This window comes from Cottoperca gobio, chromosome 20, assembly GCF_900634415.1.
Source record: "Cottoperca gobio chromosome 20, fCotGob3.1, whole genome shotgun sequence".
NCBI classification, from domain to species: domain Eukaryota; kingdom Metazoa; phylum Chordata; class Actinopteri; order Perciformes; family Bovichtidae; genus Cottoperca; species Cottoperca gobio.
Window position 1 is genome coordinate 12,553,608 of NC_041374.1, and position 72,089 is coordinate 12,625,696.

The 72,089-nt window shown below is 41.6% G+C and overlaps 1 protein-coding gene across 1 annotated transcript; it reads left to right on the forward strand.

The window, feature by feature from the left end:
- The first annotated feature begins 1,587 nt into the window (after nt 1-1,587).
- On the forward strand, nt 1,588-58,863 carry mmp16a (matrix metallopeptidase 16a (membrane-inserted)). Its single transcript, XM_029457475.1, is given in 11 exon segments — nt 1,588-1,713; nt 15,459-15,607; nt 17,220-17,342; nt 21,878-22,182; nt 39,002-39,163; nt 43,282-43,499; nt 51,268-51,406; nt 54,647-54,797; nt 54,944-55,059; nt 58,525-58,712; nt 58,714-58,863. Coding segments are annotated over 11 exon segments (1,827 nt in total).
- The last annotated feature ends 13,226 nt before the right edge of the window (nt 58,864-72,089 follow it).

The following is a 72,089-nucleotide window of genomic DNA, read 5'->3' on the forward strand; positions in this document are numbered from 1 at the left end:
GGCGCGGCTCACCTAACTTTTCTGTGGCTGACACACACTGACTTGTTTCTTATCCCCTGGCGTTAGTCTAAGTGGAAAATCATTGATCTGCCTCATTAGATCGGACCCTTCTCTATTATCTGAAGAGATTAGAGAAAGGCTTTTTCATTACATCCAGTTTTGTTTGTGTATTATGGGAGAGCCAAAAGTCAATGTATAGTTCAACAGCATTTACATAACATATTTTATCTAAATATAAGATATAAAATCATAACAATATGTAAAGATGATTAACCTTGATGAAAGGACCTTGAAACCTCGATTGCATCTCTTACTCTAAAGTAACTGCAATGACAGTCAATGGCATCATCAGCTTCTGGAAACAGCGCTGAGACACCGAAGGGACTTCTGGGTACAAAGGAAAACTCACTAATACACTGAGGGTTGTGGTTGTTTGATGTAAGCACTGAGCCTACCATTGCCCTCTAGTGGCCTGGAAGGATATATAATATAGAGAGAGTAAAGAAACTACACGCACACACACACACACACACACACACACACACACACACACACACAATACAATAGTACTGTTGTCTGGAAACAATTAAAAAATATATAAATATCATATCTATGCAACATCATTTAATGAGTAGGCAAACAATGAAAAGATAAAACAGCTGTTTTATTTGAGGACTCTACATTCTCATATAACTGTGTTGGTATGCAACTCACTAAATCATTTATGCTTTGTTAAAGCAATGTTTCAACCACACCTGCAGGTTATGGTTGTAACATTGCTATGAAATGGAAACTAAGCCTGTGACTACTTTTTCATTCGGCAGCTTCACCAATATTAAAATCCATAAAATATACACAAAGTAAGCCAGGTGCAGCACTAATGCTAAACGATGTGTTTGAGAAGTGAAATAATGTGAGCATGAGCTACATTCTAGTTTTATTTCGAAAGTTTTAACCAGAGATGTCTTTGTATCCTCTCCTTGGGTACAAAGGTACAATCATACAACTGTTGTCAAGTGAAAAACTCGGAACTTCACATTTGGAAAGTTAATTTAGTGTTTATTTGAAACAACGAGAACTAAGCTAAGCTTGTGAAAAACATTTCAGACAAAAACCGTTAGTACAGTAGACTGGACTGATTTTAGAGGAGAATTTGGCTGAGGAGTGGGATGGGGGTGCTCGTGCCAGTACGCACATGCGCATTCGGTGGGAAACACGATTGAAAACGGGCAGCTATGCCGCGCGGTGCAGAAAACGAGCTGGACGCGTCCGCTTGGAACAACGGCCGGTGTACCGGAGGACTGACCCGGGGACTGCAAGACCGGGAGGCTGCTGACAGGCGTTAACAGCGAGACTTTTCCCGGGAATAACCTCCTTCTGAAACCGCGGCGAAAGCAGCGGAGCGAGCGGTCGACGAATCCGTTGCTTCTCCCCTTTCCCTCTCTTCTCCTCTGCTTCTGACACCGCAAGAGAAACACCGAGACATCAGCAATGTTGCTGCTAAACGTGTAGGATTTATCCCCGTTGTCTGTTTCTTTGTATCGCCTGTAAATAAAAACTGAACAGAGACAATAAGCGAGGTTCACTATGGTTTTATTGGCGGTCCGCAATAGGAGATATCTTAATAGCTGCTGTATGGGGACGTTATGCTTGCAGTTGTTGCTGTGGATTTTATGTGCCGTGAACGGAGAGGAGCAGCCGTTCAGTGTAGAGGTAAGAACCGTTATGTGTTGACATTACATTTCAATATAGGAACAAGAAGTGTGCTTTCAGTCCCATTATTCTGCCCTATTTTTTGTCTTATTTATTTTATTTTAAATAAAGCATTTGAGGCATATTGTTGCCCATGTTTAGTCTGTTGATGTTTCAACAACAGGGTCTTTGTGAGCTGCCCAGCTGGGTTGTAGTTCCATCCTGTCCTTTTCTTCACTTTGAATTTCCTTTTTGAAGGAAGTTTTTTTGATATTTTAGTTGGAATATGTCCACTAACCTTATTTGTGCCTCTATCTGACTTCATGTTCTCGAAGTGGTCTAACATTTCAGCTGAGAAGCAGGGTCATCAAGCAAAGTAAGCAGTAACTGTATTAATTTCATTATAATACAATTTGAAAATGTCCCCAGTAGACACTATATACCACGAGACTCTAATACTGTTATATCCCCATGTAAACTTCATTACATGTAATTCAATACTTAGTCAACTGCTACAAAAATATCTTTCCTAAGAAGTCAGAGAGGCAATTATCCAGAGTGAAATCTTTGTGTTTTACGGGTCCACGACTTTAAGACAGCACATGAGAACCTCCACGTAAGAGCATACAGAGTATCACTTGTGCCATTATATCCAAAGCAGCACATGCTCCAAGGCTTCTGCTGAAAGAGATCTTATAGGTTCACAGTCAACAATGAGGGCAACTAGAGGAGATTTTAACTGGGAAAGAACGGTTTCTTTTCAAAGCATGCTTTTGATATCCCGACTTAATGGATTGTTAAAAGCCTTCAGGCTACAAGTGTTGCACCAATAAACTTTAACACTCAATTGGCCTAAAAAAAATAATCAATGTTTATTCTTTCTTTTAAGATTTTGCGGAACTTACTCCCGTGGGTAAATAGAATTTTGGGTTTTATCAACGACACATCTGTCTATTTTACATCCTTTTTTATCTCAAGAGCAATTCGCTTCTATTTAGCCAAAGTTGAATGCATACGGCAATAATAAAGTGTTACACCGCAACCCCTCGCTGTCTCCCACACTTGGCTGCACACAGAGACACCACACAGTAACATCCTGGCATGTCTACTGAAAGTCATTCAAGTCCTGCGTCCACATATCCTCATGATTTGCAAGCTTGGCGTGCCACACTGTTCCCAATGGAGAGGCAAGGAGCCGACTTAGTCCAGATGCTACAAATTATTCAGTTAAAATGTCTAAGCTCACATGACAGACGGAGGAGTTAGATGACCATTGTCCCCTAAATTACCAAAATAACATTTACTTTGGGCCAATCTGATGTCAAAACCCAAGCTTCTCGAAAAGATTTCGCCTTTTCTGCAAGACATCAACAGTGACATGAGTGATGGCGGCTGGTTGTCACACAGTACATGACAACGATGATTCTTAATATATAATTTATTTCACTTTCCTGACTTGTCTTCACATTCCCTTCTCCCACGTCCTCTGCTTTGACTTGCATGTTATCATCCTCCCCCAGCTCTTGCATCCTGCCCTTTCTTTTCCGAGCTTTTCTTTGTCATACTTCCATGTGACTGTGCTGTAAACCACTCTGATCTCTCATAGTTTATATCGGTTACTTGTACTTTAGAAATGTCAGTCTGTGGCAAAATGTTTGCTTAGCCCTACAGTTAAAAACACAAAAACTTTTGCTTTAAGAATACATTTTCACAAGAGATAAATGTAAGAATAACAGTCGAGCATTATAAGATAAGTTCTGAATGTGATGGCAGAATCCTGCTATGCCTGTCATGTGTCCTGCCAACAGAATGCATGAATAAATGTGGTTACAGTACTTTCATATCTATGATCTCTGTGTTTTCAGCGGCCTGACATGATAATATGTGTTGCAGGAATTCAAGGCTTCTCAGTTAGTATAAAGTGAGCTTTTCACTGTAATGCGAGACATTTATGGCCCATAATGTATCATTGTCTTGGGTATCCTGGAAGATCTCTTAAGCCTGCTAGAGGGCGCATCACAAACATCTTTACTCCTATCATCCACAACTGTTGAGATGCTCTTGAGCAAACTTTAAAAGCATTAAATTGCCAAACATACTGTATGTGTGTAACTGGGTGTAAATACACACTAAGTGGGCTGTAAATTGGGTAGAATTCAGAAATACAACTTTATTTGACCCTAAGAGGCAGTTGAGGCAGGGTAAAGCTCTGGCCTCAAATATGTCTTACTGTAAGTGCTTTGTAAACACTGTTGCAATGTCTGGCCTCAGAAGCCCAATCCAGCAGCATTATGCTCTGAGACAGCATTATACAGCCAGTAGCCGGATGACTAATGTCCCTCTGCAGGTCTGTGATGTTTTAAACAGTTTCTGTCTCGTAAAGACCGTGTTGAACTGGTTTCATTGGAGCCATTTACTGGACTTGTTAGGATTTCTTGGATGGATTTAGTGCTGACTTCCTGGATTTGACTTCAGTGTATTGCCAATTTTCTTCCTTTCTTAAAATTTTCTTTGCTTTGGTTTACATTTTACAGAAAGTACAGCCTGTCACTGGGTGATAACAGCGTAATTAATACTCACTTGTAACACCTCACTTCAGTCTCACACTACAGATCTGCCAGTCTGTGCTTAATGCTGAAATATTTCCCTGAGAGCTCTTCAGCTTTTGTTTATCCGATTGTCTTCCCTCAAGAAGTCATTTACTCTGCAAATTAGACAATGTCATTAACAATAACACAGCCACGACTTCCTTTCATTTATCTCCTTATGAGTTTTATTTTCGGTTTCAATCCATATATATATATATATATATATATATATATATATATATATATAATGCTTTCTCTGCAAGGCCACATGCAGTACTTCAGGTGGGCTGTGCAAGCAGTCGAGCTATCTTGGCTATTGTTTTATCATTAGCTTTTACATAACACAGTAATTAAAGGAGAGCTAATGGATTTCTAGTTTATTTTTCCTGTCTGTGTTTGACACTGTCGCACAGTTAGGAGGAACTTTCACTTAATACTGCATTAGAGTTGCCTCCGCTCAGTACCGCAAACACACAGTGGCGCTGAACTGCATTTAAATATCCTCCTTTTGTCTAAAGTGGCGGTTCTGAACTCTGAACGCTTCAATGCTTTCTGTTCAACATGATATTTACCAAGTTTAAAGGCCAAGTGCACTGCTGAAACTAATTATATCAGTCACGGCTATTATCTGTGCTCTGTAGTCTAACTTCTTTTAATTGTGTTGGGATTTGTGATATCTTGACTCATAGATGATTTCTCTCTCCACCGTAGCTTTCTCTAGGAACACAGCAACAAAAAACAATGTTGGTGCGCCAAAGCCTCACGAGCATCACATTGCTTTGGTTAAACTTCATATTTCACAGAGATACATCAGGTGCTCGCTTCGCTCTGAGTCACATTAAGTGTGTGAACCGTGCCACTACGCTCACCAGAGACAAAGTGAAGTTGCTTAGTCGGAGATAATCTGCTGTACAACAAAGAGAGTGCAAAGTTGCTCCGGTGTACTCCCATCTGTAAACACATCCTGTCTCAGATGGATGAATGAAGACTCCGCTGACTGTCAGTTGTAATAATTAACTGCGTCATGGGTTTGATCTGTTTCCTCTGTTTGTCTCTCTGTCAGCAACGTGTCTCAAAGATCTGTGATCACATCTCCATGAAATGTGGTGGACAGACGCTGCGCCCAAAACAAATTAGATTTTGGTTGTGATCATGATGAACATTTGTCAGTTATTGATTTTTAACCATAAATATGAAACTGATACGAACAAAGGAAAACTGCCTGAAATATGTGTTTGGGTGTAATTCTAATCCAATATTAATTTGGGCTGCACAACATCAGGGAAAATATGCGATAACGTTAAAAACAAACAACCAGTTTTTCAAAGTTTCTGTTTTACATGTTTGAAAAGTTATAGTTTAATGTACAAGTTATAGTTTAATGGGTTGAACATAATTGTTCCTATTTTACACAAGTTACATTTATAATGTAAACATGGTAAACTAGTCTTATTAATATGATGTGGATGAAATACTGCAGCATTATAAGTCACATAGCATCGACACTCTAACCGCTGTAGCTGCTTTCAGCACTATTCTCGTGCCGAGCACAGTCCAGAGCAAACTACTTAGTGCTGTTGTCACTGTGAGGAGTGTAGAGCTCCATACTTCACCGCTCATGTTACCAGTTGGCATGCTCAGCCTCTGAGTGGCATCTATTAATGGAAGTGTGTGTGTGTGTGTGTGTGTGTGTGTGTGTGTGTGTGTGTGTGTGTGTGTGTGTGTGTGTGTGTAAAGAGTTGTAGTTTTTATCACTTCCATAGATTTCTGTTCTCACAACTCACTGTTAGTGCATGTGTTCATTTGTAGCCATGTGTGTGTGTGTGTCTCCCCAGCCATATTTAAGGCACATGGGACGTTGGTCTCACAGTCCTATTTATGCCCAGACCAAAGATGGAACTGAGAGATCTCTTTAGCTGGACTACACTGGGGCTTACATGTAACTGAATACAACTCAAAACAGTGTTAAAAGAATCTGAAAGATCTTATTTGCTTTTTTCGGTGATAAGCGTTCACTGGCACGGTGTTATTCTGCCCTGCGTTTCCCAGAAATCACTTGGCAGTCCAACAGTGAACACAGTACTTTTTCTTGAAATGTATCTTAATGAAGTTTGAATGTTCCAGTACTTTCTTGTGCCTTGGTGGTTATATTAACCACTTTTACACAATTGTCCAAAATAGCCTTAAATTGAAAAAGCCTCACTTTCGATATAAAATGTGGACAGTTATCCCTTTATTTTCATCCTTATCTTTAACAAAATAGATGTGTAATGGTTGTTGTGCAGCCATTTCCCCCCCCTACATTAAGTACATTTTGTAGGTACAGGCTTACCTTCTGTGTCTGAGTGCATGCAGGGGTACTTATGAGAGTATTTATACTTGTGTGCTTTGCCCTCGTTTCTCACTGAGCAATCATATGGATTGCAAGTAACACACACACACACACACACACACACACACACACACACACACACACACACACACACACACACACACATTCTTGACGCAATTTGGCTTCGGTAAGAGAGCAGATTTCGGAGCCACTGGGGTGTCTGTCAGTCTGTTCACCCAATCACAGAGAATACACAACACCGGCACTGACCTAAATGATTCATAATAACACACACAGACGCCGACACACGCGCCTGACTTTCCTAAGCAGCCACTTGTTATTGTTATGTGTTGTTCCCCATCTTTCTCCCTGTATTGTCAGCACAGTCTCTGTCTGAGATGTATCTTTGGTCACAGTTTAGTGAGCTGTTAAATCTTTAATATGACTGACAACTACAACATTAGATGATGCCAATGGGGCATCGCATGTAAGGCTGTCAATTAAGATGTTGACAGACACACTTGGTGTGTGTGTGTGTGTGTGTGTACATTTCTTTACACAACATCCTTTTGTGAGTCTTTGCAACTGTTGCAATCTGTTTCTGTGTACGGTGATGTAATCTTAAAACTGCAGGTGTGAATATGAACATAAGTCAAATGTCAGCCGTGTGGAGGTTTTGTCTTTTAGGATTTGAGAACTTTCTGCAGAGTGAGTTCATAAGGCGTCAGCTGGTGTCAGATGTCATAATGTAGACATGCCTTTTTGTCATTTTCCAACATCTTAAATCATCAACATGCGTCGGAAAACTACCCAAAAGATTATCCACCAGAACAGGGACTGTTCTGATCAGTATGTATGATCAGACTGTGACATTTGTAGGGTGACATTTTTGTGACATTTTGTCCGAATTGGTCCACAGAGATGGTGAACATGGTGTGCATTAAGTATTTTTTGAGTGTGTGTGTAAGCGCTCGGGGCTAAATATGAAGCAATGCCCTGTCAAACCTCTGCTGTGATCACACTGCACTGAGGTCACGGGGGGCAGACGATAGTTTTGGTGTCATTAAAAGTCACGTTGAGTCTTTTGCAAATGCAAATTTTACAGTAGTACAGCCGTTAAATTGTGTGTGTATACGTGTGGGTTTGTGGTCACTGGTGTGGGCAGGAAGGCTGTGGTTGCCTTGACGACCCGGGCACACTCGCCAGCGGTTCCGTGTGTAACCGATGATTCATTCAGGGAGGTCCGAGGCGGCAGGCTTTCCCTGGATGTCGGGATCATGTTCCCACGAGTCACCTGTGCACAGAGCTCCGGTCACTCCCAGCTGCTCCATCAGAGAGAATCATACTCACTGCATGTTGTATTATAATGTCTCTGCTTTGCTGAATACTTCATTTCATTTCATCCAAATGAGATTTCTTCCTCAACTTTCTTAACTTTTTAATAATTGACCTGATTTGTGGTATGACAAAGGACTTGGGGCAAGGTCTTCTCCAGCTGATTTTCTATCCTAGCAGGAAGCTAATTGTATTCACTCAGCATCCCTCGCTGTAAATCATTCACTGATTAGATGAGTGGACTGAGAACCGGGAGCGCTCCGAGGCAAGCACTGACAGGAGCTCAGCCATAGCAGAGGAACTTATTGACATTTCTCAGCCTACAGCCAGAACTTAAACCTGTCACACTTGGTGTTTGTGAAGCTGAGTGGCATATGGCTCAGAATTTCATATCTGCTAAATGAATGCGAAACATTATCCGGGAGTGTAGCGTTACCATATTGACAGATGGATCTTCTGAATTATGAAAGAATGTATATAGAAACAAGATCCGACATAGCGTGCACTTATTCATTGTCTGATTGTATCATATAAATCATTTGAAGATAATTATACTATAAAAGTGAAAAGTAATATGTTATCTTTTGTGTTTGACAGATTGTCAGACAAAAGAGGCTGAAACACTATTAGCCAGATGCATGATGGGTTTACTAATGTTGCTGATGCATGTGCTTGTACTGTACAGTACATATATAACTCTTATACACAGGAACAGTGTGTGTACTCAAGGTGAGTAATACTGTTAGATATACAAGGTGATGTTTATCTCCTCTGTCCCATTCTGCCTATAAACCTTCTGTGAGTATCTCAGGCTTGTAAACTCACTCCACTACTCTCTGAGCATTTCATTGACACAAGCATAATTCTGAGATTTTATAGAACAGTCTGAGCATAATTACCTCCAATATGCAGTGTGTATCACAGGAAACCTGTCAAATAACTATGATTTGAGGTACAGTCCCAGAAATGGACGTATAAACTTGAATTAAAGGACGTGCAGGTTTTTTTTATCAGACCCAAAAAAAGACATAAAGCTGGTGACCAAAGAAAAGCCTGATGCTAACATAAAGCCACCTGATATCCCCCCGACGTTACCTTTTCATACTGTATGTGGCTTCCCATTAATATTTCAAAGTCACTTTAATGTCAAAGGTCTGACTGGAGCTGAGCTGCCACGTCCACATTAAACAATTACTACCCATGTGAGTCGCATGCTGTCCCTGCAACCTGAGGGGACCGAGCTCCTCTCCGCTGATAGGTGACAAACGTCAACATCGGCAGCCACTGCACGCCATCAGCACGTTGCCATGCCCACCGTGCTTCCTGAGGCACGTCTCATTCATAATAGAGTGATTCCGTCCCCTTGCAGGTTGGCCTTTTGATGCCACCCATCGGCTAATTGGCCCGCCTTCTGCTCGTCAGGTGGTTGAGAGGTGCCCCGGGGACACGGATGCTCCAGGTTCACCTCAGTTCAGCGCTTGTATGAGGCAGCTGGATGAGGACAAGGCCGATGAGTCACTCCACCCGCTCTTTCCTCATGTGTGGTGCCTGTGCGTTGGTAGCATAGGGAGTTTACCTGAGATGACTTTGCTAAGTCTGATTGTGGTTTTGTTCTCTCTGTTGGAGACTGCTCTGTACTTGAATGGTCTTATACTGGATAAGAGCCTCAGAGAACCAGCACATTGCATTTTTTATATATGGTTGTATAAACGCACTGAAGTGTCCTTTTAGGGGAGCTATGAGGGCACAAGTTATTTTTTTTCACAGTGTGACAAAGGTGAAAATGAAATGGGCTGTGTCGAGGGTTGAGGCGATGCTCTTCTACCAGCAGACTCATGAGAGAAATCTACTTCAAAGTCAAGTGAAATCAAGTGTAGAGGACCCAAAAATAAGCGCTGGTGCATTTCAGACATTTTAGCCTTCATCAGGGCACGCTGCTGGACTCCTTATCTTGATTTTTTCGGAGAAGTTTAACCTCATCATAGCGTGCAGCTCTATTCGGAAGACTCACTATTTTTTTCTAACAGCATAATTATGAGATTTCATAATGAAAGACTTATTTTTGTATAATAGTATAATATGGTTATCATTCTCTATAATTATTACTACAAGTATCATTATAAGTCGTCCAGATTGCGGCTCCGTGAGCTTACAAGCTCCCTCGTTATCCATTTACAGACAGAGGACAGGGAGGAATCTCTGTCTTATTGAATAAGGAGGGCTGTCGAGCTGGAGCCTCCCGCTCTCAGGAATCCTTGCAGAACACTGGGAACCATAGATCATGAAGACAAAGAGTGAATCAATAAGAAAGAGAAGAGAGCAGCAGAGAGGGAGGATAAGGAAAGAAAATAGGACAGATAGGAGAGTGAAAGGTAGGAAAAAAGAGCTCGCTGATGATTCAGCAAAACACATTTTTAGGATCTCTCACCTCTACGATTGTATGATGAAGATGGTTCATTATCCTGGAAGTAGTGAAACAGTGGAAGACCTGAGCAGTCAGCGATGTGCTGTATTACAGCTGTAGTAAATACCTGTATTGCTATTTTGTCTATAAGACCCCGTAATGTAATTATTTAGACACTTTCTACTTTTTGTTTCTTCCTAAAGGGAGTCGTGAAATAATAATAATAATAATAATAATAATAATACTAATAATAATAATAATAATAATAATGGCAAAGGGTATTTGACATTCAAATTTTAAATCGACGTTCGATGCTGTGCAGCTTTTTTTAAATTCATATCTGTTTATTATGTTTAAAGCCCGATGTTTCTGCACAGTTGCGGATGCAGATGAGGCTACACTTATGTTATTAGTATATTAATATTTGTAAAATGTGATTCCTGTGGTGGCAGCGGAGAACATTTATTGAAAAAAGATAGATTTAATGAGCTATTCTGCTTCAATCCATAATTGTTGGCGTTTGTCCTTTTAAAAAACAAAAGTTTGTGGTTAAAACAACAGTTTGCTGCACACACCTGTGTTAATGGCACCATTTTCATCAGGACATTTTTTTAGGGTGATAGCGTCAGACATTTGAAGCTTCAAAAAGCTCAATAGAAGCTTTGAATGTAAAAAAAATAAGTTAATATGACATTCAGTACAGCTCTACTTCGGCATAATGATGGAATCAAAGATCAAAGACTTGGATTCGATCTTTGAAAATGTATGCAGTATTAATATATTTGAGCCTTGGGCTTCTCTTTGAATCTGGAGGGTGTGTATTTGAATTTTGGAAAGTGCAACTGTGACAACTTTTGTGTCCGTTTGACCGTGGTAGTTTAAAGATCTCTGGGTGACAAAGACACACATTGGTAAGAAAAGGCAAATAATAGCAAAGGGACCAGAGCAGAGTTGCAGGAGTAAAGTCTAGGAAACGAGCCCCTGAACTTTATTAAATACTAAAAAGTTGGAATTGTCCTTTTAAGTCTATAACAATGTACAATCAAAAAGCCCCAATATATATGACATTTATCCGTAGTCATATATCCATATCTGCTCATTTCTGCTGTATTCATTGATTGTGCCGTCTTGCTGTTACCCTGCAGTGTTGCATAAAGAGAACCAGTGTGACAGCTCCACCCTCCATGTCCTGCCTGTGTCTCTCCATCTCATTCTCTGAACACCCCCCTCACCTCCTGCATGCAGACACACACACACACACACACACACACACACACACACACACACACACACACACACACACACACACACACACACACACACACACCATCCAATATCCTGTCACAGTCTGAGTGTGACAGCATCTAACAGCAGCCTCAGCTTTCTCTTTTCTAATACAACTCTGTGTCTGATAATGGCTGCATTGTCTGAAAGCCCAAACGCATCACACCGCCTCACTTAATACAAACTGTCAAAAAGACGTCCCGTGTTGTTTTCGTTGCTGCTTTATATTTACACAACAGTTGTGTAGCTCATACTGCAAATACATTTCATACTTCAGAGCAGGATTTCAAAGCTGTATCCATACACATGAGGCAGCCATGTTAAATGCAGATTCATTTCAAATGAATAGTTTCTGTATGTTTTCATCCATAAAGAAAAAGTGGTCCAACTCCTTCAAAACCCGTCATCTGTACTGAAGCTCGTTTTGATTGCTACAGTATTCTGAGACTGCTGGGAAAAACAAGCTCATAGCTTTTGGATTTAAGCTAAATATGCAGTGCCACGTCTAACTGTTTATCAATATCTCTTTTTCTTCCTTTTCACCCGAAAAGCAGCGGGGAATTCACCGGGGCGGTGGTTGTAGGACAGAGCCAAACGTGGTCACAATGAAAGAGGAGACGTGAGGGAGGCACAGGGATGATTACAGGACAAGGAAAGAGAAAGTAGACATTAGGAGGAAAAGGAAGACAGAGAGACTTGACGAGAGTTCAGATCGTGTGTGTGTGTGTGTGTGTGTGTGTGTGTGTGTGTGTGTGTGTGTGTGTACGCATCATGGGGCTATAAAGATGATTGCTATCATGGAGTGTGAATATTGTAATATGATGTAAATGTTGTTTGAGGTATAATCAGATCAAACCTGTCGATTTTAGTTTTTTTAAGAACTATAATTTACAGCATACATACACATAAAACATTGACTATTAAATAACTTGTAGTCTATACTGTGTATGTAGGCATATTATAGTGTCAACTATATGTTACCTATCTATTTATTTATGCAAAACAGTATCTATTAAGTATTCTATCAAATGAACTCCTCGTCCTCCTGCCGGCCCCACACACCTACCTACTGCACACGTCGCACTGTTGGCAGAAGTTAAAAATAATATTTGAAGGATTAAAAGTAAGATTTGCATGCCTTTCCAACATCCAACTCACTTCTTCTTCAGAGATTAAAGCGTGCCCTTTCATCGCTGCCTGCTGCTATCTGTGATACTATTTTAACTGGGGAAAGATCTCACATTCTGGGAGGAAAATAACTCAAAAAGCTCAAATGAACGTCAGGCTTGGCAGCGTGTAGCAGAGGGGGAATCAATCATTTCTGCTTTTCTAACCTAAATCCTAGTTAATGCTTTCAAAACCTTCCAGTCAGTGACATTTACTTTAAACATTGTGGCTCTACCAAACCAGATCACTACACAATGGCAGATTAAAATTGATCATGTGTGTTTTGGAGAGAGAGAGAGAGAGAGAGAGAGAGAGAGAGAGAGAGAGAGAGAGAGAGAGAGAGAGAGAGAGAGAGAGAGAGAGAGAGAGAGAGAGAGAGAGAGAGAGAGAGAGAGAGAGAGAGAGAGAGAGAGATGTTGTTGTGTGTCTAGTATTTCTTCACTGAACTGACTTTTCAAGGCTGAGCTCTGTGTCATCGGGCTTTACATGCGTGTCAGTGTTCCTGTGAGAGATCGGCTTGTTTGCGAGTTTCATGTTTCAAGTGTATCTGTGTCTTTGTCTAAACTTGCACAAATGTGTGTGTCAGATTACGGAGCTAGTAGTGTCAGTACCCGAGCAGCCAAATGGAAATCTCCCCCCATGCTCCTCTCTCCCCCCAGAGGTGTATTGAGAGTGCAAGAACCTGACACACATCATAATGTATAACAGAGAGAGAGAGAGAGAGAGAGAGAGAGAGAGAGAGAGAGAGGGGAAATCCAGGAAATAGATAAGCAGAGAATGATGAAAAATTAATGGAAATGAAGAGGTGGACGAAACACGGACGTATAAGGACGTGCAGGAAAGTGCTAAGAAATGTGAGCAATGGAATAACATTTTGACATCTGCCACACTGGCAAAAGTTGGGCATGATAAGTCATCGCTGCTGTGTGAATCGGTGCATGTGCCTACGTACAGTCCTCAAGGGGCGGGAAGTCGGGAGGCAGAGCATCAGGGATTTGTCAGTGTGCCAATCACAGCACCGATAAACAGCGGAGATGACGTCTGGCTTTGATACTGTTTATCCCTTTTTAATGGACGAATGAAAGACTTGTGAATTAGTGCATCTTGTGTCACTTTGTTATATCTGTTGCAGTATTCAATATGGTGTAGTATCAAGATACCAGTCTCAGTTCATTATTTACTAAAATGGTTTCCTAGGAAAATGTTGTAATTTGGTTTTCGTTCATAATTAATTTGCTACTTATAATACATTTTGCATGGTATGCTGGCCTATAGACCCATTTAACATTTTGCCTGATCAGCTGACCTGTTGCGGGTGCACAGACGTTACAGCACCACTGTCTCTATTTTCTCCATAAATAGCAACATTATGTCGTCCTTCCCAGGATCCCTGTTTAATGAGTTTACAGTAGCTTGTCAGTTCATTTCTGGGATATAAACAGAAAGCATGGTACCTACATAATCTCAGTGTGCGCTTCCAGAAGCATCTTCTCATGCTCTACTTTCTGAAAATGATAAATAATTTTTACAGTTTCCTGAGACTGTTCAAGTGTTCTAGAGCAATTCAATCAACAGCGATTAAAGTAATAGAACCCCTGTAACACCACAACCTTGTCGTTTTTACCGTTTGCTTTTTGTCCAGAGTAAACAAATGAGATATAACTTGAATATATGAGCTGTAGAAGTGCTATTAGGCCGATCATTTTTATTTTATCTTAGAGCTAAGACACTTTTTGGCAACTCCGACCAATCACAAAGATATCCATCTTTTGCTGTTGGAACAGGCGTCCTTCTTTGTCCCGGTTTATAGCACTTTATGAATATCTGCAAACAGCCTGTCGTATGACTTTCTTAATAGCTCATTGTTGCTGCTTGGAGCCTGACACTCGCTCACTGTAACCGAAGCTGTACACTCACATTTGTTCCATTTTTGAATAATGGTTTGCCTTTTTATTGCATTCTCCTCGCCGGCTCTCACACCATGCTTCCCTCCCTGTTAAGTGAATTTCATTCTCAGTGTGTATGCTATCCTGAGCAGCAGGCCTCCGGAATGACAGCAGCTTGACAACAATTGTGTACGAGAATAGTGCTCAGGTTTCACAGGACAGCGTCGCAGAATGAAGAATAAATATGTTCTTCTGTTTTTGTGTTGTTCCGCTACACTTCAAACAATTGAATTCATTTTTTTTTATTGGTTCAATTTTCTTTTTTATTGGTTGGTTGGCTTTGTGTTGCTAAATGCAGCAGTTGGCAAAACTGTTGACCATTTTTCTGATGAACACTGAGAGAATACGGAGAAGCTGGGACTATCCAAATCCCTAAAGCCTCTTCTGTGGGAACGCTCGGCCGATGCCCTCTTCTTCTCCCTGGTCCAAAGATCTGAGCTGTGATTCCCTCTGGCAGGATTTTATTGGGAAACAGAAAGCTCTATTACACCAAAGCCTTCCCCTGACAAGCCAAATGTCACGATAATAGATGAAATTCTGCACTTTAAACTGGTAGAGAGATTTCTTTCTTTCTACTCTTTCCCTTTTCCTTAACAAAACGTGTTGGGAAAAGTGCCTTTAGATCTGTTATTTGCTGAAGACATTATTCTCTCACCTGAAAACCCTACAGTAGTATTTACTCTTCCCTCTCTGCATGTGTTTTTCCTCAGGCATGGCTCCAGAGGTATGGCTACCTCCCTCCTGCAGACCCCAGAATGTCGGTGCTGCGTTCTGCTCGAGTCATGCAGTCCGCTATCGCTGCCATGCAGCGCCGCTACGGCCTCAATGTCACAGGCTCTCTGGACAGCAGCACTATAGGGTGAGTCCCACTCCTTTGAGTGCCTGTAAAGATGCCACATTATGATTTATGAGCCTTGTTCATGATGAGTCTCTTGAAGATATAAGGAAACATGTGTGGGAGGTCTAAAAACATGAACATACAAGAAGACCTGGCCAATTAATCCATCTCACATGTTGCCTTTTTTAAGAGTTAAATGTAACAATGTAAAATGTTAATTTCTTGAATAACTTGGTGCGTTACTTTGGAAATGCTGGTTATATATTTTTAAACAGGTGACTAATAAAACATGATTATTTCACAAGTGTTATTAATGATTGATAAACACACACACAGTACATCCTTCTCAGATATTATTCCTGGTGTGTTGCTGTTATTAATGCTTGATTTTCATGATTTGATAAAACTCCACAAGCTAAAATATGAATGTGCTCTGACATAGATATATATTATTATATGATATATAACAGGAGTGAAACATGCAGTAAACTAACACGGACTGGTAACAGATTGATAAGACTCACAAAGTGGTGAAGACATCTTCAAAATGGGGACAAATGGTAGATTCATCCCCTGTTTTACATTCTAAAGGCACCCGGAGTCGTTTCGCCCGACACTAAATTACCCGAACATGGATTTAGTGGGAAGTTGTAATTTGATCAAAGGGGCCTTTTTTACGGAGAGTACACCTCTGTTGTCAGATCAAGGGCTGCAGAAGGACAAAGTATTATTACTCTAACACTTTAAGAGAGGGAAGAACGGCGACGCGTACGAATGAACGTGGCTTGAGAGGAAGACCTCACTTGTAACTGCAGAGAGAAGAGTGTTTCTGATGTTGCCTGTTGTGCATACATATGGGCGTCGCAGACTAGAGGGACAACCCAGTTAAGCCTTACATAAGAGGTATTATAAAATGATTCTTTGCATTAAGCATCAAAGTGATATTAGAAATCAACACATTAAATAAGACACAGTATATGTAGTTATAGTAATACGTTTGTGTTTTGAAACCCACTGGAGCTCAGATTATACCCACTTTTAACCCTTGGGACATCGTTTTACCTGCAAATCAGTAAAAACAGTGTTCACTGACATTTGTCCCCACCAACACTGAAATGCCAGCCGTGCTACAAATAGCAATGAGCTCAAATTGTCCACTGAACTGTAACATGGCAATGTGGTGGCCAGTGGTGTGAATGCAGACTAACAGCTGTCCAACCACTGGGCTGAAACAGAGTGAAATGTGATAAGCTAACAGTGTGCCTGTGTTTCTCTCTCCTCCTCTGCTTCTCTGTGTGGATGTAGCGATACCACGATAAGGTGAGCTGTCCGTCGTGTGATATAATATATGTACTTTTACACAGTGTGGGGATTAAGAGAAATTGCATGGGCTGTGTTTAGCTTTTGAAATAACTTTATGTGTAGTGCATTTATCATGTGTTTGCATCTCAACCATCTCCTGCCTACACTTTGTCATTTATTATACATACAAATGCATAAAGGGCTTAATATGAATCATTGCATCATTAGTTAAGTTTGTTGTCATTGAACGTCCCTTTATTACAAATCTTCACTCATAGCAGAATGATCACTGTATCCTCAGTGTTGATTGGTGGCCTCTTCTCTCCTGCAGGTGGATGAAGAAGCCCAGATGTGGGGTTCCTGACCAGGTGGGAGGTGCATCCAAATTCAGCGTCAGGAAACGGCGGTACGCCCTCACAGGACAGAAGTGGCAACACAAACATATCACATACAGGTGGGTGGTTTTACATGTATCGTATATGTAAATGTATGGCTTAAGACTGAGGTGGTGTCATGACAGCATGCTAGAATAATCCAGTTTCCCTCCAATCGCCATAACCACCTCGACGTGGACATCAAATCCCAGCCACACACACTCTACCCATCAGTCATGCAGTTCTTGTTCATCCTCTGTATCTGCCTTTAAAAAAAACATGTGACTGAATAGGTCCCTGTGTTTGCCCATTCGTGGAGCAACGATTGAACACAATATCTGGACTTACTGTATAATTGACAGAGCGCTACAGGCCAAAATGTAACATTGCGTTAAGCCGAACTACAACCATTACACACGACACAGTTCCTGTTCATCAAAGCTCGGCGGGAACACGAACCAGCTTTATCCTCTGAACATGTAGCACAAATGGAAAAAGGGTGTACACACGAGTCATACATGTACCCGAGAACTCGTCACTCATTCAGCTACATGAGTAATAATGGATATAGACAACGTGTTATGTAATATTCCCATGTTGTTTTAGTAAACCAGTAGTTCAGACTCTGTATTATTTTATACATACTTTACCATCGCTTGCCCCCCAGCCCCATGTTTCATGGGATAATCCTTAAGAAGTGGGCTTGTTTTAAAATAATTGGCTCTGCCTGGAGGATAAATGTGTAAGCAGTATTACATGCTGGATATAATCTAGTGGATCAGCGACCTACAGCTGAAGTAGCACTGTATATCACTGATGGCCTGTGCGTTTCTCCTTTTTATTTTTATTACACTGACATGGTTTGTTTTTTTTTCAAACTTAGTTTCATGAGTGCTTGGTTCATCTGTGACGGCACAGATTGGAAAAGAAGAAAATGAGCAGGCTTGATGAAGAATGGAGGAGTAAATAGGTGGAATTGAAGAAGGGAGGAAGTGAGGAGTGAGGGAGGGTGTTGGAGGAGAAGCAGCTGCAGAGAGAAAGAGATGAGCTGAGAGGAGGAAACCCCAGTGGAAAGCAGAGGGTGCTCTCTGACAGATTAGGGTTACGTAATAGGAAGGGAGCATTTTGAGAGTGTGTGTGTGTGTGTGTGTGTATTGTACATGGATGTGTGTCTGGCTCTCAGTCAGTAGTCAGATTTGCCTGCAGCTGCTCCTTTTAACTCAAATTGTTGTAACTAGTGCAGTGCCCGTTCAAAACATGCTTGTTTGGAACAGGACGATTGCTTGGCCTCCGGTTTTGCTGCTTGCAGCTTTCTAGAGAAGCGCTCATCCAAACAACTCCACACTGCACCTCCCTGGGTCCTCAGCAATACACCGCCAAGTGTGAAGTCGATCAGATGAGCGGTTGTTTCTAAAATCACTAATATACGTGTCCTGTAGATCTACGATCTCGTTGGTCTCCGTTCTTTGAATGTACTGTAAGCGACCGAGAGTTGCACCCATCTAGGCGCTGTAACGGTCCCCTCTCAGTGCACCACACAGAGTGTACAGAACACACTCTTAATGAAATGTCCCGTAGATCTCAAAAGCTCCACACTCGACACTGCACTTCTTTGGGTCCTCAGAAAATCACCCCGCAACTGTAAAGTTGATCGGATGAACTGTTGAGAAAATCAAAGGACAGACATACAGACAGAGACTTCCTTTGCAGTTAGATGCAGGTAAAGAAGGTAGCTTATTTTATATCTAAATATAAACGGCCATAACGAGTAATCCTTAGCAGTTCTATGTGTTGCTTTTCCATTATGATTCATCTTTACCATTTTGAGATATTAGTATCCAAATGTAAAACAATACAAGATATAGGTTGTCATGATGTGTTCCTGACCAAGTGAAGTTGCAGAGATCTGTGAACGGTGACATCGCTACAACAACTCCTTCAAACTATAAGCTCCAAAACATGATTGTTAAATAAATCTCATCTCATTTGAAAAGTATAACAGATGCATGGCCACCCAGGTGTGTGTGCCAGCTTACATGTAGCCACATACGTTAATCGTGGAGAGCCACTAATTAGCTTTGGCATTCCTACAGTTCGCTCTGCATGCAGATCCCATTATAGCACATGCATCCTATCCGGAGTCATTATCCACTCACAAATGGAGTTTAATATTTTATAATGCCTCAGGGCAGGTTGGAGATTCTTTCATTTGTTGTTCTGCAGCTTCTCCCTGCACGCGTTTCTCTCTCGCCCGTTACAATGAGACACACATACTGTACAGCGAGATGGCCAATAGCATCGAAGGAAACCATCTTTGTAGACGCTCTCTGGGTCAGTTCATCTTGAAGTGATTTGTACTCTATCTGATCTACATCAGCACTTCAAAAGACAAAAGGGCCATTTTGTGTTTCCTCAATAAGTGGCCCCAACCAGACGGAGACTGTTTGCTCTCTCAACAGCCGACCATCACTGACACCACTTCAATTGTTCAAGATTGTTTCTGTAATTCAAGAGTACTGGCAGATCTTGAGATTGGAGCCTTTATTACTCACGCACTCATTTCAAGCAATTTAACAATAACGACCCACAGCTGTTTAGGTTCGCTGTCACTGCTCTCATCAACGTTGTTTTCCGACCAAACGGGCAGCTGTTTTCCACAAGAAAGCTCTTAAAACCCTCTGCATGCTACCTCACCAGCGCGGCAGACTAAGTTAGCGACCAGCTGGTGAACGTAGTTTAACATTTAGCAGTTTAGGAGCCAAATATGAGTAGAGACCAAAACTAGAGAGATTGCAAATGTTGGACTCACAAGCACAACTCTTCGTCTCCTCAATGGGTCAATAAGCCACTGTAACTTTATAAGTTGATAAAAGGTCAAGTTGTCTTTGACCCCCAATAGTAGAAAAAAACTATTATTGCAGGTTTAACTTTGAACTCATAAAACTCTGAACTTAAAATATGTTCTACGTCTAAATCATGTGAGAATATCAGCCGCTCATCAGCTGACCCAAACAGAGATTCATTCCTCCAGATCTACCTTCCTGTCGACTATATTAAAACGGCTTCTTCCATCATTTTTGCTTCCGTTTTTCAACAAATGTATTTCTGATGGTTTGTTTTTCTTTTGTCCTTTTTTAAAATGACATCAATTCTTTTCCAGTCCTGTGTGTGTTTCTGTCAAAACAGAAAATCATTAGCTGAAAGTGAAAGTTTTGCCAAAACTTATGAAACTGTAATTAAAGTAAAAACACACTTTGCTAAAGTGGAAGTCAGCTGTCAGCATGTCCGCCTTGAAAGACTAGATGTTGTGGTTGTGTACTTTGTTGGGTTCGGTTCAAGCAATTAGAACATTTTAAATGAACATTGCAGGTTATTCAGTGGCACTCTATTTATATTTCATAACCAGCCGTTATGCTTCCATTTTCACTGAGTTTGATTCAATAATTAATCTCTGAGCTTACATACAATATTAATATGCAGTATATAAATATGCCTTACAGCTGTCTACCCACCATGCAGAAGAAGATGAGCAAAAGTCAAAGACGAAAAAACGCTCTGATAATATTTATTCCTATTATGGGAAATGACAGCCTGACAGCCAAACAGAGACGCTGTGGAGAACTGAAATGAAACTACAAAGAGGAGGGAACAAAAGAGTGGAGGTGACAGGGAGTACATCAAGGAAACAGGGATGGGAGGAGAAAAGGGGGAATCCTGAAACTACTTGAAACACCTAAGCAAGAAGACTTGTGAAAGAGAAAAAGACAAAGAAGTTGTCACAGTGCTGCGCACTTTATTTACACTCTGCACTTATCAACTGAACATCAGCCAACCAGCTGTCCACCCGACTCTGACGCTGTGCTAAAGGCATAAGAAGAGAGTATTGTGTGTTTACAAGCGTCTAAGTTGGTTCATGTAAACTACACCTATCCGTCAATCCCGAGAGAGAAAGCTCATTTTAATAGAGCGTGACACAGAGATATTTCCGGAGCGAATGAAGTAGAGTGAGGTTTTCCTGATTGCCCGATCCAGACTGGGGCTCTCAGCAGCCAGTGGGCTGTTGATAATCCTTAATTAGAAAATAAATTCCAGTGGCAGGAAATTGTCCCGTCCTCTCCACACCTGCAGCAACTCAGAGCCGGCAGGGAAGGACTCAGCTGTTTTCTCTCACAAATCGCTCCATTTAGCTCTCTGTTGGCGAACACGGTGAGCGTGTAATGGCAGCACGCAGGGAATGAATAGCGATGGATTTTTGTATTTTTAGGCATAGTGTGATCATTTAGATTGACATGTGGTATTGTCCTCTTTGTTCAGCCCTCGTGTTGGTAACAGTTATACTAAACTGTCCCACCATATCTCATGCTTCACATGTGTTGGAGGCTCTTTGATTAGATTCTAATCTTAAATGTTTCCTCTGAGCAGACATTCAGCAGTTTAAGCTTCTCCTCAGTCTGCATGTTTTACCAAATGCTCGACCAATTCACAATACATGTTTTCATCCCGATCCCAGGCTTAATTTGGCGTGATATTAACAGAAAATGATCTGAAATGTCTGAAAAAGACTTCTAGGGTTTTCCCAGTCTAACTTTTCTTTCTTGATCTCGTGTCTCTGCAGCATAAAGAACGTGACACCCAAAGTGGGCGCAGAGGAGACCCACGATGCCATTCGGCGAGCCTTTGACGTTTGGCAAAATGTGACGCCGCTGCGCTTTGAGGCTGTGCCCTACAGCGAGCTGGAGAGGACCAAGAAAGACGTGGACATCACCATCATCTTCGCTTCGGGTTTCCATGGCGACAGCTCGCCCTTTGACGGCGAGGGTGGCTTCCTGGCCCACGCCTACTTCCCAGGGCCGGGAATAGGAGGCGACACACACTTTGACTCGGATGAACCGTGGACACTGGGAAACCCCAACCATGACGGTAAGCACTGATTAGGTTACGGCACGACTCCAGTTAACTCTCTTTAGGTTTTCCATCAGTAAACGTTGTGGAAGGTACTTGGTTCTTTCTTTGGTACCACCTCCGTCAAGGTTCCAGCCGAGCTGAGCCGATACTAGAAGGTGTCGTTAACGCTGAGTGACGAGAATAACTTACCCCAAGAGGAACATAGACTCAAAGCCGACAGGTGGATGCTGAGGTGAAGCTTTATATACAACACCGGCAGCAAGTGACACCATAGCTCTCAAGCGCGCGGTGTGGCAGAAGGCATGGCATTAAAAGAGTGGAGCCCGGGCTGCTTATGCACACACCACCATCTCCCAAATGGATTTTGACGCTCTACTAGCAGGTCTGATTTTGTATTGAAGTGTGATGCCTGCTGGTCAGTGTGCCATAGATTTGAAGTCTGATCAGTTGAGGCCTGCTCAGTCCTGTGTCTTTGAAAACATCCAAGCCTCCTTGCAGATATTTGACTTATAGTAATCACAGCACACCTCACTCCACTGAGACCTCGAGCTCGTGCCCCCAGAGCTTTACAGCTTGTCAGGCTGTATGTAAGCTTTTAGTGGGGTCTGAAAGTCATTCTGTTTTGTGGGTTGCATGTTGAGCAGCTTTGTTGCTGTTTAGCATTGTGGTGTTGAGGTCCAACAGATCTCTACTAGTGTGTGTGGCAGCCAGTCGACTAAGCTCCCTGGTTGGCCTCTGACCCCTGTGCAGCCTTCAGTGTAATGATGAAAGGGCATGAGGAGATGGAGGAAAGAAAGAAAGAAAATACTGAGAAAGAGACATAATACAAGTAAGTTATACAGAGCAAAGAAAATCCAAGCAAGTAGTGAAAGTTAAATAGATTATCGGTTAATATTCTTCTTTGAATACCTCATAATATGTAAGGGGCAAGCCTGCCCCGTGGTCCACTAGAGACGACTCAAGAGAAGCCATGACTGTTACTGAGTCATGAGTCAAAACAATGACGGAGATGAGTGAGCTGGAGGCAAGGAGACACTCTTAAGAAATAAGGACACAAATGAGATGGAAATAGTTACTAGCAGGAAGGCAGCAGAGATAACAGAGTGAACGAGAGCAAAAGAGAGAATGGCAGAGTATCTCTAGACAAATATTGGAGGTTCAAGAGCTCACAAGAGACACAGACGGAGAGGGAAAGACTGAGAGAGCAGTATAGCGAGAAGTAAAGAAAACATTTGAAGAGGAAAGGGAGAGAGCAGAGGAGATGAGTGGGAGCTGCTGAGCACTATGCATCGGAAATAGAAGTGAGAAAACTTGCTGTCGAAGACTGAATTTTAAGCAGGAGGGGCTATTGCAGGCTCAGATAATATGTGGTGAACGGCTACATTTAAGGCTTTTGAGAATGCGTGGATTGATGGAAGTGACAAGAATCACACTCGCAGGTTTAATAACACAATGCAAACGATACCAATAACCTTAAGTAAACTGTTGACATGTCTTCTGTTTCAACGCCCACACGGTCTGCTCATGCAAAACTCATATTAAACATAATTAAACACATGTCTGCAGGTGTATATCCAGTCTAAACATGTCCACACACACAGTGTTGTCATCCCTGCTGTTGCGCCTTAGAGGAAAGAGAAGCAGCTGTCAGTGAGGTCTATGATTCACCCCTTCAACACTCGCATACCGACACACTTTCTCTCTCTACCCCTCAGTGAAATATTGAAAACAGCGCTGCCCACACTTCTGTGAAAGCATCCCATAATGCATGCAGTTCTATTACGCACTCTCCAGCTGGCTTTCTTGCCAAATATGAACATGCACTGGCTGAATCCTGATGCTCGCTGTGGCGGGGGGGGGGGGGGGGGGGGGATGCTCTTATTCCTGCATCATGACTAGTGTTCCACTGAGATGAATATCTGAATGCTCTTACAGCTTGAAGCGGGCCCATACAAAGTGTTTTTTACTTGAGATATATCCTCAAATTTCACAATTCCTCGACCAAAAAATACAACGAATATAAGATACTGGTATTGTTTTCTGTCTTGGTGCAATAGTGAAACTCCTGAGGAAGTGGGCAGATTTTGTCTGGCTAATAATTAAATATAGTCCCGTATCAGTTTGTGCAACCTGTGTAGCGTTTACCAGCTTTATATGTCAATCTCTTGTGGATGATATCCATACTGAGTTTCTGAGTCAGCGATGCTTTCTTTTCTTTTAGTGAACACATTTAAACCCTGAAATGCCTTTATAGCTCTTTGGCATTGAGAAGAGGTGTGTGGGTGTATTTGTGTGTGTGTGTGGGTCATACATTTTTGGAACAAACTGTTTAATCGTAAACTGTCTGTAAAACTGAAAGCTTTTCATAATGCAATAAAAACGACATTATAAGTTTGATTCCTGTTTTTTAAAAAGTAAAGTGCAACAGATAATGGATTTTTGAGGCCAACACTGATATCGAAACTGAAATCAAACAAATTATCCTTGAAAATACATTATTTTAATGAAAAACAAGCATATGAATTCATTTTAATTTAGATATTGTCTCAAAATCTCTTCCAGGAGAGGTACATAATTCCATATATTTCCAATGCAACCGGCGTCAAGGATTTGTAATCCATCTGTCATCCATCTCCTCTCTCCTCCTGTATCCGTGCTTTGTAGGGAACAGCTGGGGATGATGTAATTTTAGCTCAGAACAGCACATGATGTCTGTCTGTCTGTCTTTTCTCTCTTTCTTTTAGTCTCCTGTATCTTCTTTTTATTATGTTTTATAAGTTACAACTACACACACACTGGAGATGAGCTCCTGTCCAGTAAGCTGCCCGTGCCGGTCAAACCTAATCCTCCTGCGCTGTTGTCGAGAAGGATCAGTCGTCCTGGCGATTGTTGGCAGCGGCGCACCATAGATGTTATTGTTGTTGTTTTGGATGATGACGTCACATGGTGCACACTGGAGGATTAATCCCTGTCTGCATGGCGATAAACACTCTCATACACATGTAAAAGTACTCACACACTCTCTCTCCCTCACACACGCGCACACATGCATCTGCACTGCTTTGTTTGCACCTCCACTCGCGCTGCGACTCAGGCATCTGAGGATAGAGGATTATTCAAAAGTTACATTCAGTGGGATTTTTAGCACACGCAGCAGAATGAGGTTCTTATTAGGATTAGCTAATAGCATTTTAAGAGAGACTTGGATACACAGTATACACTTTCTATACGTGTGTGATTTGATGCTTTTATCAGAGAAGTGTGTGACGTCAGCAAAATCAAACACACTAAGAAAGGAAGATAACCACACGAGCATCCAGAAAGTGGTACTGATCTGAAGCTTTTTGGAAATCTCTACCTCTTGTGACTTGCTGCTACATCACCTTCATCCAGACAATAATTCAACTGTAGACATTATCATCTTAGCCAAGTAATCAGAATCCAAATCAATATATATCATCTGGATTCATCCGCAGCCTTTCTTTATCTTCAATTTCATCTTGTGTCTTTCTAAGTATGAAGCCATAAATCCATATGAATTAGCTTCTGTCTTACAACAATCAGCATGGACATTAAAGTATTGTGTGCGTGTAGAGATTAAATAATTAGTTCATTGATTGATAATGAGGCAATCAACAGAAAATACTTCCACCAAGGAGGTTAAGCTTTCGTTTCGAGTTGTTTGTTTGTCAGCAGGATTATGAAAAAGCTACTAGCTTGATTTTCATGAAACTAGGTGGAAGGGTGTAGCATGGGCCAAAGAAGAACCCATTCAATTTTGGAGCGGAACCGAATTACAGGGCGGATACACGCATTATTCTTCACTAATGGATGGAATGCCCTTCTAGATGTATTACTAAACAATTATTATTATTGTTGGTTTCAGTCTCTGAAATGTGAGGACATGTTGCGTTGTGACACGTGTTATTGGTGGTAAATGTCAGATAATGCAGTTGCGCACGTGTAATACCTGTAACTCTAACTGAGAGGCAGAGACGGCCCTACTTGCAACAGCAGCAGTGTTTTCTGTGCATCATGACTGCGAAAGATCCGGAAACCCTAGGAAAGTAAATCTCACATTCATCCTCAGTCAGACGTGTGTTTTTGCCTCTATTTCACGATAAACATGTGCTACAGTTGACTGTTTTCCATGATCACACCACAACATGCCGAACCCCAACGCCAGAACCTTTTATGTGCAGCATATCGTGCCTGAGAGGAGTTCAGAGCACCAGAGTGAAGAGTGTTCGACACAGGTTTGGAGAAATCCTGTTCTCTGAAGGCTAACCGGCGGATTTACCCATCCGAACCCTCCTTCCTTTCTCTTTAATGTTACAAAGTGTGTGTCAGCCTTAGGTGCTGCTTTAACAACGGAGCTTGCAGTCGAGGGAAAGGATTTGTTTAAGCAATATTTAAATGAACAAACATTTCCAAAAGTGGATTAGAGAAGCACTTTTGGTTTAACAAAATAGTTTTTTGATTATATTCCATCCTAATCAAACTCTGTTCATATCTCCAATTGACAGAAGTCAATTGGATATCTACAACATGGGAGTTGGCAAATGTGATGTTGTACTTGACGTATACATCGGTACTGTATACGAGAAACATCAACACTCTTCTTGCTGGTATTACAAAATAGAGCAAAATCCTGGATTGTTTGATTTGACTATCCGTGGTGGGGGTAGATAACAACACTGTTATGTAATCCTAAACATGTGTGCACCCCAGACTGAAAGGTTTCATGTTATTCTTTCTCAGTAGTTTCTTTTTCTCTTTGAGCCGTCTAAGAGGGACACGGTCAAATATTAAAAAGAAATACACCGACATTTCCTTGGATCTTTTCCTGTTTGTACATCCCTCTCTTTCAGTCCATATCATTTGTTTCTTACACTGTGAGAATTCACACATAATTGTGTTAAGCATTGCACAATGATAGCTTCTAGCTTATTTTAGCCAGGATGATGCACAGTGACAGACAAAAGAGAAGGAGTGGGTGATAAGCCAATATCCCCATTGAGAATGCAACATCCCTCGGGGCAAAACAAAGAGAATTGGTCCTGGAGCTCCTGTACCGTAGCTGCCTACATTCCTAGACTGCTTGGCTTTAGAGACTGATGGATGAATAGCTGTGAGGGATCAATAGATGGAGGGATAGATAAACGCATGGGAAAATAAACTAAAGACACAATAGGTTGTGATGGCGGAGGGCAGGGGTTTGATTGGAAAATTATGCACCAAGCGTAAGAAGATGAAATATGATTGGATGAAACATCGCAGTAAATGTTTCAACAAAGGTAAAATCGAGATGCAGAGCGCTGGAAGGCAGAAAGGAGAGGATTGTGGAGGGATTTAGTGTGAACACAGGATAAAGGGGGGAAAAAAGCTGGAACTGCAGATAGAAATAGAGATGATTAGATTGTCTTTTCATCAGAGCTCAACATGCCACGACCACTTTTGAAAGGGAGCACATTTGCAGGAGGCGTTTTTCTTTGACAGTTTTCCATTTCTGCCACAAAAAAGGCGAACAAACAGACGCTCATCCGTGCTTTATCACAAGGTCATCTTTGTTGGCTGAGGCCGCTGTGTTTTTCTTTGTGAAAAATCAAAGCGATGCACGCAGGAATAGATAAGACAGATTCCATGGTGACTTTCAGTCACACTGAGGCTGCTTGGATTTTACAACAAAAAAAAAACACAGCTTGGCAACAGGCAAAAAAATGTTTCATCACTGCCACTGCATACCATGACTGTACACAAACAGAGTCCCACCCGAGGGTGACTTATAAGGTATGGTATGCCTTGAAGGACCTCCAGCTTCCAGTAATATCAGTGAAAACTATTTAACATAACACAGCATGCGAGCTAGACCTACACACAGGAAATGAGAGATTCCAGGGCTTTATTATTTTCTTCACCCTTGCCCCCAAAATGAGCCAAAGAGGTTATAAAAACACACGGTCACCAGGAGGAAAAATACGGCTCACATGTATGTCTCCAGGTATCAGGATTATATAACGTGGGCTGATTTGGTGGGGAACTCGATAACAGAGTGATGATTGGCTGAGGGAGGGGATGTCGAGACGGGCTCGACATTGATCAGCTGATTGATTGATGATCGCAGGAGAAGGCTCGGCTCCCTGGAATCGATTGGCAGAACGGTTTATCATTGACGTCCAATCTTGTAACTTGATTGTACATTCAAAGCGAGGGTCATTTTGGGTGTTTTTACCAGCAGACAATGAAAGGACATCAATCACCCGCTTCTTAGCAGTGGAGAGTGCAGGCATTGTTATGGAAAGAGAGGAGAAAATCAGAGATGTTAGAGCATGTAGAGAACAAGAGAGGAGAAAAGAGGAGATGTTGAGGAGCAGAGAAGCATATGGTGTCCTTGCAAGTTTATTTTTAGGTTGCTACTCCAACTGGGTGATGAGGAGGTGGCAGTGGACTCTTTTTCACCCTGTTTCTCTTCTTCTTTTGTTCCTCCCTTGTCACCCTCGCACTCAAACTCTCCACTAATTTCAGTGGGGTTATTTGGCATGTCGCTTGATGTGTTTACAAAGCACTGTTAAAGCTGTTGAAATTATAATGACCACAAAATAAATTGGGGAAAAACAAGATTAAAGAAACAAAATAGATTCAGATATGTGGGTAACTGCTTATCTACAAAAAAGCAGAAGAAAGAAAGAAAGAAAAGGAGAAACCCACATTATTTGCTTAGTTTACTTGATGATATTTCCTGCTTGCAGTAACATATTTTATAGCCAGCACTACCCAAGAGAGTAATTTCTCCTTGTTGTCCAGACATTGAACTGTTGGAAAGAATGCCTCTTTATGTTGGTTGGACAAAGTTTTAGGAAGTTAAGTTTTGTCTGGAGAGTGAAGTCCGTCTGTCTGCTGTCGGACTGTCAGACTGTTCGGTCTGCATATTGTCTTAATCTCTTTTAGGATTCTTATCTTATTTGTTTTTCTTTAGTTCTAATTTGGTCTAATATTCTGCGTGACTGTCTTCTCAGTTTAGCTGAGTTTTGAGATGTCAACTGGAGACTTTCTATTTTCACTTCTTAGCAGAACTGGGCTTGATAATGTTAAGTAGTCGAGTAGTTATTTTTGAAGTGGCTCCAGATCTTCTTGAATTTTAACATAGTGTGTGCTTTTGACAATACACTTGCACTCTTTATGCAGAGTAACTGTTATGTTTTTGTCCCAATAACGTTTTGGGAGAGACAACAGCCCCATATCTCAAGGAAACCCAAAGCATTCCTTGATTAAATTACATTTTCTATCCCAGTCCAGACGAAGACGAAGCTCTCAAACATTAGTTGATTGCTCAAAAGTTATAATAATGTGAAACCCAATAACTAATCAAGTGGAATTTGTAACTGGTAAGGTCCAGGCCCCTTTAGTGCGTCATCTGCATAAAGGAGGATATTTACCTTCTTTATCTTAGACAAGCTATTCGTAATTGTTTTATAACATCACAAACTCATTGACTAAAGCATTGAGAAAGATAAAAACTGATCTCTATCTTGGGTTTTTTGTCTCCCCAGCCCTTGCTCAATTAAAGGGTAATGCAGAAAAGTTCAAATATTTTCCCATTCTTTCAAGGTTGTTCAGCGTCTCCGAAAACCTTCCTTCATCATGCAGCATGTTCTATAAAGATCTTCAATCTTTCCAATGTCCTTCTGTCTCTATCTTTGTCCCTCTATCTCCCCTACTCTGCCGCCGCCTCGCTCTCTCAGAGAAATTAAATGGGGAGAATCAGATGCCTTTTCTTATGACAGGAGCAGATCTGGAAGTATGTGACGTGTGCGTCTTGAGGACATCATTTGGGCAGGCAGTAGGACCAGTATTGATGGTTGGGTTACTGTAAGTAAAATAGTTTGTGGGAGGACATAGGCGTTAAAACACCACAGAAAGCCACACGCACACACACACACACACGCACACATTTCAAGGGGGCTGGAAGAACTCACTACCTTGTAGGCAGTTTATCTCAAGGATGCAGTATGGCATTTGACATGATTTAACACTATGATATGATACAGTGTAATATAATGTATAGCACACATGATCCAGTCCAGAAACATGATGAATATACCTGATGCAATATTATATACCGCAATATATGTTGTACAATATACGGCACTTTTTATATCTATGAGATATCACAATAAATAAAACTCAGTATGTTCAGGGAACAGCAGCGAGTAATCTAGGGAGGTTCTTTTTGCCCTTGGCTTTGCCTCTCAGGCGACATACAGGCTGTCCTAGCCTGTGATTGGTGGATGTTGTTGGGGCTGTACGCAGCCTGACGGAACCAGCGCAGATACTTTTCAGGCATGAAAAAAATACTGCCACCTTCTCTACATCTATTTCAAGTAAAAATATGAATAATATTCTCCAAAAAAGACACTACATTTACACATCCCTAAGGCATTACTCTGGTCTGTGGAGTAAAGATGCAAACACAACATTATCTACCAATGAAACTAAATGTGATTATGAATAGTGATGACTTAAATAATACAGCAAATCTCTTTTTTATGGTAGACCTACATAATTTATAAAAGCACAATAACAAATGTCATCCTAATGTATTATTTGATTGATAGATATAAATGTGTTTGAGTGCAGGAACATGCATTCACATAGTTTAGAGACCCATGACTTCATTTTGTCCACCACCACTTCTGAATGTGACCTATGGAGTTGGAGGCATTAGTAGTGTTAGAGACCAGTACTGAAAAGCCTAGCACACTGTACATGTGTCAAAACATCCGATGGATGGCTTTACATCAAATAAAGAAAGACATGTAAAGTGCTTTATGGTACAAATCAGGAGCTAAAGTTTTCAAACTCTGCAGCACTGGCAGATGGTGGCACCCAACCTGTACCTGTGTAGGAATATCTATTGGATTGCTATATAATAAATACATTAAGACAGACTACTTTATAGTCCCAATCTGGAGCTGAAGATTTCAGATTCTGCAGCACTGGTAGGTGGTAACTTGAGTTAAAAACCCACAGAGGAAAATCTAAAATATCCCAATGTGAAAGTTCTTGACTAAAGTCAAAGTTGCCAATAACAAGGAGGTTTAAGGTGCAAAACATTTGTTTGGCAGAAAGCCAGAGAGTTCATGTGAAATGCAGTTTATTTCTTGTATTTATTATTCGCTGTGACAATGGCACACGTGTGGGATAATGGCTTCTAAGTGTCTTGATCTTCTCTATACTATTGTTTGGATTTGCAAGATAGAGCATTTTTAAAATCGTTGGTGGTTAAACAACGTTTTAGTTTAATTTCCCAACCATGAATAGTACTTTCGAGAGAGAAAAGGGATTCAAATTGCTTTCACACTTTCACAAAAAAAATTAAATGAAGAGAAAGAAAATCAGAGATATCAGCATGCATTCCTGCCCACCAGGCTGCCACTAGAAATAGACGACCGCCTACTGACAGAAGCATCAACTTCCATGTGGGCGGCAGTACTCTCTTCCGCCCCCACACATGAATACACACAGGCACACACTTACACTTTCAGAAGCACACACACGCACACAAATTGCGCACCTGGGGAGGCCTGCCCTCCCACTAGTCAGTCAGATGGTTTCATAACCTCGTACCCATAATCCTTAGCGAACAAAAAGTGTAAACAGCCCTGCTTCCTTCTGAGAACACACACATTTGATCCCTCTTTAATGAATATTACCTGTGTCTTAAATAATGTGTGATCTGTTTTTGTATTTAACGTATGAAGTAGCCACATTTTTATTAATGTTATAAAAAAATGTAAATCCTAAATGATGCTTTGGCTCACTAGTGACCCACTGAGCAGCTCATACTTCCATAAAACCTCACCCTTTGTTACTATTTAAATCATTAAAGGACAATGTGTTTGCTACAAAGCCAGACAGTCACTCTTAACCTACATGTATTAAGACCTTAGGCTCGGCAGTATTGGTCTGTAAATATCAGATTTGTAGTTATGCATCGTGGAAGGAAGTCTCATCTCACACTACTTCATTTGATCCAGTTATTAAAGCAAGGCAGGGTTTTGGCAACAGTTTAAAAGCAGTGAACATTTTTCTTCTAGTGGCAGTTCAAGGGCAAACACTGAAAGATAACGGCTTCGGCTAAAGTGTGAGTACTGAAAGCATTGGAAGTCAATTTAGTATGAACAGTGAATATTTTGAGTTTTTTTTGTTTTTCTTGTTGTTCAAAGACTTGAAAGGGTTTGAAGTGTTATTTGAAGTACAAGCATTGAAATGAGAAATATTAGTTGAAGAGAATTCTGTTGAAATATCAGCTCATGTATTGAAAGCAGTTGAATAGTCAGTTGACGTGTCCGTGGCAAAAGTAGTTCAAATGGCAGCTGCTTTGGAAGAGTTGAAAACATTTGATACATTGAATCTTCTTTCTGAACGTCCATTTAAACTTATTTTTAAACTTTTTGACTTTGTATTTCGACTGCCACTTCAACTTTAACTTTGTAGTAAGCATCGACGGGAATATGTCAGTTGGCAACTGTGAAAGTGACAAGTGAGCAATTTCGTTTTTCTCCAAAAAGATAGAAAAGAAGTAACAAACCAAGCGTTTATAAAAGTTGAGGATTTATTGGTTGGTAGGTCATCCCCTGTTTGTGTCCATGGACACAGCTGCAGAAGTGTGCTTGCGAATGCATTATTAATGATTAATGATCCCAATGGAAATGCACACACGTCCCTGTCTCTCTCACAGGTGCTGCACAGAGATAAACATGACAAGAATTAAGGATGTCCTTTCCTTGGCAGCTTTTTTCTCCCCTCCTTTCTGCTTGTTTATTTACCTCGAGTCCACAGGAACGGCCAATGTTTGGATCCCTGGCAATGTTCCACACACAGAATTTCAGTCTGTAGCAGTCTCTGTAAATAAATAATTACTCCAGTGTACATATGTTGCTCCCATCAGCCGGGGTTTTGTTCTCTGACAAGCTTGTGAGAATTTTAGTGTAATGGATTCAACAGCACAAGTGTTGCTCAACCAATGTCAACAGCCTAGAGAGGGGGGATCAGAGAGAGAGAGGGAGGGCAGGCAAATAAGGATAGAAGAAGAGGGGAGGGAGGAGAGCAAGTGGAACAACAGACTGTTCTCTATAGGATAGTGTTACTGAGAGGATAGTGCATGGTGCTGACACTGCCAGGATTAGGACTTTGATTAACGCTGGTGCTAACCCCGCTAGCAGTGAGATCATCACATTTCCCACTGGTCGTTTCTGATATTTTTCAGAATATTAGACGTATTATAAACGGAAAAAGTCAAATAATGTGGTGTAAAGTGAATTTCAGGGAACTTGTTAAAGCTGACTGAATATCGGTGCCACGTCTAATCACACAAGAAGCCAGAAAGGGATAACATTCACATGATTCCTGGAATATCACATGTGAAAACCTTGGTGTTTATACTTGTGGTAATGTAAGTTGATTTGGTGAAATTCACCAAATGGCGCACTGTGTGTTTCTGTTGTATCCTGTGAGGGTATGTTGGGAGCACAGTGTGTGTGAAATTGTAGCGAGCAGAATGCAGCCATTGTACTTTGGCTACAGTCTTCACAATGGTCACTCTGTCAAGTCGGGCACACAGCTCTGTTTTGACAGCCAGCAGAGCTCTGTGTGCCCCGGGCCCTCTGAGCCAGGCACTGAACCACTGGGCTGAGATTCTCTGGCAGCTTGTCAGTACAGCACAGCACTCCTCGACAGCCAGTGAGCTCACTGCTGCCTCTCTGGACTTTTCCTTCTCACTTCACATTTCTCCAGCTTCCTTCAGTGTGAAGGTTGTACTGATTTCTGGTGATGTACAGGCTTACAGAAACAAGTGTCAATATTATGAACTGCGCTTTGGCTACTGGGCAACAGCTGATTTCCTTCCTTTTCCCTGCTCTCCACTGTTAGTGTTCTGTATTGTTTCCTCTCTGTACCACACAGATTCATCTACTTCATCTATGCAAGATGGAGGCTAGCGAGATATTATACCCTACCTGATGGGTATAATATCACCTACATTGTTGCAATTAAGAGGGCATGAAAACTAGTGAACAGTCTAAGCAGTTAGCTAAATGTAATGGACAAATGGTTGAAACATCCAAACATAGTAGTACAAATGCAAACTTGACCAAACTGATCTGACATGGACAGTTCAATTGTATGGAAACGTTCTGAAAACATTATCCACTTTTATATAAAGTAAAGTGTTTAACACAGTTCAGCTGATTCCAGTAAACACACTTGGAACATGATGATGGTGTTGAAGAAGCTGTACTTAAAATATCTCAGAGTTGTGGGTGAGAAAAAAAATGGTTTGGACCCACTGACCTACTGCCAGAAAATATTTTAATTAACCACTTTTTGCATTTACTTTACCCTGCAGTACAAGTCTTTCCAAGACCCTTTCTGAATGTGCAGTGTCAGCCACCCAGGGAGTTGTGGGAGCTGAACAATAGGAAACATTTGAGGTCCACTGGGACAAAGAGAGTGCTTGTGCTTGCTTAGACTTTGGACGGCAGAACAACAGCAACGAGACACAGTACACAGTCAACGGCAGTAACAGTTGCAGTTGTGTTTTCTAAAGAAAGGGTGGAGGAGTTAAAAAAAAATTGTCTGTACAATTGGAGTTTGTTAAAGCTTTGTTTGCAGGCTTTCACTAGCTGTTATGATATGCTGATATGATGTGAACATTGCAGGGGTTGTTGTGTTTTTAGAACAAACCTTTCCTGGACTGGAGAGAAAAAAAATTGGTGTCTTGATAGCACTGGTAATTTGTCTGGACAAAAACAAAAAACGAAGAGTGATAATTGAACATCCGAAAGCTGAGGGTAAACTTGCTTCAGGGTTTGGTGACGTCAGATGTCATGTATCGAGTGAACCACAGGCTCTTAGTTAAACAGTAAGGAAGCGAGAGGGTTACGGGCCCTTGGAGGCGTGCGTTGACAACTTAAGTTATTATTGCAATAGAAAAGCGGCGTCCAGGGCCCCTTGTCTGATTTGTGGGCCGGAGTGTGTTTGTCTCCTGTGTGTTTATGTCTGAAAGTCGGTTTTTCCCATGTCACATGTGCCCTCAGCCAGCAGATGGGCTGCAGCAGCAGTGGCATGTGCAGGGAGCCAGTAAATTATGGAGAAAGAGCAGGTAGAGGTTTCTGGTTTCTAATCACAACCCCTGTTTACTTTACTGCAACCCTGTGGGGAGAGACAGAGAGAGGTACTTCTGATCATAAATCTCCAGCGACTCTCCTCCTCCACCTCTTTCACTTTATCTTCCCTTCTTTATTTTTCTTGGGAGTTTTTTCCTTCTTGGCTACACTATCTAATTAGAAGCAACCTCGAGAGTCGGCAAGACTGCTGCTACCACGGGCTGCCACTATGATCATTGCCCACTTAACATTGACATTTTTTTTATTTAACAGTACTGGAATTTTTCTGTTTTGTTTCAAAAAATGTAGCTTTTATGATTTAAACAGTTGCTTGGGATGCATCGTTTTATGCTAATTCTTGCCCAAACCAGTGGACACATGAGAATGATGAATCACAGTATGGTAAAAATGTAGGACTTCTTTTCCCCCCACACACTCAAAGATTGTTGCCCTCCAGGGTTATCACACAAGCTCTACACAGCTTTGTAATGTATTTCATCTCTCAGCATTGTTTTCTTCAACTGTATCCTGCTGTGGAAGTCCTCTCGCTCTATGTTCTGCTTTAATTTGTGGGGCTGAGAAACAGCCACTGACAGGAGGGTGATGTTACAAATGCCAAGGTCGAAGGCTACAGTTGTATAATTCATCATCTCCATCTTTTGTGATTGCAGGGACATTGGAACATCTCACAAGATAATAAATAGTCCCGAGCCTTATCGTTTTCCTCGCCTCAGTATTTGCCCTTCTCTTTATCATCCTGGGTTTTTTCCCCCTTTTCTTAGCTATCGCTCCAAACGCCCTTTCTCCTCTTTTTACCTAACCCTTTTATCTCTGTATTTATCTACTGGAGTCTGTGTCTCATCTCCTCCTCGCTCCTGTAGCTTTTCTCCTCTTGTACACTACCCCCTCCCTCTTTGTTTCTTTCATCCTTCGCCTCCTGCCTCATACCGTCTCCCGTCTCTTTCCACTCTACCTCCCCCCGTGTAGACTCTGTATGTACTGTCCAGCTGATAATTAGCCAGGCAGTACAAACCTCCTCGGCTTTGTTTGTGGCCCCCGGGGCCAACAGGACATCCCTATTTACCACAGCGACTTATATAAGCAACCGAAACAAAGTGAGGACGCTGGCTTCAAATGGCCGCGGGAGGCAGAAAGGCTGACTCAAGACTGAGGGATAGAACAAGACGGAGATGTAGAAAGACAGACAGTCCTTCCCTTTACTCGTACAGCTGATGTGACAAGAGCATCTGTAGTATCAGGCCATGCACTGGTTCAGCTCTCATGGACTTGTACTGCATTTATTAATAAAATGAAGAACTTATATTATAGTTATTACAAGCATTATAATATTTGACCTTTCCTTGCTTTTTTCTTACAGAATTTGCTATTTTGTTATTCCTTTAAGAAATATTTGGCCTCAAGTTTTGAATGATACCAGAACGATTCTCATGTCAAATCATGAGATGCTACGATTTCTGTTATTGATAACCTTTTAATTCTTTGCAGATAATATTTGTTGTGAATTAATGCATTAAAGTTGTATAGTGCATAACGTTTATGGAGGCCTATTTAGTCCTATTGTATATATAACCTGTATATTACAGTATAAACTAAATTGAAATCACAAAATTATGAATTTTGTACACTGGTGTGTAGTTTATGAGTCCTATACCATAACCCGTTTGACCTGTGGTATTGCTGCTTGCAGCTTTCTCGAGAAGCGCTCATCCAAACAAGTTCACACTCGACCCTGCGCTCCCTTGGCTCCTCAGCAGTACACCCACCAAGGGTGAAGTCGATCGGGTGAACTGTTGTCGAGAAATCCGAAGGAAAGTCATACAGACAAAGTCTCCTTCTGTTTTTGTTGGATAAATTGAAGCCTAATGCAGAAGTGTGTTTTAAAGCCTCCGTTCACTCCCGTTACAATTCATATTCAAAGAGCCTTTCAAAGGAGATTCCAGTCTGCATCAGTGCACACAGCAATCACACATTTCCTTCAAGAAATGCTCCTGTAGTGGAATGTGTTTGCACCAACAATACATCGACCATAAGAAAAAGACCTTCCAGTTGTCACAGACATTTCTGTTCAATAATTGCACTAGCTACCGGACCAAAACTAATTTGACAAGGACATGTGGATGTTTAAAACTGCTTTATTGAGTACGACATCCCCCTGCTCCCACCGTCATGATAAGAAATGGCCTCTCTTCTCTTTATCTCCCTTCTCTCCTGTGTCTTTCTTTAGTTGCTATAAACTTTACCTATAGACACTTCAATATTACAATCTTGCATAAATGTATCCTCAGTTTATGTACTAGCCATCTATTTTCATTGAAAAAATTGCTTTTTCAGCAATACCCTGGATATGAATGCAGTCTGTCTGTCCTTTTACATGGTGCAATGGAGGCCTTTACATCAACCTTATAAAGACTCACTGACATTTATACAGTCGAATATCCTCCACGAGGTTCCAATTAGGCCATTTCTCTTTGATAGTTTGGTCGCTAAAGTCTTAAGCATTGTATTGTACTTGCTAAGAAGTGATCTGAATCACCGTCTGTATCTGCAGATGCGTTGTTCATGTGACAGAGTTGCTGCAGATAAGTACCTCACTTTAGTAGGAATTGCGATGTATAAGTGATTCTCTTTTTCATTTCTGTTGAGCCTCTCAGTGTGATAAGAAAGAGAGAGAAATGTAAAAGTGAAGAGAGCATCTTAAAAGGACAGCCAGGAAACAAAACTTTTAGCCCGTCCGATTCCAAATTTCTATTGAAAAAAATAATAATGAGTGATTTTGATGCCAAAGTGTGGATTAGAGTCTTCTTTGAAGTACATTTATTTGAAGGCATTATATGTGTCCTTGGAATCACATTAATAGCTTCCCACAGACAGTGTACTATTATAAATGATACATAAGACATCGCAGTCTAACCCTAATTGTATACCCAAGAGTGACTCAACAATGATGATGAGTTTCTTTATTGGTTGGGTTCGACATATTGGCAAGACATCAGAGAGGAAGAGTGGTTTTTTGTTTTGTTGGTTGCCAGTGACGTAAATTGAAGAACTTGAATGGGACACAGAGGGGCGGCTTCAAGTCCCAAACATCCAAACATAATACGGTTGGGATTGGGTTGGGGCTTGGCTGTCGGCCACAGAGGGCTTCTGAGTCAAAAGGTCAACCCAGTGTAGTCATCGGCTTACCACAGCTAGAGACTAATTACAGAACGCTGGGTTTTCTGCGCTCAGGAGGGATGTGTGTATATGAATGTGTACATGTATACAGGCCTGTGTAATATGTCCCATCGGTGGCTGTGGCTCACTACATAATCCACTCATGAGGTGCATAAATAGTGGATTATCCATGCTCATTCACACATTCACATGTGTTTAGATACATATTGTTGCGAGGACTGTACATGGGCTATTTTGGTGTCTTACCATAAACTGAACTGAAACGTTTCCCTTAAAGGCTGTTAATTTAAATCAGCCAGTGCAAACTTGGCATTGTTTTTGAAGGAACCACACTTCCACTGCCAACCAGAACAGGTGCAATTTGTGAGAGATATAAAATGCTGCAAACAATTTAACAATCTGAGCTCAGCAATGACAGACTGCTCTCTCTCTCTCTCTTTCTTTGCCCCTTTCCTCTCTCTTTCTTTTTCTAGGTAACGATTTGTTCCTGGTGGCGGTCCACGAGCTCGGTCACGCGCTGGGTCTCGAACACTCCAACGACCCCACGGCCATCATGGCTCCTTTCTACCAGTACATGGACACGGACAACTTCAAACTGCCCATGGACGACCTGCTGGGCATCCAGAAGATTTATGGTAAGGCCTCTTGGCTTCATTTAGATGTACAGAGTAAAAAATAAATGTAAACGCTGTGCGACCGAGCCTGATGTAAGGCGTCATAACTGGGTCTCTCTAAACTGGAATAGTGTATTTTCTTATTCTAACCCAGTTATAGTACAAGATAACTTTGATAAGCAGATGAGGCTCAGATCTGAGATTAAGACCTACATTTAAGGCCAGGCAAGTTTATATTTATAGCACATTTCAGCAACAAGGCAATTCAAAGAGCTTTACACAAAACATCAAAAGCATCGAGACAAAGGGCAAAAGATGCACGTCGTAAAAGGACATTTTAAAATGGTCATTAAAGATCCAAGAGAATAGAAAAGAAAAACAAGCTCAAATAAAATACAATAATAAAAGTTACAGTGCTGTGTAATAAAAATTAATAATTAGTAAGAGTTGCAGCAGCCCTGCAGTTTGTTCCAGATATATGGTGCTTCAAAGCTGAACGCTGTTTCTCTATGTTTAGTTTTGACTCAGAAAGCAGACCTGAACCAGACGACCTGAGAGGGTCAGAAATTCATTTTGGCCCATTTATCATTCAGTGCTTCATAAACCAGCAGTCGTATATTGAAATCAATGATTTGCCAGTGTAAAGAGAACTGGAGTGATGTGATCCACTTTCTTGGCGTTAGCGAGGACTCGAGCGACAGCGTTTTGAATCGGCTGCCGCTGTCTAATCGATTTTTTTAGGGAGATTACAGGAGGCGAGCGCTTCATCATCAAAGCACCTACACATTCCTCATTGGCACACATTTGGAGTTGTCAGATGATGATTGCAGAGCTTTGTCTCCTCATAAAGCTGATGCAGCTCTGCAGTGGGGGTATCAGAAGTGTGAAATTCAATTTGACGCTAACCTATTTATATAAGCATCAGCGTTGTCTTCCTTTTTTACAGTTATATTAGTGGTACATCAGGGTGGATTTTGCGCCGACCTCAACCCAGACACGTGTTTATTTTATGTGATTTGTTGTGGAGGAACCCATCATTTTCAGATTCAGGATTTTTAACGTTCATGTTGGTGTCTCACCTCAGTTTGACATCCAAGTTCAAAAACAACCTGGTTGGAAGTGACAGTGTTGTCCTGTACAGCTGTCGAGGATGTAAACACTCTGCTGAGATGACTCCGGTCTGTCGCATGAATGGCTGCACACACACACACACACACACACACACACACACACACACACACACACACACACACACAAAAGAACCTGCCATCTGCTTACATGGTCAGGGCACGTCCCTCAGGGAGTGACAGACCTGGGCAAGCGATCAAATCTCTCCTCATCCCTCTCGCGTTTAACTCCTCTCCGCCGCTGCCCCTCCCGCCTCCTCTCTGTTGTACCGAGAGTTGAAGGGCAGGACAAGTGATGGCAGCTCCTCTCTCTGTCTCTTTTATTTTTTCCAGGAGCAGTTGGCCTCGTTTTCTTCCTCGTGGCAAACGCGACGTAAAAAAGCTAGAAAGGGACAATGGTGGGAGCTGCACAGTTTAGATGAGTTAGAAGGTGGCGGTGACGTCAAGGTTGAATAAGAAAGCGTGTTTGCATAAAGAGAGGTATCGTGAGATGGGAAGAGAACACGCTGAAGAGTAAGAGATTTACATAGAAAAGTGGTGAAGGAGATGGTGAGTGGAGGACTTTGATTTGCAGTTAGTGGAAGGCAGGAAGGATCACACAGTGAATTGTGGTAAGAAAAGGTCTGACAGCAATAGGATGAGCTGGATGTGGAGGATCGATTCACTCTCACACGTTTGGACATCTAGCTACTCGTTCTGTTTCTTATCTCAGTGCTTAGGTCATAGTGGAAGAAGAAATGCCTGCTGGCGGCATTTCTTCTTCAGATTCCCTTTTAAAACCCAGAATAATTTATTTGCACTTGATATTTATTGGCTTTAAAACTAACCTTTAGCAGCCTGCAAGTAATTATAATTTCTAAAGATAGATCACATACCAACATATACATGTTTCTGTTTCCACAAGCCGCAGAGTAAAGCATTACTGTACATTGAACTTCCTCTCAGCACCTCTCATATCAAATGTGATGTAACTAATAAAATCAGTAAATTTGATTTAGTACACAAAATCAAATGTTCAAATGTGATTCAGTTTGAGTCAAACACACAAATCCATAGTACATCATTGTACACAGTATATACTATGCTAACTGTTATAGTGTGTTGTTTTAGTATACATAAACATCATACTTACATAATATTTCATTCTTATCAGGGAGGCTCTACAAATGTATCCAGTTGCATCATGGGAATTGTAGGATCCCATACTAGGGATTAAAATATAGGATTTCTCAGCCTCTGCAGTATTAAATCTGATTGTTTTTTTAATTTATTTTATGCAACTCATGTGAGCTCCCTGATCTATGCACGTGCATTGCTGGATTACCCTTTTATTGACTCAGAAACACTCTTCACGCTCCTTTGTTTGCAGTCTGGACTAGTGGCTGTGTCCCATTAAGGCGCAGGAGTATTCAGAGTTTCACCACACCAGCTGAGCTCACTGCTTGGATCTTTGGTTTAAAGTGTACTAATCAGTTAAATGAGCTGCTGCAGTGATTGGCTGGGCCTTGATGGTACACGGTTGATCTAACATATAGGAGCACTCCGGATCATTAGGGAAAACATGTGTGGTTTAATGGCTTAAATTATGCTGAAAGACCCCATATCTGCCAAATACCATGTTCATTATTCCTTGCCATGGTTTTACTACAACACTGTTGTGTGTGTATTGTGCATGTTTGTCTACATGTCCATCTGATTGTGAGTCTTCCCAATGCTTACATAACAACAGAGTGCTCTGGCTCCACTAATCTGGGGTGTATTTCAGGGGATTTAATTCAGTCAGTGAATGGAATCTCTCGTGTAGACTCGCTGAGCAGTTGTGCAAACTGGCGGATGTCTAGCAGAGCGGCGTTCCCTCTTATTCCCACCATCAGCTCGTGTGTCAACTAGTTTAATGGTTTGTCTTTTATTTGTTTAATTGCTCACTATAGATGAACTCCTTCTGTTAAATGATTGTTTGCTCATTCAGTTCTCTTTAATCCTCTTTTATTCGCCAACTTTCAAATAATTTGTCCAGTCATTTAATTGCTTATTCCTAAATCCTGAATGTTTACAGTAGCTTTCAAGGTCATTATTTATACATGCCACCATTACTCATTGATAATTTTCATGAGTGAGGGGTGACGGGGGGGGGCTTGTCACATTTGCATGTTTCATATTGCAGTCTATTCCTGCATCTGTTGGCCCCAATCAACACATGGCAACTCATATCCTGGTTTTCACAGTTACACAGTGTGTTATTCATGTGTTGTCATGTGCTCAATTATTTATACAAACAGCCCACTCACTTGGCCTCCCTCTACCTCGCTCCTCGCTCTGGTTTTCCTCTGTATGTCCCTCGCCCTCTTTCTCTCATGTAAATCATGAATGTGGAATGACGCAGAGGCATATCTGGGCCTCCGTTTTGGAGGAAATGTTATTTGAATCTCCACAGTAGCCTTTATACATTTATATCCCATATGCTTTTTATTTCTCAACATATCATATTATGTTTCGGTGAGCTGAATCCCTAAACTTGGCAGTGCACCCGCTAATATTTGCATGACCACATCTTGTTTTTCCATCTTTCTCTTTTATCTCTCATATGGGTTTATTTTTTTATCTCCTTGTTGCAAATGTTCCTCTTCACATCTTACCTAGTCTCTTGCTATTCTAGTCAGTTAAAGTACAGGCTAAGCGGCCGCTAGCTATAGCTTCATATTTAGACTAAAGACACGAGATCTATCGTCTCATCTCTCAGCAAGAAAACTCATTTATTCTTTTCTCAAAACGTCAAACGAATCCTTTATGACATTTGAAATTGCATATCTTGCATTGATCTGCATGTATTGCAATGTGTTTACAGTATATTGTTGTTCCATAGGTTATGATGAGGCGGTCCAAATTAAACCCCCTGCCCCCCCCAAAACAATAAGTCTACAAAAGGTGGAATTTAGGATTTCTGGTTCAAATTGTTTGTATTGCAGTTATATGTATCAAACAAGTGAGATGTTTTTCTTTGACTTCCTCCAGGGCCTCCTGATAAGCTTCCCCAGCCCACCAAGCCTTTGCCGACGGCGCCACCTCCCCGCTCCCATCCTCCATCAGACCCCCGTAAGCCAGACAGGCAGACACGACCTCCGAGGCTGCCCCCAGGAGACAGGCCGTCCCACCCCAACGCTAAACCCAACATCTGCGATGGAGGCTTCAACACCCTCGGCATACTGAGGAGAGAGATGTTCGTCTTCAAGGTAAGTGAAGAGTCCGCGACGTCAAAACAAACCCGGGGCATTTTCACAGTTTGTTTGTTCTGAAGAGTCATATTTAACCCTGGAGCTGTTTTACCCCAAACTTGGATCTTTTAGCAATCTTTAAAGGTCAAACAAACTTGTGAAATCTTGTGAGAGGGATAGTTTCATATCATATTTCAAAACCTATAATATATGCCTTTCTGGCTCTAATGTAATCTGCTAATATATGCAACAAAAAAACAACCGTACCTTGATCCAGACCAATGGAAATGGCCTGCAGGTTTGAAAACATCCTGTGGAGAGAGCTTTTCTGCTAATCTGCTTCATGTTCAGTGTGTGCAGAGTGTGAATAATGTGGAAATTATTTTCTAGAGTTTTAGTTGAAAAGTTGGTTGGAATTGTTTGGGGAGAAAGGTTTGAAACTGTGGTATAGGCTGTAGAAATCTGGTGGACTCTCCTCAATTACCCTAAAAGTTCATAATTAAAGCAGCTATTATGTCTAAAATGAGTTTTGTCCAAATTACTTTGTGGCAGTTGAGAAGGAATTTAAACACATTGGATAGTTTACAAGGAAGAAACACAATGCAGCACAGTGCAGCACAGTTTTCCTTTCTCTAACAAACTCAGCCTGGTTTTCATTTATCGTGCGAGAGAAAAAGGTGCACGTGTCCCTTAATGCATCTTTATTTGTGGTCTAAGCTTGTGAGCAGAACATGGCAACATGCGGTAAGGAACAACCCTGGGGCAACACAAAGATGTCCTGTGTTGTCCAAGGAGAAAGAGTGCCTCTGATGCTTTATGTGAGTGTGACTGTATTCTGGGGATATAAATAGATAGTATTTAATGGTTAAATAAGAGGCTTGTGGAGCCAGGGGAAACACCCTTTCTGCCCCCTCTTTAAACTCCAAAAAATAAATCCAGCTTAGAACCATAGCTGCTACCTGTGAAGGTATTAAACCAAATCTCTTTTTTTTTTGTGGAAATAATATCTGCTCGTTACAAAGGTCTGAATACAGCCTCCGTCTCTTTCGCATGTTGCCTGCAGTAGCTGCTGTCACCCTTCATTACTCCCTCCTCTGACGGGGTGATGACCATCATTTGATTTCTGCACAGCTCAGAGGTTCTGTGGAGACAAAAAGGACGTTCAGCCAACAGCGAGTTTAGGAAGTGAAGGGTACAAGGCCAGTTGGGCTCTAAATTCACCTCTTGTGTATATATGGGTTTTGAAATTGAATTTTGTTTCATTGGCGCACCAACAAATGGTGTTGGCACTAGTTTTTAAAGAATCATTTCTGTAGTTTGAACATGCCAGTCCCTCCGCTTTGTTATATATTTGCCATAACATATCGAACGTCCCTTTGATGTAATTTACCTCTATTCTCTTTTTATTGACTAAAGTTAAAATAATGTATCCAAGGCTTCCTTTCATAAAGAGCATCGGCAGACAGACAGATAACTGGCTCTTGTCTCTTTTTTGTTGAGCAATCCAGGTAATTTCTCCAACTCTGATTACTTTCCTGAGGTTGTAAAAGTGCATCAGATCAGGACATGTCTTTGTTTTTTTGCATCCCAGTGCAGGAAAATGAGCTTTTCTCTTGTTGTGCCTCGTCCAATCTGACAGATCATCTTGTAGTGAAAGAAAAAACTGAAAGGATTCTGCTGTCCACGCTGCTTTCATGTGTTTGAGTCCCACGGCTGGACTCGAACAAAGGGAATGTTTAGATGATGCACTTTAACACTTAGGCTCCCAGGATGCACTTACAATTAATATTTTTTATTATCAGTGAGTTGTGAGGTTTCGTATCCAGCGAGCAGCTTTTTAGCAACCGAGTGTTAATGCGATAACCAACATTTTCTGGAATTATTTACATAATTACTACTGTATTGTTTCATTTGTATTGCACTTATACTCTTGCAGAAATGTTTGTAGAAACGTTATGCATGCATTTTTCAAACAACTGTAGCTTAGTTCATAGAAAAAACTCCCACAGTCCTTAGTAGTGTGTTCCAAATGAGCTCACTTTGGAGGCCGATCCACAGGAGCCGCCCATGTAAATTGATGTTCGGCACAAACAGCATGGCTCCCCCTCTTTGGTTAAACTTTCCTCTTGTTACAGACGACTTTCCAATTAATACGGTTAATGAAATGTACATAATTAACTCATAAGCAAAGGGGCAATGAGCTATGGCAGTAATACTGCATCTGCTGTCGAGGAACACGTCTTGAAGCCATATTTTAGAATTATGTTTGATATGAAAACAAAAATATAAATGAAAACGTAGGAGTGTGAAGTGATAATACCACTGATGTGTCGAGGACTTTGATGAATGTTTCTCTCTGCTGGCCTTTAGAAGTACGATCAGCTCACATTTTTCCAAAGGTGTAGACGAGTGGTTTGTTGCAGAACACATGTAAGTGCAGTTTTACATCCATCGTGTTCACATCATTAGGACCACCAGTAACATTATGACTCATAAATGCTTTGCTGGCTCCTTTTGCATAATTCACGACTCAGCCAGTGAATCAAATGTGTTAAGTGAAGTGAAATCAATAAGGGATCACTGGTTTGACTTGGATCCACTCTGGAAGTGTGTTTCACAGGAGGAGCAGGTGGTCCTAATATTTCTTTTGAGTGTTTTGCCAATTTTCTCCAAGAAGCCGGAGGTATCATGTTAATGCCTTCTTTCCTCCTGCTAGAAGAAGCTGCCCAACTGTAATACAGTTGATCTGGAATCCTAATTGGAGATGGTTGTGTTACTCCAGAGCTTGATATATTCCCTTCAGAGCATGCCAAGGTTTACGTAATAGACTAAAGACTGATTCAAATGATGGCTGACAGAATAGGAATGATTTACAGCTCGGCGTACTTCTGGTTTCAGTTATGTCTCGTGTTACTGGCATTTACATGGGTGATTTCGTCTTCTTTCTTTTTTTTGGTTACGCAATTGATTGTCCGCTTAGTTACTTCATGCTGTAGGTCCATTTGGCCTGAACAGCTTAACTATACTCACCGTCCATCACTTGATTGTTTTGGAAGAGCGGAGTCAAGTCGATGCCAAGTCATTATAGCAGAGATCTCCACAGTCTCGCTGCCCCCGAAGTCCACAGGTGGTCCCGGAATGTAAAGTTTAGAGAGAAAACTGAACGAGATCATTGAGGTTTCCCAAACATAATCTGCCTTTGTACTGTTGAAATGTATCAGTCTGAAGGAAAATGGTTCTTCGTGTGGTTTTGTTTACTCTTAACGTATTAGGCTCTTGCAACACAAGGACCAAACATTTAGATCCATTGTCTGCATTCAGAGTGGAACCTGTCAAAGTAAGAGAGTTGTTCTCTGAAGACATCTCTGAAGATTACTTCTGCGTGTGGGATTATACCTGCAATTCTACTATAGGAAGTTTAAACAAAAGTTGTTCTCACTGTGCAAGACTTTAATATATAGTAAGTGTTCACTAGGAAAGGCCCCGGCATCCACAGTTTTAAAACGTTTTTGACAACCCAAAGTAATGAAAGCAGGCGTCTCACTTCAGAATCACAAAGTAGTGAAGCTCATCAAGAACTGCTGAGAGAAACTGTTCCTTATGATTTTTACAAGTATTTATGAAGGCAAATGTATATTACAGTGTGTTATTAGCAGTGTCAGGTTATACAAAAAGTAGTGGAGAAGCTTACAACTTTAGTATTACACTTCTATAACGTTGTCTATAAAGACGGACGGATGGCGGATAACCCTGATGACGTCATCCTATTATTCCAAACTTGAGAAAGCTGCTTCAAGAGCCACAGAAGACTTTATGCAACTGCTACTTTTAACATTCCTGGAGACGTGTAAACTGAACTTCGTGTGTTAAATCGGTTTAGCGCTCCTTTAACGTCCGTGATAAAGTTGCAGTTACCTGAGAAAGGAGGTAAAAGGTTCATTGTTTTCGTTATGCCTTCCAAGCGTGGCAGTTGTGTTTCAGACTACTTGGATTATTCAAAAAAGAGATTGACAAGAACGTCAGATGTGCTTCCACAGCTGTTGGATCTACGTTTTCTTAACCGGAGCTGTTGCAGATGACCGGAAGCTGTAGTCAGTTCTGTTCCCAACAACGCTGAGAGGTGCCTGATTTATTCCAGGCATGTTAATCTACAAAGGAAGGTTAGAGTCATGCTTGTTAAGGTGGTAGTTTACGGTCGATCATTTTTCTCTCCGGTGGGGTGGCAGAGGGTCGTTGAAGGTTCACATCGTGTAGATCCAGTGACACCAGTAAAGGCCTCAGCGAAATTACACAGCTACTGCTTTTCTGGCTGCAGGCACTTGGGGTTCAACTTTCTGTGAACTCAAACCATATGAGGCAGAGAATCACTCATTCATGTATATTCATGTGTACATGGACAGAGCTTTTCTCAGGCTGTACCAAAAATGTACTAGACTGTGACCTCACTTATACTGTCAGACGGTGACCAGACAGCAAGTTACCAAAAGGTCCGTTCATTTCCCATCGGGCTCAGAGTGTAGTAAAATATGGACATATAGTCTGAGACGTGGCCAAGCGGACGTTTAGAAGTCTGGGTTTGAGCTCATGGCTCGCTGCCATCTCGTCCATTTGTAGAACCAGAAAATCCAAACCAGACTTTAAGGTTCTAGGCCCGACATTCCTCAGAACTTATTTCTTAAAATGTTCTTAATTGAACAATAATTTTGAAAATCAACATTACAAGCGGAGGAATCAAACTTCTTGTGTTTCTTTTTTATTTCTAGACAGAAGTTGAGTTTTTCCATTGGCCTCCATATACATAACAGCCATTTATTGCAATGATTTAGTAATAGCTGTAAAGTCATTTTATTGAGTTTACCTCTGCGCTCATTTAATAGGGCCTAATTATGATGCAGGGTTAGCCTGCTCAAGCGTTCGTCGCTGCAGACAATCAGATGCAATCAGAGCCTCGTGCCCTGCAGACAGTCGGGAATAAAAAAACACTCTTCCCCCTCATCTGTCCAGCGATCTCCTGCTCCACCCTCGTCCTCCTCCACGTTCAATCACCAGGGTCATGCCAGTCACAGAGAGACCTTCCTTTCTTGAAGTGGAAAGATTTGGAACAAGGAGATTCTGGGACGCCTTACGGTTCAGGATTGGCCACTTGGCCGCTGATGTTGGAGACAAGCTTTGACTCCAACATCCATTAATGAGAAGACAGTGGGCAGCGAGCTGTCCCCTCTTCTCAGTGTCATTCTCCTTTCTGTATCTGGGAGGAAAGAGATGGAGAGTCCTGTAATAGCAGCGTGTCTGAGTGGTCTCAGAAAGGAAGGGAAATACTTTTTAATGCCACCACTTACACTTTTTTTTAAGTCCATCAAATAGGTGCTGAGTCTTTTTCAGAAGTTAGAAGATTCTTAAACACCCCACGCAGACAGAGAAACATACACTCAATATAAAGCTTAGTATAAAGATTTAACTGCTTTGTTCACATTTATTGAGTTAAAACATTTTGCCACATGTATAAACTGCATAGCTGCAAAGTAAGAATGAACAGTTTTGGAACAGCTGCAGGTTGAAACATTGAACCAGAGCTTATTGTCGCATTTCAAGGTCATACTTCATTATTTACAACAGGTATGTCAATGCAGCTTTGAGAAAAAGGGTTTTTGTAACACAGACGTATACGCAACAGCAACTCTTCTGCAGTTCTTTTCCTCAGTGAAAAGGGATTTTGTAAAGAAATCCTGATGGACGATGATCAGGTTTCAACCCCTCTGAATTATTTACACCTGCATTCTGCTCCCAGTGAAGCCAAGCAAGTGTGAGCGTCACATTAACCTGTGAGTGAGGGGTGAGCAACACAAACACAATAAAACATATGTATTCATCGGTTGGCTCTTTTGGTATTTTGAAGTGTAATTGTTTAAAGTGTAAGTGTAAGAGCAACTTGTTCTTTACTAAATCAAAAGCGAAGACAAGAACTGCAAGTGTCTGTGTGAGAGTACAAATAACAGCCAGTGTGCCATGGATAAATGTTACAGCTCACCTTAAATAGAATAATGATGTTTAGGAAGCTACAGGTCATATTGTATGATAGAAAAGTTGTATGTATCTTTGTAGTCAATTTGCTTCTTTTTGTGGATTTCTGAATTCTGTGTGGATTACAGTCATTTGATTGACTTTGCGACAAGAAATGTCAAAAGTCTTCAAACAGAGGATCTCTGTGCTCGGTAGGCCGGATCAGTAATCCTTCCATGGCCTGTATGTTTTCATACTGGGATTTTGCCAATATTACAGTAGAGCAAACATGCAGTTATGTTCTCATCACTTGATTTATGTACAAATGCCAGTTTTTTTTAAGTATGAATTGGAGACAAAGCAGTTCAGCCGACCTTTATCTGTTCTGAAGATAAAAGCTACTCAGCGGGCCAGAAACCTTTTGAACTCATACAACTCGCAGGGCAATCTCTGCAGTTTGCACTTCCGCTTCATGAACTCTCCTCAACACTGACACAAACTGGTCGCTGGGTGCAGTTTGTTAATGCCGTTGAGCTGTCCAAATTCATATTCCTATAGAAAGTGTACGCTTATTCAACTTGCATCTCATGCATCATGAGGCAGGATGCGGGAGGAACCCTTCACTGCCCTTTCTCACGAAGCAGAGAACATGAACAATTTAAAATATAATACTTCCAACTTCTGCTGAGACTAAATTTGTTGTGATTATCCTTGACGTTCCTGTAATTGCAAAGTGCCAGCTGAAATCTTCTACAGGGGAAGTCTGCTCGCCGGAGCTTTATTTTCAGAGTGGGAGTGGGACGATAGGGTGGGAGAAGGAACTCTTTTTATAAAGTCAAAAGGATTCAAACGGGTCGAATTTCACAGTTGATCTGTTTTCAATTACTGGGCCGGGCTGTGTACAGAGGGAAATGCTGAACAATTGAAATCTATGGAGGCAGTAGGTATGGAGAGGAAGAGAGGAGGAATTGGAATGAGGGACAAGGGGAAATGAAAAGAAAGAGGAGGAAGAGTCCAGGGAGAGAGGAGAGTCCCTGAGAAACAATTGGATTAGACAGAGAGAGAGAGAGTTTGATAAATGGGCTGTTTATTTAGCTTTCACTGTGAATGAGGCCGGGTGTGATGATGTGTTGTCTCCCCTCTCTCTGTGTCTGCGTCCCTCGCTATGAGGTCAGGCGTTTTGGCCTAAGCGTTCACCCCATTCAAGACGCAATTGGCCATTCATTGCCAAAGGGTGGGACATCTCTCTGTGTCCTAATGGCTTTCACAGCTGGGTCTCCCCCCGGCTCCCTCTGTCATCAAGTTTCATCCAACATCAAAAAGACACTCCTTCCACTTGGCCGCGCTCACATCCCCACGCACACACACACACACACCCCTCGAAGGAAATCAGAGACTCTTGGCTTCTCGTAAAGCTCCTGGCTATCACTTTGCCCCCATTACTTGATGGTTTTCCCAGTATGTTCCTCAAGATCTGCGTGCGTAGCGACGGACTCGTGGGCTTTCCAGGCAACCTGAGAAAGTATATGTGGATCTTAAAGCCATCAGAGCTATCACAGCAGCAGCTCGAGTTGATCATCGCCAGCAGGCGTTGTTGTAAGAGTGGGAAAGCGAGGAGCTGGCCTCAATTCACCTCCATCAGATTTTCTAATTTACCGCCAACTGTGTTACAATGTGCAGAATTCATTGTTATGGGGAAGTTTGTTGTTTGGCGTCAAGAAACTTTCAAGTCACCTTTATTATTCTTCTTCTCTGTTTGTTGACGGCGTCCTTTGTTCTCTTTCAGGATCACTGGTTTTGGCGGGTGAGGGATAACTCGGTGATGCCAGGATACCCCATGCTCATCAGTGTTTTCTGGAGAGGCCTGCCGCCCAAGATAGACGCCGTCTATGAGAACAGCGAGGGCAAGTTTGTCTTCTTCAAAGGTGAGCTCGCGTTCTTCACCAGCATCATCGCTGTTGTCACCGCGCCGCTGTGTAAAGGCACGTCAGAAAGCTTTGGTCTTTGATTTCATTCAGCAGTTTTAAAAGCCCAGTCCAAATATTGTATTCTGTATTATTCATCTCCCAGACATGTTCTGTGTACATTACTGTCACGTTGTCTTTTCATATAAACTGTACGCACATGTCTTTTTAATATTCAGCATGTGTTTTCTATGTGTGTCCGTATTTAGTTTTTTTTATCTTTAATATCTGCTGTATGTTTATAATGTTCACTCAAAGAAATGCCTTGATTGTATCCATATGTGTAAGTTCAATATAAATCTGTGGAAGATTAATGCAATGTTTTGCCAACTTTGTTTGAAAATCAGCCATAATCCACCAGTTATTACTTTTCATAAGGCTGGTGCTGGTAGATGTATGTTTTAGTTTAAATCTTCATCTGTAGCTAAACATGATAAGTCATGGAAGTCACTGTCACAGCATGAGCTTCAACACTCACTGTCTGTGTGTTTACAGTAAGTTCGATTTTTTACCATTCTGAAGAGATTTGTCCACATATTCAAATGTAGACTGAGCTAGCCCCAAAACACAGAGATTCAAAGATAATTATGTCTAAATCCAAAAAGCCACTTTTTATTTGCACACACAGAGAGTGTTGATGAGAGGAGATGTAGGTAAGCAGTGAAGGTCTACGGAGATTCACTCAAGCATGTTTATCATTTAGCATCTATTTTCAACTCCAAACAATTCCTGGAAATGCAGACTGCTGGTCCCGCGTGCCCCACAAGCTCTTGACGTTTAATTTTTCCTCATCCTCCACCCTGCTCTCTTTCCGGGGCTGGGTAGCAACAGGATTGCACCCAAATTTAGACATTTTACACTAACAGAATGCTATTTTTCATTTGAACACGGAAAGCTGATTTCCCTGAAGGCCTTATTCTGTCTTCCCCCATTTGGAATAAAACATTAGAAAGAAAGTCGGTCAGGAAACAAAATGCAGCAGGGCGTCGTTGTGAAGACACTGATTAGCTTAGTGCTGTTAAGGCATCACAGAGCAGGTCAGTAAGCAGACACCCCTGCCATACATTAGACATTCAGCATGTGTTCTTCATTCCTACAGTGCAGAATGTTTAAGTCTGTGTTTGCCTTTTACCGTGCTTCTGAGACACTGGATCTGAAAGTCAGCTTATTGCGTGAAAACGGTGGAATTAAGCCAATTATCAGCTTTACTAATCACACTGGGTGTGTTGATGTTGATGAAATAATCTCTAAATCACAAGGTAAAATGTTGCATTTTGAATTACAATTAAATTAATCAAACAACATTGTTGGCAGTAGCAGAGTTTCATAAGTGCACCATAAACATGCAGCATCACTTTACTGTAATGCAGCCTTTTAAAACAAACAGATGTAGGTCTAGACACAAAATAATGGGAAAGTCAAGCAATTTTTCATGTGTATGATTGTGCCTAATTAATTTCTAACATTACATACACATGTGTGATTGATTTGGCTGTACCGTATGCGTTTGTGTGTGGCCCGTGTAAGGAGCAGAAGTCTCTTTTTGGAACAAATCTTCATCGTATATGACTCTTCATACAGCGTTGAGGGCAAGACGGGGATTAGTGGTTACACTGAAGCAGATGCCGGAGCTGCCACTACATCAAAGCTGCTCTCGCAGCTCTGAAGATGAAGCCAGACTTTTATGTGGAGGGCAAAGCAAGTCAACTCCAATTTAGTTTTTTTTTTCAGCAAAGGAGAATCCCATTAAGATAGAGATACAAGAGGCTTTTTTGTTGTTGTTTTTGTGTATCAAGTTGAACTCGTTCTTTTTTTTGGTGATGGGATACTTTTTCAATCTCAGGGAGTGTGCGTGTGTGTGTGTGCATGTGTCTGTGTCAAGGCCAGAGGAAGTGTGACCCAGAATGAGTGGAGCATTGTAAGTTAAGAGGTGAAATGACAGGAATTTCCTTTCCAGAAAGAGGCCACTGCAGGTCTCTCCCTCCCACTCACATCCAGCCAACGCTCTGTCCTATCTTTCCATCTGTAAATCTCCCTTCTTCACTTCAGCCACTTCTTGAAGGCTAAATGTCAGATGTGTAGCCTTTATGAGGCAAAAGCATGAGTGCTGGGATCACGTCTGCTTTATTTCACACCCATTTCCTGTAATTGTGCAGGTCATTTACAGCTGACCTTGCAAAAGTCAATCACTGTCATGTGTCTGTCATGTTTATCTAGCATTCAAGTAGAGTGAAATGTAATATTACACATGATCAATTAAAATATACATACATACACACCATCCTTATTTTACCTTCATTTTTAGCCTTGTCATGTTTTCTCTGCTGCTGCACTGCTGTAAGCTTCCCTTACTTAATCTGTCAGTCCTGAGATTATTGAAAGTATTTTTACAGATGTTATCATATTCATAGTCTTTGTGATGAATATTGTTTCCCCGGTATGGTATAATAAATGTTGACAGCCTGAGATCTCATTCCAACGATTAATCAAATGAAATTGTCTGAAAGAGTTGTGATAAAAAATGAAATACTGTCAAAGATGATTCGGCAAAGAATGATCCTTAGTGTTTCCCCTCTCGACCTCTCATCATTCCACCTCTTCAACTTGTTTCTCTCTCTGGCAACACACACTTCTTCCACTCACCCCCCACCCACTTCCTCTTGGTTCGCCCCACACCTCCGCTAGTGACGAAGAAAAGCACTTCCTGGGGTCACACTGTGTCAAAAATGTGCTGTTTAACCTAATCACTCCGCAGGAATGAGGGTTTAAAGAAGGAGAGGGACAAACTCAAAACATTTTTTCAATTTTTGCAGAAGAATTATTACAATCCTTCCAAAAATATCCTAAAGTTCAGGTGTTTGTTTGGCTCCTTGGGGCTCGGAAGGTTTTAAAAAAGGGTCGTTGTTTATCTCAGCTGAGCAGTTACCGGCTCAGTTTGCCAGCGCTGAAAAGTTCCCAGAGTACCTCTAGGCAAGGGCAAGGAGAACTTGTCACCATGTGTGTGTCTTATTTTAAATTAGGGAAACATCAACATCAAAAACAGTAATACAAGGCAACAGGTTATTGCCTGCCATTTGTTACAAGTCTTGTATCTGTCCTTGTAAATCTGCCCTTCTCGTGTGTTGCTCCTGGAGGGTAATCTCAGCTGTTTCTTGTCCTTCTTCTTCTAATTTATTTTTCCTTTTCTTTCTTGGTGTGCAGGGAAGCAGTTCTGGGTGTTTAAGGACACCGTGTTGCAGTCTGGATACCCTCAGGACATCGCCCAGTTCGGCCACGGCATGCCGGCCCAGAGCATCGAGACCGCCGTGTGGTGGGAGGATGTGGCCAAGACCTACTTCTTTAAAGGGGACAGGTGGGTGCAAATGGACGAGGAACACTGTTCTATCGACATGTGAAGTAAAATACCATCTGTTGTCAATTCAACCTATTTCCTCCTGCATGCATAGACATACACTGTCTGCTTTGTCTTCCTGCGGCTCATCATTTGTTCCTGTTTAGGTACTGGCGTTACAATGAGGAAATGAGAACCATGGACCCCGGCTATCCGAAGCCTGTGACAGTGTGGAGAGGTGTGCCTGATTCGCCACAGGGGGCCTTCGTCGACAAAGCCAATGGTACGAGTTGTTCTGCCTGATCCTCTGATTTGGCAATAACAGCACGCTTCATGTGCCAGGCAGCATTGATTTCAGCTGGTCACTGGCAAACGCTGTGCGAGAGGTAATCCAGGGTAGCATTGATTGAAATTTGCCCCAGTTATTATAGTTTGTTTTATTAGAGTTTTAGTGGGTGGCACGCATCCATACATGCAGTATCAGGGCAGCAGTCTTATAGAGTGTTTGTGTACAGCAAATGAAATATGAAAAGAGGCTCGTTTTGAATTGTTTCACAAGCAGAATGTTCCGTTATCAGTCCACCCTGCTCAGTGTGCCATAAGACCCAGTTGGAGCAGGATTGTGGAAAGCAGAAAGGACAAGACCACCGCTGGGCGCTCATTCCGGTTTAAGCCAGTTGGCCCTCGCCAAGGTTGTGGAAGGCGGGATTTAAAGCTCTCAAAGACTTCACCCATTGGCCGGTCGGATAGTGTGAAGATGTAAAAAGCTTTTCCCATTGGATGTGTTCTGCCAGGTGGGTTCGGGCCTGTTCTTGGCATCACCTGGGTTGGAAAAAGCGAGGCAGGTGGTGCTGAACGCTCAGGCCATCTGTTCTGTGGATCTGCTGCCAGATCTTTCTCCGGGTGTGTCTGCCGGTGAGGCCAGGTGGAGCGGGCATCTATCTGAGCATGAAGAGTTGATTTATATCCAAGGATGGGTGTTTGTATTTATATTTATATGTATATGTATGTGTGTATGTGTGTATGTGTCAGCCTGCGTTTATCTGCCGGGCTAGCTGTTTGCAGACAGTGTGTCAAGTGGCAAGCTCATGACATTGACCCAGATAACCAGACGTAATCGAGTCTGCTGCTGATGATGATAGTGTGTGAACACATTTCAGACTGGGGGCCCCAAGGCGCTGTTGACCTGGCTCTAACCCCCGATAGCTCCGGCTGCCTCACCTCTCACCCCCCCCTCCCTTCTCTCTCCCCGTCTTAATAACCGTGCTCGTCACAGCACTGCGTGTTCGTGCTCAGGAACTCCATCTATCTGTTGCTTCATCTGGATCTCTCAATAACTTCTTCTTCACTTCATTTGTGTTAAATGTAGGAGAAAAGTGTTGCAGGAGCTGCTGCCAGATTGGAGAGAAGAAGAAAAAACAAACTCTAAGCTGAACAGCTAATCACAATACTGAGCTGAACTCTGAATGAGAGTTTGAAGGGTGTTGTGTGTAGATTGGCTTGTGTTTCATTGCGTTCACAACCACATGTTGCTCAGACCACACTGTGACTCTGCATGAAAGGAACACCTGTGACTGTTTCTTTTAAAGGGGTTGTATTAAATTAAAGGCATAATTTGACAATTTGTGGAAATATGCCTTTATTGTTTTATGTCCCCCCTGCTTCTAGGCTTAAGGCTCAGCTAATTATTTGGCTAATCTTTTTCTTGACAAAAAAGCCTGTAAGTGTTTTTTCAAAATATTTATGAATTAGTTTTAAGATGTCTGCTATATAGATACACAGTCTGCTGGGTATACAAAATACCAATTAACACCAAAACTAAAAATGTATTACAGAGAATATGTATTTTTAAATTAGGTTTGCTGATTTCAGAGGACCTTGGGCTTTTTTCTAACAGATATAAAAAACATATTGGATAGAACTTACAGGTAAACTTGGTTGTAATTTACGGTTACATCCTTTAAACACTGAAAATCTGTTTTATGTGCGAAGGGGACTACCCATATTTAACTAGCTTTTGAGCACTTCCTTTTCCTTTGTGGAAGTCTTCCTGCTTCCTTCCTGCTGCTCTCCTTCCCAGATGAATCTTTTAAAGCTCCTCGCCGGAAACATCTTCACCTAACAAGTGATTTAAGAAGCCCTGGCTTTTACCATAGCCATCTTGCCATCTGACTGGAAATGTAGAGCAATACCTCCTATTTTGAGTGTGCATGAATAATAAATAGTGAGAAACATAGTGTTAAAGTGGCCAGCGAGGGAGAGGAGAGCTTGAGAATTCAGCCACGCTGTCATGCTCAGTTTTACATGGAATAATTTTCCCAACAAGCAGTTCATGAGCAGTGAGGCGCAGGAGGCAGCGAGGTTTAGTGAGAAACATTGAAGAAGTTGTCATATCGAGTCTCAAAAGTAACGCCACTACTCTTGATATTGTTATATTACAATTCATTCATTGTCAAAATATTTGTTATGCTTTTCAAATATGTGTTTTTCAAATATGTTTTAGCTTCTGTCGTCATTTTAAATTGCTCTCGACGCAAACAAAGTGTGTGAATATGAATTTGTGTGACATCGGGACAATTGCCCCGACGTCCCCTGAAAGGAGTTGCCACTCTTGTGATTTGAAAAGCACCGCAGCAGCTAGCTTCTCGCTGACATGTGTTGTGCTGTTGTGTGATGTGAGCTGAGGGGTTTGGCTCCTGGTTGGGTGCGTTTCCTCCTCTATGACCAGATATAATTAGTCCTGAGGGACAGTCAGAGACATCTCAGCGGAACAATGGAGCTGAAATGGAAACAACGTCTCGACAGAAACTATTGTTTAAGGTGCGCTCGTTTTACCGCACCGGCAGTTTATCGTCACTTTGATTTCAGTTCAGCCGGTTTTATGTTTCCCTGTTCAGTATTTTTAATTAGAAGGAAATGATCTCCCTGGATTGAAAGTGAGCTGAACTCTGCCCTGCTTGGCAGACATACTGTACGAACAACCTTAAACACAGACACACTGCTTACCAGCGCAAGAGATTTAAGTTGTAGGGAGTTTATCATTTAGCAAACAAACCAAAGCTCCAACAATAAGATCAGTGGTGGAATGTAATTACTTTAGTCCTGTTCACGTTAAGAAAGTAGGATTGAACTAACAAACACTATATAAAGTAGTTAAGATTAGTTAGATTACCTGCTTGTATGTCATGCTTTAAGGTACTGGATGGCTGAATTTCCCTCGGGATAAATAAAGTATCTATCTATCTACAACTTTAACCGGCTGCTTACATGTTACTGATGCAGTAATTATACCTTTAAGCCTTTAAATGGCCATGCTAGTTCTTTACTTTTAATGGAGTATTACTAAACTGTGATGTTAGTACTTTTACTGAAGAACAGAATCTGAAGACTTCTCTCACCACTAACTTCAATATTTATATATTCTGCAAATAAGAAACTGGTGACTTTTCCATCACTTGAAGTTAAGTGTCATTGTTTTGTCCAGTTTATTTTATAAAGAGAGTGACTCTAATTATACATGCTAAGTTTTATAGCTATGACCCCCCCCCCCCCCCCCCCCGTATATCCTGTTGCTGACTGCCAGTGGTCTGACTTGCTGTCGTGAAGCAGAAGAGTACTCCAGGTTGTGTCACCGTGGCATCACTGCTGGAGGGGAAACTATCAACCTGAGATCCCAGTGTGTTAAATTAAACTTGTACATACTGTATGACGTCCTCACAGGTTTCTGTCTCTCCCGTGTTTCCTCCAGGTTTCACCTACTTCTACAAGGGTAAGGAGTACTGGAAGTTCAACAACCAGCTCCTTCGAGTGGAGCCGGGCTACCCGCGCTCCATCCTCAAGGACTTCATGGGCTGCGATCTGACGCCCATCGACCCCGCCCGGCCGCCGGCCGACGACGACGGCAACTCGGACGTGGTGATCGAGCTGGACAACGAGGACGAACACGGTGAAGGCCATCGCCATCGTCATCCCCTGCGTGCTCGCGCTGTGCCTGCTGGTGCTGATCTACACTGTGGTGCAGTTCAAGAGGAAGGGTACGCCGCGCCACATACTGTACTGCAAACGCTCCATGCAGGAGTGGGTCTGAAACATCGGGAAGAGATGAGAAGGTGGGGTGAGCGGGAGAGACAGGTGAAAACAGGATGACAGCCCCCACCTTCACAGAGGAGGACAGTGGACTTTGGACGTCTTTAGTGAAAACACACAGCCACGCCTCCTATCTTTGGGTGATCTGAGACCTTCGTTCAGACAGCCTGTCGGCGGCCCCTCACACGTAAGGTGACCCCAGGACTTAAAGTTGACTCCGCTAACCTCAGCCTTTTTAACAAACCGAGGGAGCAGAGGGACAGTTTGTGGGGGACCTTCTTTGCCTGATATGACACTCAGTCCCAGTAAAAAAAGAAAAAAAAGAGGTCGGCATCACTTTGTATCTCGGAAACTTGACTTCCTATCCCATAACTCTTTCATTTCTTTGCCCGACTGCTCTTAATCAGAAGGAGGACTTTGGCAGGGACACGCACTCTTCCCACAGGGCACTGCATTGTCATCTGTCATATCAGGTTGTTGATGAAACAACAGTTTTATATTTTCTGATCTTGGTGCCCCCCTCCCCCCCCCCTCCGCTTCATGCTGTCCTCAAAAGATAAACAGTTTTGGATAAACACGAGTTAATCACATTACCAATCTTATAACCCTTCTCTGTGGTTTTTTCCCTTTTTTAAAGTTTTTATTTGAATTCTTTTGAGAAAGGAGGTCCTCACTGTTCCCTTTAACATGCTCCTGAGAAAGAGACTAAACCAAACCAAATAATCAATTTCTCTCCAAAGAGGATCACGTTTTTTTAGTTCATCCTTTCTTCCCTTCTCTGGATCCTTGCAGCGATTAAGAGTCGTGGAGCTCTGACTGTTGTGGCAGTCTGTTTGAGACACAGGGGCCAAATTATTCTGCAATATTTTAACTCGCCTTAATTATAGATCATACTACTTGTGCTTGGTTTTGCCGTTCTTGGAGTTGTTCTTTTCTTTTCTTTTTTAATTTGTATACTGCTTTTATTTGTTTGTTTGTAAAAGAAGCTACTTGAAAGCTTGTGATGTATTTTATGTTTTTTATTACATTACCCAGAATTCTCAGCACTGGCTTGTTGAGCCATTCTGGACAGAATATACAGTAGGTAGGGTCAGCCTGTATTGAGAGTAATGTATTGTATCGTAAAAAGATGTCGGAAGGTTCCGGAGTAAAGCCACTATTTTTGCGTGTTAAGATATTTGTTACTGTTACTTTAATCATTTCCATACAACAGAAATCGTGCTATTTTGTCCTTGGCCCATAGTCCCCTCAGTTTAAAGAAGTGTGCATCCAAAATGGTTATTCTGTAAGGTTATTTGTGAATGGACAGACCATTTCTTTTCTTTTTTAAGAATCCTGTTGACTGCCTTGTTTGAGAGAGCTTACAGTTCCCAGAATGCTCTTGTCTCCTGACTGAGGACCCACAACGTGAGACACCAAGTCAAGATCAGTGCCTGTGTCAACGTGCATGCAAGCATTAACTGTACATCCAACCAGTTCTGCTCAACGTGGCTTTGGAACCCCTCAACAGCTGAGGAGGAATTTTTCTCTTGAAAATGCTGTTTGCATTCATTTTTGTACATTTGAATTGTACCCCCACCTCCCCCCCCCCCCTCCCTTACATCCAGGTACAATTAAATCCAAGAAAAACCTTTAAAAGATTCAAGTGGTACATTTGGGAAATGTGTAATTGGCTTCAGCAAACAAAGCAATCTTTAACAAACATGTTAGTGTCCTCGCTGTCGTGGCGAGCAGTCTTTGAATGTGTCTGTTTTCATGATCACATACTGGCTTTTCTTTCTTTCCTGTTTTCTGGTCAAAACAAATTGGACATCTCACAATGACTTCTTTGTGTAAGACTTTGGGACAACGGGGTAATGTGTCCTGACAGAACGAATAAATTGATCAATATATGATTAAGAGCTGCCTTCCAACTCTCTGCTCATCTTTGTGTGTGTGTGTGTGTGTGTGTGTGTGTGTGTGTCTGTGTCTGTTCATATGTGTTCCCAACATCTGAGTTTGTTTTTATAACTCTTAGATTATGTTCACCCTGCAGCAGTGTGGTTTTGGTTTGGTTTGAAATGCTAAAAGAAGAGGGAAGCAACCAGTTTATCTAATTATGATTTACTGGAAGATATCAAGAAAAGATTTGTATTTGTTGAACATCCATGACATCACAAGATTATTAGAATTATTTTATTTTGCCAGCAGCTCTGTGAAGCTGTAATAAGGCACAGTAGTGCTTTTAGCTAAATGCTAACATCAGCCTGCTAACATGCTCACTGACATACTGATGTTTATTATCTTCACCATCTTATTGAGCTAATTAATTGATAGTGTAGCTGCTGCTGCTAGGGAGCCTAGGATGCGTTGAACAATGGATAACTTTCATGGCAATCCATCCAATACATATTATTATATTATTTCAGTCTGGATCTACCACTGGAACAACATTGCTTTCCTTGTCATATTTACAACACTAGGACTAAGCAGCTCTCTACTGCAACACAAGTACAATGATGTTCCTTTAACAACCACCACATTACCTTCCTCACTGAAGTCTCCTTCTTGTCTTACTTAAAAATATGAACACAATTCTTGTCCTGCACCTTCGCTTGTTGAAAGAGCCATCTAACAAACATTCACCGGGGGAAACTGCACCGCTAGCATCAGTTTGCAGGCGAGATGGCTAATAAGCTTCTCAGCTGCAGCACATTAAATAGAATGTAAATGTACCAGCAGTTGCTTGGGTCTGGTTAGCTGCTTGGTTTCACTCTTAAACACCAATAACAACAGACTGTCTGATATGTAGGACACAACCCGACTTAGTTTACTTTCTGTCTTGCTCCCCTGCTGGGGGTCAGCCTACCAGCTGCTGTCAATCACAGACTGACACACCCCTCCAGCGAGATGATTTTCTTCCTTTTACATAATAAAAATACCGTTTTAACAAACATTTTTAAAAAGCCCGTTGACATAATGTTTTACTTTAACAAGGGGGTGACTAAATGTGATTTCCGTTGGACTTTAAGCAACTTGAGACTTGGCTGGAAACAGTGCTGTGCAAACAGTGCAGAGAGGGCCGACCTACAGTGCATGAGGATATTGGCTCAAACTACGGTGAACTCTGAACTCTAGAGAAAAACTCAGCCAGCAGCAGGAAAGAAAAATTAAAAAGTAGCATTTGCTTCAGATAAAAAAAGCTACATGTGTTGATCTGGGCCTGAGAGCTCAGCAGTCCTATCGTGCGCTGCTGTATTTTTGGGTGGCATGATAAAAATCAGTGCTTTAGATGTACGATCCCAGCGGTGCCGCCCTGGCATTTATTGCGAAAGTGAAACAGGAGCCGGCTCGCTAGTGTTTATTCTAGCTTTGCTGGGTCACATTTGACATACAGTTACTGTTCTTACAACAAAGAAGTTGAGGTCGAGCCAGTTTACTGACTGCGGTCACTGAGTCTGTGTGTGTGTGTGTGTGTGTGTGTGTGTGTGTGTGTGTGTGTGTGCGTGTGCGTGTGCGTGTGCGTGTGCGTGTGCGTGTGCGTGTGCGTGTGCGTGATGAAATTACACTCTTAGGGATAACACTAACACTTCATCGGTTCTCATCACAGGACTGTTCAGTAGTGAAATTGCCTCTCTGCTTTTGGACAAAAGCATTATATGCTCAGCTATGTTTAGATTGGTGCTTTTCCCTGAGGCTCTTACTCATTGTCTATTCTCTCTCCATCCCTGTAAATGCAGGCTGAGTGTGTGTCCATGTCCCTATTTGTGTTCTCCCTTATGTGTATACTGTATGCACCAGATAGCAGTAATACACGTAGTTGTTAAAAAGTCAGTCAGCAGTCTTTCTTTTACTTCTATTTGTGTATCTGCGTGTGCCTATGTGAGTGTGCTCTGTGCAGAATGCATTGTGGGTGTTAGAGAAGTAATAAGTTGGCCCACAAACCCCATGTTGCTTTGCCAGCCTCGGTGTGTTTGTATTCTGTCTGGCTTACAATAAGTGAATCTCTTTCTGCATCTTGGTCCTGTGCATGCCTGCTGGACTGTGTGTTTGTTTATCAACCTCACAACTGGAGACTGGACAAACCCTGTGTGCCCAGCAGCACTTCTTTGCGACTGCCAGGTTAAAATATTGGTGCTAAACTGACATACACTGGCCAGGCCGATTTTTCTATGGTGCTATTTTTGTCCGCCCTCCTCTTCCTCCTCCTACTGTCATTGGCTCAAAACTTGAGTGATTACAACGGCAACCGAAGTAATACATTTTCATTTAACCCGGGTGCTTACAGTGCACTGCTTAATGACCCCTCTTCGTTTAATGACCATATATCCTGGTGCTGGTTATTAGCGCAGCACAGTGAAGCAGTTGAAAGGAGCTTTTTGAAGGTCAGCAAGGGTCAAGCTGTTGCTCTGACCCGGAAGAAAAAGGTTAAAACATATAAAGGAGACACACACAGAGGGTAATGGCGCTTTACTTATAATGTCTTTCCCATCAGGGAGGCCAGTAGATCAATATTAAGAGATAACGTTGTTTGCGTCTCCTCTTGTTTTTCTTTTCTGTGTTTGTTTGATCATTATGTTAATTTGCTAACATTTATTGCGTGTACTATGTGTGTGTGTCACATCTCAGCACCTCTGTCAAAATGGACTGTTTGCTAAATGTTCAGTTATGAACGACACGGGTCAAAGATTTATGGCTGTGTTTTAGCCATCATCATAGTTATTTTCTACCTATATTTCACATACAGTTCCTGTCCTGATATTGCCCGGCTCGATCTGCTCTGTCCAACAGGCAGCTCTATAAAAATTGAGCGGAGAGTGGGGCGCCTTGGAACCCCTACTTCCGGTACCTTTGCTGTTAGTAGTTCCTGCGAAGGCCTCTGATTAGCTAGTTCTTGTTAACTTTTGAATTGGTTGACTTGGTTAGGTCAAAGGCATGAGGAGTGAGATTCGGGTTAACCAATCAGGGGTAGAGTAGGGCGGGTCAAGAGGGAACATCCGAACAATAAAGCTTAAATCTAAACTCTGTCTGTAGCTAAGTAGCTAAACAGGGTTGTGTTAGTCTGATCATTTTCTTCCTCACAATACTTATAGCACTGCATTACCTGAACAATGCTGTTTCTTTTTTCCATGTCAGCTGGAAACATTAAAGAAACAGTTTTTTCGACCATCCCATGAAGCTTAAATTAGTTTAATTATCTTGATACTTATGCTGATTGACAAAAATGAGAAGCCTGCTTTTGTTTACTTCTGTCTGAAATCAAAGAACAATTGTGAATTTAGGAATTTTGAGAAGGAAATATGTTAGGGACAGGGCTTAATGGCGACTGGTCGATGGATCATCCTCATGCATGGAGAGGCACTGTGATGACACCCGTTTAAAACTTCTGTTGCAGTTTGTCTTTGGACGCACTGCTCTGTCGATCAATAAATACATTTGAAAAGATGTTGCCATGCATCCCTGACGTGTTCATGCCTATGTTCATGCATGCATGGTCGTGACCCTACCGCCATTCCCTGCAGGAGTCGTGACATGATTAAGAAACGCTGTTGTTGTTTTTTATACACTTTTCTTAATATATCTATTTGAATATGAAAGAGCCGTACCTGGGATCTAAAATTTATTTTTTGTGAACTTTACTTTTCAATTTTTCATATTCACAGCTTGATCATATGTCCGCCTTTCATGTCATTCCTTCCACATCCATTCAGAGATCCTCCACCATTCCTTCAAAGAGGTGAGCGGAGCTGTGCCATGATTTTTTATTTCTTTTTTGTAGAGAAATAGAATAGTCACTGTCATTATGTGGAGTGTTACAGATGAAAGCCATCTTCCAATCTCCCTCAGGTCCATTCAGATGCAGAGAGCTTTTCTCCTCGTACCACAGAAGAGACCATCTTCATATATCTGCAGCAATAAATCATCTCTGTAATTCAGATGGAGGATAAACGATAAAGTTTCTAACGCAGCAACAAATTATATTAAATGTACAAATCAATGATACCTCTCTGCTGTAATACAGCCGGCTCTGCATCTACAAGGAAACACCCATTTCTGTGTCTGCTGGCTCTGAACAAGCTGCTCGGACCAGATGGGCTCGTAATCTGTTTCCAATTTCTATCGTTCCCATCATTGGTTCCAAATGGCTTTTCAGCTGTGCACCTTCTCTCTGAAATCTGCTTGGAATAACACCTACATGCATATGAAAACATACCCGGGGCATATTGTACATTCCAGACACTCAAATGAGACGCATTATGCTTTTGTTGAAAGTCTAACTGCACTGTTGTAGCAATATTGGCTTTTTTCCCCCACAATTGCTGACTTTTTGTTTATATTTCCCACCATGTTTTGACTGAGAGCTTTCTAGTTTCTGATTCTACAGGTGTCTCCGGCACTGCTGTCACGTGTGCTATGTTCACATCATTAACTTCAGGGATATGCGTCTGATGGACTGAGACACAACGGTCGCTTTGGACAAAAGCGTCAGCTAAATGAACTGTAATGTAATGTAAAAAGAGGTTTAATGCAGAACAGACCTAAATTAAGGAAATCAATACTTATTTTCTGTACTTTCATTTGCTCATTTGCTATCCCTGCTAGAAAACCTTTGGTTTAATGGCAGCCTACTGAGGGCACAATATGGCAGAACATGGCGTTATCTTACGATGTAGATTAAAGTAACACATGTATAGACTCAGGGCTAAGAGACTATATTCTCCATTACACACTGATACTAATTTCACTCATAAAAGCGCCATAACTCTGAGGACTCCAGTATTACCACTAAGATGTGCAAGCATATGCCGACTGCAGATAACAATAAAGACACATTTCAGTAAAGGAGGATGACACTCACATTGGTCCCACTTCTCTTTGTAGTCTGGCGAGTACATTTTTAGGATTTATTCTCTAAAATGACTTTTGTATACAAATCTTCTACATGGCTAGCTCCACTAAAGATACAGTAAAAGGTTTTTTTTGCAAACTAACCCTTTAAATAGTGATTTAGACAAAAAAAAACATATTAATATACTCTTCATGAAGGGAAGCAATCCAGTAGATCAATAGTTAAGTTTCAGAGCTCGGCTGACTCATCTTGTCACCCTCACACATCTATTGTAAACACCGCGGTGGGCCTATTTTTTCTCTCCTCTCATGTAGCGGTCACAAGTTCATATTTTGTAGGGGTCGTCCTGAGAAAACCAGCCCCAGGAGGTTCCTTGTTTTTAGTTGTATATCAAACAGTGGTCTCTGGTGGCCTTTGCTGCCATGCAACCTAAATTCACAGAGAAGGGCATCACACATACGACCCTGAAACTGAGCTCAGGGTTAAGGTCGACGAGAGATGCTTTACTTATTGTTGCCGTTGGATGAAAATGTCCAAAATGTCAAATTTGCAAGGGCTCAGAAAAACCAGCCTTGACCTTATGCTGACCTTATCTTAACCACAATGCATGTTGTGTTTTAAAAGGGCTTTACAAGCCCAGAAAACTTGAAGATAACACCAACTGTGAATTGACCATTCACTAAACCACAAACATTTATTGTCCAGTCTTAGCAACTATTACTAGGCATAGCAAGCCTGTCAGGTTAAAGCGGTGTGCATAGGGCCCCGGCTCTGTAGATAAAGAGTATGGAGGGTGTTTGTTTTTTTTTACTTTCCAAAATTAAAAATACAAGACAAAAAGGTAAGGAATGGAATAGAAACTGTGCTTGTCTGTTCTACCGTAAGCTGCAAACATAAGCACGTCCAGCTAACTAGCTTACTACCTAGAATAGTAATAACCTAACCCAGTCTTCAATTCTATGCCATAGCATTTAATAGGTCTACTACTTTGTTACAGGCTACGTTAAGACAAAGCCAAATTCATGGAGCTAATGTTAGCTAGCAAGCTGCTCAAGTCTGCTAGCTACAAAATCGACTAACTATTGTAACCATTTGATGATTCTTATTTAAATCATGTCTGAAGTAAAGTTGTTAAGATTTGGTTTTGTTTTTCTCCTATAATTGTATTCTTGTAATGGTGGAAAAGTCACTGAAACAACATTTTCCGAGGCTAAAACTTCTCCATCCTCTAATGAAATATTGTCATGAGACAGGTATGCAGGCTAACATTTCAAGTCAACACATTGTCAGGGGTGGACACTGTGGAGAAGGTCACAACTGCGTAAGTCGCAGCGGTGCTTTCAGCGGCTGCAGCAGATAGCATCTCTGCGTGTCAGGCTGCAGTCCCAGAAGACCTGTCGTCCGTGGCTTTACCTTCCACCGTCCTCTGTCTCTCTGCGGGACTCTCATTAGTGAAGCAAACACATTATCCATGCTGACTTCCATATAGACAAGAGGAATGAGGAGATGGAGAGCAGGAAGTAATGATCCGCAGTGTCCTGGTAAAATTAGCTCCATTAATCACACCATTGATTGGTCAGCTGCAGAATGCAAGGCTCTGTCTCTTTCACAGGAAGCAGTTATGCGCTCTGGAGACTGGATCTATGGCTAACTATTAATTAATAATATGTTTTGAATGTGTGGGAATAGTCCTTGTTGAAATGTCTTTGTTTATCTGGAGGCTCTTTTCTCGTGCTGTTTGTGTTTTTCAGTCTTTGGAGGAACAGTCGATACCTGTCACCTTGTAGATGAAAACGAATTGGGCTGGAAAACTTCCTCCATCCTGTGCTCATTCAAAGAAGTGAGACTCAACAGCGATTTGCCCGAAAACTTTTAAATCTCACTTTCTGCATCACTACCTTTGTCCTCTCTCCTACCAACCTCCAATAGATTTTCTGCCGCCTTCTTGACCTATACATTATGAACTGTTTTCATTTTTTAGTGGCCAGATTCCAGAGCGGGAGTGAGAGAGCTTTCTCTTTGATTGATATCAGCCTTTCAGAAAGAAGTATGAGATTTCAAAATGGAGAGGCAAGAGAGGCCATTACTATGCACCACCAAATACCTGGAAACATAAAAGAAACCCTATTGTTATTTTCCATACCAATGACAGATTGCTGCCTCTTTACTGCATAAACACAATGGCAGAAATGTAGGTCTGTTTCATTTTATGACCCAATTTTCTTTCTTTCTTCAGCCTCTGTGCTTTGTTTTTATTTAAACTGCTTGTGCAGTGCAGCCAAACAGTTGTTCCTGTTAGTCCAAAACCCTTACTGCCAACAGTCTGAGGGTGAAACGAACTGGAACCAAAATATCAGTGAGGAATAAGAATACCTTCATTCAGGAATTAGGAACTTCAAATGCTTCTTGACATAAACCTTTTACTTTCAAATTGTGGACTTTCTTTCTGGGTTTTTGCATGTTTTCATTGCTCATTCACAATGGACAGTCCAGCACCTGAAGGTCCTGTATTAAAATTCTGCACGCCCGGCTGACATGCTGCTACTGAACATGAAGCCATGAAACAAGTGCACCCGCAGTTCTTCTGTTCATTATGAGTTTCTTTTATTCTCAGCCACAGTTAGAAACGGAACAGCTAAAAAAGGATCTTCCCCACACTCCCCTTCCCTTCTCCTATATGGATCTTTGAAGCAACATTTTTGGAAATTAGACAGACAAACTTACTATTTAGGTTGAAAACAAAGAGATGAATGACATGTGTCATGTCAGTTCTGCAAAGCCCAAAGTCCCAACATATATTTAGGCTACATTTAAGGGACATGCAACACACACACACACACACACACACACACACACACACACACACACACACACACACACACACAAACACAATGAATAATCAATATTGTTGAACAAGAGGCTGTAGAGAGCCAGGCTCCAAAAATGCTGGATTCTACATTTCCCAGAATGCAACTCAAAGATTGTGTCTTTCGTTAGACTTGCCTGGTAAATGCCCAAGTCTTTCAAAAAAACATGCCCCAGTTTATAATGCATGCCACAGAAGACATTTTAACCCTTTTTTCACTGACTAATAAACACTATGATGAGTAGACTGAACCTTATGTGTGAAATTGGTGGGGCGACTCTTTACAAAAGTTGCACTTTTGCTAAAAGTTTGCATTTTGACCTTTACAGAAGTGGACTCATGAGCGTGAGAACATCAGAAGAGCAAAAATATCAAATTAATTTTTCCCTGAACTGATTTCACAGCTTCCTGTGACAGTGATAAAGTTTTATCAGCGGGAGACATGGGATACGATCTCTTCATGTTGAACACTACCATTTCTGAGGACCTCAGCAACAAATCTGCTAAATCAACACACCCCAGACATTTTCCCTTTTTTTCCCTCTTTGGTGATTATTTTCAGTGAGCGGAGACTCAGGGCTCAGGAAATGTTACGCGTTTCAAACAGACCAGAGAGGCTGGCAGCATGGCTACCCACTGGAACTCCGTCTTATTTGCTTTCCCTTTACTTTGTCTCAAGCCTCGATGTGAAGATAATATTCGGGGTCTGCTCTAGACTTTATTTTGGTACGATAGCCATGATGGACCAAGACAATTTTCTTTTCTGTGCTCAGCAGAATTTCCCTCAAAGATCAGGCAGTTGGGATAAGATCTATGGGACTTCATTAGCCTCAGTCAAACACATCTACATCTTTACTGTAATATCAAACAAAACAGTGTTCTCTCATAAGAAGACTTCAACATAGATTACGTCTCTAAGGAATATGTAAAGGCAAGGAAGTGGGGGTTAAAGACAACAGCAGGCTGTATGAGACAGATGACTGTGGGAAAGACAGGGAGCTCCATGATATAGTTAACCTGATGTAAATGGCTCTTTACAGAGGAAATGTGGGCTGTGCATGGTGTTCTACTTACAGGATGTATGGTCAGTGGCCTGAACAGCCTGCAGTATGTTTCTGGCTGTATGTGTGTAAGTGTACGTGTGTGCATGGATGTGCTTTCAGTATGACTCATGGGTGTCCTGGTGTGTTTATGTATGTGTGTTTGTGTTCGGCTTCAGCTACTGGGTCACACAGTTTACTCATGGCCTTTAGGCTGTGTGTAAGATATATGGGCCATAGAGTCTCCATCAGGTCAGCTGAGAGACAGCAGATCACATGTTTTGTCAGCAAACACTTGGAGGGTTACATGGTGTGTGACATATAGGAAAAGAAGATTTATGACAGACTTTTGTCATTTTTGCATTGTCAGTCTTTTGAGCAGACAAAGAAAATCTACTGGTGGGAGAAGTACTTAGCAGCAATACTACAGTGTACAAATACTTTGTTACAAGCTAAAGTAATGTATTCAAGAAGCACCAAAAATAAAAGCACACATTATGCAGAATTTCCCATTTCATTATATTTGATTCTATTTATTTATTAATGTCTACATCACTTTAATGTTGCATTTGGTAAAGGTAGGGCCAATTGTAACTACTCTATACTACTGGGGTAACTTATAATAATACATTATCATTTATTTATGAGATTATATCTTGTATTAGTAATCGTTAAATCTGTAAAGTAACTAGTAACTAAAGTTTCAAGAATAAAGTAAATGAAAACACACAAATTAAGTACAGGTACCTCAGTAGAGCACTTGAATAAATGTAGGCCTACTTAGTTACTTTTCAACACCTATTTACTGTATATTAAACTAACATATTTCATACACTAAGGCTCTACATCTTACTAAAATACATAAATACAACTAAAATAACTGAAAAACATACAATTACAAATATAAACACACATAAAACAACAGATATAGATGGAGCAAGCTACTACACTGAGCCGCTACCCTGACACGTGACGTCATGGATTTGTGGTGACGTAATGCAACGCACACTTTTTAATAGCGCGGTGCATCTGAACTCTGTAACTCTTTACGATGTTTTGTGGAGGACATATTACTTTTCCAACAAGTTGCTGCTGCTGGTGTCCTCCACTTCTCCGACTTTATTCATTATTAAGCTGCTAGCTAAAAGTGCTCTCAACGTATTTTAAGGAATTATTCTCAGCTGGGATGCTAGGACCACTGCTTCACTTCAACAAGCTAAGTAACGTTATTTGCTGCTGCTGCTGCTGCTGCTGTTGTTGATGATGACGATGATGATGATGATCAAATCAAATCAAATCAAATTTATTTGTATAGCCCAATATCACAAATTATACATTTGTCTCAGTGTGCTTTACAGACTGTACAGGTTACGACATCCTCTGTCCTTAGACCCTCGCATCGCACAAGGAAAAACTTCCTAAAAGAAACCCCAAAATTAAAGGGGGAAAAATGGAAGAAACCTCAGGGAGAGCAACTGAGGAGGGATCCCTCTCCCAGGACGGACAGACGTGCAATAGATGTCGTGTGTACAGGATAAACAACATAGTACAAATACAACATTTGACAGAAATTATGTTGTGTTGGAAAAAAAAAAATAGAAATTATGGATGAATCCAGGAAAATGTCAATAAGGCTTCCCGGTGTCCAGCAGGACCAGGTCAGCAGGCGCTGTCACGATTCATGATCCTGACGTAAACTTTATCAGTGGCAACCTGCCACATGAGAGACAGACACTCCGGGGATGATGCCCCGGATGATGAGTTAGTAACATACATTTACATAAATGCATACAGATAGAGAGGGAGAAGAAGAGAGGGAGGGGAGGAGAGAGGAAGAGAAGGAAGTGAGCAGGGAGGTGTCCGCCGGCAGTCTAAGCCTATAGCAGCATAACTAGGGGCTGATCCAGGGCAAACCTGAGCCAGCCCTAACTATAAGCTTTATCAAAAAGGAAAGTCTTTAGCCTACTCTTAAATGTGGAGAGTGTGTCTGCCTCCCGAACACAAACTGGAAGCTGGTTCCACTGGAGAGGAGCTTGATAGCTGAAGGCTCTGGCTCCCATTGTACTCTTAGAGACTCTAGGAACCACAAGTAACCCTGCAGTCTGGGAGCGTAATGCTCTAGTTCATGGGTCGGGAACCTACGGCTCGCGAGCCATATATGGCTCTTTCGATAACGCAATATGGCTCGCAGACAATTTTGAGCTGACATTTTTTAACATGATTAACAAGTAATAAACAATTATACGGTGTCATTTTAAAGTAAAACATTTAGCAGCGGATTTGTTTTTAGTTCTCCCCTCTCCTTTCCTCCGCTCTGTCTCTGAATGCACAGCGCACACACTTACACACGTGTGTGTGTGTGTAGCCCTGCCCTTCGCGAAACAGCTGAGGAGAAACTGCGCAAAGCAAGCAGTAGACCGGGGGGGGTCAAACTCAGGGCCAACATTAAAAACTGGGACTACGTCGAGGGCCAAACACGGTCCACATGTATT